General features: G+C 40.0%; 2 protein-coding genes across 3 annotated transcripts; one reads left to right on the forward strand and one right to left on the reverse strand.

Annotated features, from left to right (window-relative positions):
- Window positions 1–827: 827 nt before the first annotated feature.
- On the reverse strand, window positions 828–37860 carry LOC117411590 (sorting nexin-17-like). The gene is made up of 15 exons (XM_034019249.3): window positions 37194–37860; window positions 25274–25348; window positions 23753–23870; window positions 22607–22671; window positions 21948–22058; window positions 16169–16259; window positions 12662–12749; window positions 11470–11539; window positions 6362–6454; window positions 3958–4161; window positions 3499–3627; window positions 3081–3158; window positions 2729–2803; window positions 2304–2345; window positions 828–1688 (listed from the first exon to the last, which is right to left on the reverse strand). Exons 1-15 carry the CDS (start codon window positions 37251–37253, stop codon window positions 1578–1580), a joined length of 1410 nt encoding a protein of 469 aa, XP_033875140.1. The 5' UTR covers window positions 37254–37860; the 3' UTR covers window positions 828–1577.
- A 4142-nt stretch (window positions 37861–42002) lies between these two features.
- LOC117410411 (translation initiation factor eIF-2B subunit delta-like) lies at window positions 42003–60807 on the forward strand. 2 transcript variants are annotated; one of them, XM_034016925.3, is made up of 14 exons: window positions 42003–42117; window positions 42821–42852; window positions 42954–43113; window positions 43461–43658; window positions 44230–44312; window positions 51618–51659; window positions 52309–52400; window positions 52577–52691; window positions 54530–54606; window positions 56494–56596; window positions 58220–58347; window positions 58555–58732; window positions 59891–60071; window positions 60519–60807. In XM_034016925.3, exons 1-14 carry the CDS (start codon window positions 42057–42059, stop codon window positions 60716–60718), a joined length of 1650 nt encoding a protein of 549 aa, XP_033872816.2. In that variant the 5' UTR covers window positions 42003–42056; the 3' UTR covers window positions 60719–60807. The 2 variants fall into 2 exon arrangements, with proteins under 2 accessions (XP_033872816.2, XP_033872817.2); XM_034016926.3 differs by lacking the exon at window positions 51618–51659.
- The last annotated feature ends 11282 nt before the right edge of the window (window positions 60808–72089 follow it).

The following is a 72089-nucleotide window of genomic DNA, read 5'->3' on the forward strand; positions in this document are numbered from 1 at the left end:
AGCTGGACAAACTTGGGGGCTGCTCCTGTCTTGATCTCCACCTAGAAAGACTAGATCATGGAATCATATCAGAACACCAAAAATGCTCTACATTTGTCATGTTACATGTAAACCAAAAAAAAACCAAAAAAAAAAAAAAAAAACACACATTTGGGGATCCCCTTTTTATATCTATAACCAAAGCACAACTAAATACTAGTAAGACAAGCAATTTAAAATATGAATTGGAATTTGTAAACATTTTGCATTCTAAAACTACATTTTCTATGATTCGGTAAACACTGATAGATATTACTTTCTATCTTATACATTTTAGATTACATTTCATCTATTTTCTTGGATTAGAATAACTATTAAAAGACAGAGTATTGGTAACAATGTTCAGAATACTTTCTTTTTTATATGCATTTACATATATAAAATCGACTTTATTGTGATCTTTAATGCTCCTTTTGTGCAAAATGCTTGAGTAAACTATACATTTGGCAGTTATGACAGTTTTTTTTTTTTTTTTTTTTTTTTTTAAATCAGAAGGTTCAACGATAGCCGCCCCATTTCAATACATAATTCTGTGCAAAATGATTGGTTTAACAGGTGCAAGCTGTTCTACAGAACTCTACCAAACACTGCAAGATTCACCCTGAGGGAACGGAGGCTGGCTACAAAATTGATATCACATGATACAGTGGACATTCACTGTACCTTTTTCAAATATTAGAGGTGTACTGACAAAGGCAGAATAAGGCTTAAATTATACCTATAAAAAAGGCAGTAGAGTGGACCGGTCAACCACATTCACACACAAAGTCACCTGTAAGCTTACAAGGGTGGACCTCATAAACTGTATTTATTTTATTAGCATATGAGCTAATGCAAAAATAATAAAAAAGACAAAAAATGGAACACACACACACACACACACACACACACACACACAGTACAGAAAATATCAAATTATATAGCAGTCCTAATGAAGTGCAAAGTCACCTTTTAAGGGCCTTTTATCAGTAGATGTTTCCCCCATACCCCACAAAATACACAAGCGATTTACAAACTTACAGTATTACTGTGTACAAAAAGCATACTGTTGTGGCACTGTATATTTATTTATATATATTTCACATTTCAATTTAAACTCAAAACTGCTTTATTTACTTTTAAATCGTGATAGTCCTGATGTTGGAAATTGGCAATGCTGTTTGAAGGCTGTCAGAGTCAAAGTTAATTGAATTGAATTATCATCGTCACAGGCCAGGACAATCGTTTGAACACTTGACTTCCTTCCAGATACAATGCATCTAGAAGAAATGTAAAATATGCAAGGATTCGGTCTGCAAATGTTCTTTTGGCACTGATTAAACAGAAATTGTTTGAAGTAGACCAAGGTACTTGATGTTCCTGTCACCCGACCGCCCCTGAAACAAATGCACAGTACCGATTTTTACCCCTCTAAGGCAACTAGAAATTATAAATCAAACCAACAACGGGAAATCCAAATTCCCTCAGGTGGCCAAGAATCTTGCAGAGTTCTGTATTACATATTTTGCTTTCTGCAGCCATGACTGAAATGCTACGGTTTATAAGTCGTCATCTCCAATCCCCTCAAAGGCGTCGTTGCCATGGATATTGTTGCCACTGATGTCGTTGGAAGCGCTGATCCCTCGCAGGGTTACCGAGGTGAGCTTACTCTGCAGCAACAGAAAATAAAAGGGGGCGAAGGAAAACAATTAAGTAACAAAAATGATTACCAATCAGAGGCATAGAATAGTGCAAGGTAGTGAAATGTACCAGCACATAGTACAGGTAGCATGAGTAAACTTACTTTCATTTAATTTAGTAACACATGAATTCCATACTTTCCATCTTAAAAAAAAAAAACTCAAACAAAAACAGAAGGTTGAAGCATGGACATCAAGTGTTTTTTCCAGTATCACTCAATAAAAATTGGTCTTCAAACAAAGGTTTTCCTGTATATAATGATGTTGCTCCAATTGTATGACCACACTGCCTGTTGTATAAAGAGGATACTATTCCCTATGGGATCGCACTATCGTCCTTCATTTACTTTCACCAAATAATATAACCAGCTTTTAAGAAAATACTGTATTCAATAAACAGCTTCCCTTTCTTGTCCTCCAGTCCCCAGGATACCAATTTACAATTTTAATCTCTCTTTGCATGCCATTTTATCTCCTTGTTTTCTAGCCCTCTATCAATGCTCGATCTTCTCAGATGACTCACTTTGCGTCACACAAAACAAATAAATAATATTATATATATATATATATATATATTCAACTCACCGACAGTTTAACAACAGACTCTCTGTTTGAGTCAGGGGAATCCTAAGTGGGAAAATAAGACAAAATCATTCAATATCATACCAAGGCAGCATTACATTTACCATCCCTTGATTTTCAACAACACAGAACAGCCGATAGGTAATCTTATTTATAATCAAGTGCAGAATACTTTTTATTTATTAGACAAAATTAATGTTTTCTCTGAAGACAGGTTGTTCTTTGTTTTCGTGCAGTCTAGGGAAGAAGAGCAATAAAGTCTCAAAAGTCTGTATGTGCTGTATTGCACTGTATATTTATAGTCAAACCCGAATATAGGTTCCACACCTGTGGACGTGGGGACTTGAGGACCAGGGTTATGAAACTCAACGGGTGTTACCTAAATCTTTAACCCAAAACAATATTACAAATACAGGAACTCTGCTTACCAATAAAGGAGGAGATTTCACAGCTTGTTGACTGTCAGACCGACGAAGGGAACCATTATGACGTTTCTTCAGCATCTTGTGTATATATATATATATATATATATATATATATATATATATAAAAAAAACCAGAACAGTAAAAAAAAAGGAACAGAATAGAAATCTCAAAATAAAAAATTACAGGTTTCCAATTTTTAAATTGTACACATTTAAACTGGATTTGCGGTTTTCATACAACATTTAACCAAAGATCTAAATACCAACACAATATAGTAATAAAAATATACATACATACATACATACATAAATAAATAAAACAAACCCCCACATTACTCAGGTTTCAGATACTAACCTTCTTGATGCTGCCACCAGACTTCTTTACCATCAGTTCATCCACCATAGACTGTAGACAGATGCTCACCATAATTGCCTAGAAGTACAATGAGCATTAATTAAGCAATAACCCACACCTGGGTGTGCGGTAAGACATATCGTGCGTTGTGAGGCACAAGGCCATAGGAAGAGTGCCTTCAACCACAGAGAAGTACAGTCACATATGTAAGCCCCCTGGAGTGGGTTCTATTCATCAAAAGAAAAACATAATCACTCAGCATGGCCGTACAACAATCCATTTTTATATGCACAGTGGGGCTATCCAATTTCGCAGTAATTTCATGAGACTATACAGTTCTGATCCACTAGTAATATGTGCTAGTTAGACCCTGTGGTGATCACATGGGTGTTAATGAAGTTTAACAACAGTGGCTTACCTGCGGACTGGTAATGGTGACCCACTGCAAGCGGTCTTTACTCATGAGATACTCAAACGCCAGCTCCAGTTTAATGTCAGACTTCCCAGAGGTGCCACTATTTGCCGTACCGTTCGTCACAGGGACCTGCTGAAGATATGAAACAAAACAGTATTTTAATACAACGTTTATACAGCAAAGTCATGAGATTCAGAATCTGTCAGTTGGCAAAAACTCACTACAAATCACACAAACTACTCTGCTGAATGGTTAAATACTAAAAACAGTAAAATGACCTTTGGCCAAAGCCACTGAAAACTAAATTATGTATATAATAGATTATATATAAACATGAAATTAAAAGTAATGTATGACAGTCTCAGTACAGAATACACATACATGGTATGTTTTTGTCGGAATATAAATAATTCTACATTATAATTCACTATTCTATATTATAATTCATTTGTATCTACTTACTGAGGAAGTAACCCGCCAGCATCGCATGCGCGTCACTTTAAAGCTTCCTTCCTTAATCTGGTCATTTGGAAGTTTGACATGAAAGTTCAACTCATTGTTACCAGCACTGACAATCACATGGCAGCCCTTTTCTGGGAAGTCTGTGATGCAGGGGTCAAACTTGATGTAGCCGAAGTACTTCAGGGTCTGAGCCAAGCGGATAAACTACACAAACAAAGAAAAGTAAACAGGTTTCTTTTATAAATAGATTTGTGGAACAAGGGGTCTGTGAAAGGTCACTGTTCGACATGTCTGGCAGATGCTACCATATTCCCCACATACGTCTGTGACATTCATCCCCTTTATTTTGTAGCAGGAAATTACAATATGCAACATGTTAAAGTAAAAAAATATCCCTGGAGTAAAGAATAAGTTGTGTAGGACTTACTTTACCCCGGTGAATTAACTACAAAACAAAGGATGCCAAATAACAGTTCAAGTTTAACGTTTTGTTTATTCCGAAATAAATAGTACAAAAAAAAGTTAACGCTGCATTTTATTTATTACTTTTTGGTTTTTTTTTCATTCCTTGCCAATTCTTCACAGTAAACAGTGACCATAGACATTTTCAAAAAGTAATAACATGAGGTTTATTCTGCCTTTTAGTAGCTGAACAAGCAAACAAAACTGAAAATTTAACTTTAAACACTTCAAATAAAACAAAACGTGGAAATGGAGTTGTAAAACAAAAGGAGAAAAAAAAAAAACACTGTTTTGCTTCTCGTATATTACATTCCACATAACAAAGTTGCAACAAAAAATATATAATATATACAATCTATATAAAAATCACTATAACATTTCCATCAAGTTGGGCACTGTTTAAGTGAGGCATTTCAGAATGACGTGCTTGACTTTCTGTCCCATGGGAATCTGGCTTGCTTTAAAGCAGCACAACGCTTTTTTGACCCAGATAGCCTTCCATAGAGATCACTATGCGTGCGAACGCATAATCTGGTTTCTTTACTTTTCGCTGTCTAAAACTTTTAAATAGGAGGCATGAGCTGCTGTGTTAATCCTGTGTTTATATATATATATATATATATATAATAATAAAAAAAGTGGACAGAGTCAGGTAGTTGTATTTTATTATTATTATTATTATTATTTTTATTATTATTATTATTATTATTGTCCAAAACCCAAAGCAAATTTAAAAACTTCATCTTGATGCTTCTGAGATGACAGTTAGGCTACCATTACAGGTATTACATAATTTTGTTATCTACACTGATTTTTCACGTTTTGAGGGGACCTCTTTCTTGGCATGCTGACAAGGTATAGCCAAAATAAAATGTGTGCTCCATTATACTGGAACGGTGGGTTTGTTCTTACATGCAGAGAATTTGGGCTTCATAATGTTTCTATGTAGGCCTACATGTTGAACCACTTTTAAAGATATTAACTTTTTGTTTTTAACATTTTGGTTACTCTTCTAAAGTGGTTAAAACATTCATACATTCTTTATTAGTATTCTAGCTTGTTTACATTTGCTAGCCTTGAGTTTGATCGAAGTTCAATGTAATGGAGCACTGTGCCTTTAAGAAATGAATAATTTGAACAGAAGTAGGTGACGTCACAGATGACATGCGAGTATGTCCTTGGACTTAAATAAAAATGTGCCGTAGGTCGTAGCTTACTACAAAAGATAAGAAATAAAAGTAGTAAAGAAGAAAACTGTCTTCTGCGTGTTTCATTTAAGCGTGCAACAAACATATATTAGGACAATAGGCAATATACATATGATAATATTTGATACTGTAAATTATGAATAATTAAATTATTCAGTGTTGTGTGCAAGTGTTTGATAGAGGTCAGTGGAGCGTCTTGAGGCATGTACTGTTTTTTTTGCAAATATAAGGATGTTTAGTGTTATTTATTTTTTACTATTTGCTTAATACGCGACAGCTTTCAACAAGTTTGAAGTTGACGATAAAATCCGGTCCTGCAGAAGTCTTGCAATGCGATTTATAGCTGGAATTGAGTAGATTTGGTCGGGCGATAGCAAAGCACTCCCCCTTCTCAACCCACTTTTAGTCAACAAGCGATAGCTGCTTTTTGAAGGGCAAAAGGGGCTTGTTTTGGTTCCGCCAGATTTCGCTTGGAATTTTTCTTGTGTTTTATTATCGTGAACGCTTTCGCGTCCTCGTTCACTAAGTGCTAACTTTGATTTGGTCCAGCCCTAAACATCACAAATCTCACATATTTTTGTCATTTCTAGTGAATATGAACATCTGATGTTCGTTTGAATATTCGGATAATTTGTCCCAGCACTACTATACAGGTTAATAAACATTGCAGGTTTCACAATACCTAAATAAAAATACATGAAAGATCCTGAAATTGAATTATCATCTCTGCTCACCTCTTTTTTAGACCCTTTCTCCTGCAGAGATTTGAGCTGTCTATGCTGCTCTTTATTCACCAGGATCCAGCCTCGTTCAGTATCGGAAACCGTCTGCAGGTTGATTAAAGAAAAAAAAGTGAGCGTGTTTGAGCGAAGGAGCACCACAAATCTACATATAAATAGTAAAATAAGATTGTGCAACATTTTCAACAATACTGCACAACAGAAGCATAACCCATAGAAAAAAAAACCTGTATAAATGGGTAATTGTGTGTAAAAAATAATGTCATTGTATGTAAAAATAATGTGATATCTTGTAACAATTGTAAGTCGCACTGGATAAGGGCGTCTGCTAAGAAATAAATAATAATAATAATAATAATAATAATAGAACCCACTTTTTAAATTGCTAATTCATATATATATATATATATATATATATATATATATATATATATATATATATATATATATATATATATATATATATATATATGAAGCAGATCACATTCTTAAAAAAAAAAAAAAAAAAAAAACACACCACACACAGATAGGAGGTTACTGCAGAGGGGACGGACTCTGCCAATACTGGTATGGGAATAGATAACAGACCAAATGTTTTGAAGGAGGTAAGGTTTACTTTGCAAGGTTTTGTGAGCACTGCAAAAACAAAAGGCATCAGCACTACATTTTTTATCTACAAGTCTTCAGAACTCAAGCCTGCACAATTCCACTATAGTGCACTGTACTGTAAATAAGACCTAGGAGGAGTCACATAATCCTAGCTGAGAGATTTTAATTTATGTGTGACTGTTCTTTGATCATCTCACTCTCACCTTGTATCTTTTGAGAAAGACTTCTAAAACAATTATACAAACAGAGAAAACCTTCATATTATACCAGTAATTTAATGACCTTACTGTTTATGGGAATTATCATTTGTGAATTTAATGTTAAAAACCGAGTTTAAAATGTCCAATTAAAGTACCATAGTGCTAATAAAACAATTCCAGGAAACCTTACCTATTATATAATGCCATCATTTCTTAGGTCTCAGATTTTCCTATTTGAAAAACTCACACCATTACCGACGCGCTAAATTCTATTTTTTTTTTTTACTGGCAATTTATTTGAAGCTATTAGTGAAGAAAATGTATCAAGCGCCCCTTGGTGATACTTCAATGTTTCACAATTCTGGTCAACTTCAGTCACATAAATGAGTCGACATTGAAAACACGTCAGGTCATAGGAAAAGCAGTAATTTGGTACTTAAAGGCAAGCCAGTGCATCTAGCCTCTGGGAGTTTGAGTTCTTTTAAAGAAAATAAATATGGCATTTTTTTTTCAGGAGAAATAGATTTCTTTGTTTAAAAAAAAAAAACCCACACACACACAACACTCAAGGAGACTCATTGCCTAAAAAAAAAAAAAAAACTTCAGAATTGTTTATTACAAGGGCTCAAACTCCCAGAAGTAAGTCACCCATGTCAGATCCAGTCCTTAAGTGAAGACGATCACTAATATTATTATTTGCAAATACTACACAAAATACTACTGAAAAAATGTAATATACGTTTAACATGTGTGCATCTCATATAGGAAACTGTGAGACCTACACAGTGATGGTAATACATAGGAGATAAAATGTACTGTAATTATTACACCTGTGCACTTCCACTGGATGACTTATAATCCATGTGACGGGGTACTGCCCCGTCTTTATGATCAATGTTGGGACTGGCAGGGAGGGGGTTAAAATTCCTCCCTGCCAGGAAAACATGTGAGAATGTGGCTGGAGCCCTAATTGACTAATTAGCAATTATTGATTCATTGGGCTCCAGCCACAGGGGATAAAAGCCAGGGGAGAGGCCCTGGCTAGGAGAGAGAGTTGGTAGAGAGTTCTGGAAGGAGAGTGTTTTCTGTTTGTGCTGTGTTTTGATCCAGTGAAGGCAACGCCCAGCCTGGAAACCTTTATTTTTGTAAGTTTTTGTTTTGTGTGTTTATTTTATGTTTAAATCTTTTTGTTTGGCCCTCGTGCTGATTTATTTTGTATTTTTGTTTATTAAAAACTTTATTTTTGAACTTTCAACTGTCTCTGAGTCTCAAACCTCGGTCCATCCTGTCACATTTGGTGTCAGAAACGGGAGAGCGCCACCTGGAGCCTCAGAGCAGTAATTTTTTTTTTTTTTTTTTTTCTTGAATTTTGGGAGGTTTTTTTTTTTGGAAAATGGGGAAGAGCAGACAGCGGCAAAGGCAGGAGAAGCAGCAGCCGAAGAAATGTAGGCTGCTGCAACAACAGCCACCCCAGCTGGAGGACCCAGCCAGTCTTTTCCCCTGGTGCTCCTGGTGCGGGAAGGAGGATCATCAGTGGAGGTCCTGTCCAGATGGGCTACCAGCTGACTGGTGTGGGTACTGTGAGGTGGATGGCCACAACTGGGCAGGATGCCCCCATAATCGGGACCAGGAGCAGCTGCAAACCCCGTCCTCGGCAGCCACCCCACCACTTCCTACATCACCGCCTTCACCACCATCCCAGGAAATATGGGACTGGTTGATGCACCCTGAGGCAGACCTCTCCCACGACCTCCCCATAGTTATCAACACGCTGTGGCGTCGAGATGGGGGGAGGTGGGAAAAGTGGGAGGAACAGCATCACCCGGCGTCCTTCGCAGAGCTGGCCCTGATGGTCATTAATTACCTGGCGGTAGATATGGGAGACGCCCCAATCATTCCAATAAAGAAGGTGGAGCCGTCGTCCCGAGAGCCAGAGAGGGGTGAGCCATCGTCCCGAGAGCCAGAGAGGGGTGAGCCATCGTCCCGAGAGCCAGAGAGGGGTGAGCCATCGTCCCGAGAGCCAGAGAGGGGTGAGCCATCGTCCCGAGAGCCAGAGAGGGGTGAGCCGCTGTCCCCAGAGCCAGAAGGGGAGGAGCCGCTGTCCCCAGAGCCAGAAGGGGAGGAGCCGCTGTCCCCAGAGCCAGAAGGGGAGGAGCCGCTGTCCCCAGAGCCAGAAGGGGAGGAGCCGCTGTCCCCAGAGCCAGAAGGGGAGGAGCCGCTGTCCCCAGAGCCAGAAGGGGAGGAGCCGCTGTCCCCAGAGCCAGAAGGGGAGGAGCCCGAACGTCCACAGCCCGAAGGGGAGGAGCCCGAACGTCCACAGCCCGAGAGGGAGGAGCCCGAACGTCCACAGCCCGAGAGGGAGGAGCCCGAACGTCCACAGCCCGAGAGGGAGGAGCCCGAACGTCCACAGCCCGAGAGGGAGGAGCCCGAACGTCCACAGCCCGAGAGGGAGGAGCCCGAGCGGGAGGAGTCGGTGCGTCCACGGCCCGAGCGGGAGGAGTCGGTGCGTCCACGGCCCGAGCGGGAGGAGTCGGTGCGTCCACGGCCCGAGCGGGAGGAGTCGGTGCGTCCACGGCCCGAGCGGGAGGAGTCGGTGCGTCCACGGCCCGAGAAGGGGAAGCCCACAGGCCCAGGGCTGAAGGGACCCGCAGGGGAAGAATATAGGCTGTTCCCACCTCCACCGCCAGCAGAGGGGGAACAGTCGGAGCTGTCTATCCCTCCACCGCCAGCAGAGGGGCAACAGTCGGAGCTGTCTATCCCTCCACCGCCAGCAGATGGGGAACAACCGGAGCTGTTTCTCCCTCCACCGCCAGCAGAGGGAGAAGAGCTGCTGTTCCCGCCTCCGCCAGCAGAGGGAGACGAGTTGCTGTTCCCGCCTCCGCCAGCAGAGGGAGACGAGTTGCTGTTCCCGCCTCCGCCAGCAGAGGGAGACGAGTTGCTGTTGTTTCCGCCTCCGCCAGCAGAGGGAGCCGGGCCGCCGTTCCCGCCTCCGCCACCAGAGGGAGCCGGGCCGCCGTTCCCGCCTCCGCCACCAGAGGGAGCCGGGCCGCCGTTCCCGCCTCCGCCACCAGAGGGAGCCGGGCCGCCGTTCCCGTCTCCGCCTCCCGAGGGTCCGCTGCTGCTGCCGTCGCCTCCCGAGGGTCTGCTGCTGCTGCCGTCGCCTCCCGAGGGTCCGCTGCTGCTGCCGTCGCTTGGGGTCTTCGGGGATCCTGCTTCGCCTGGGGTCGCTACACTATGGCCGGAGCCCCACGGAGGGGAGTTGCTGGCCATGAAGAGGGGGAGGGAGGTCAGGAGACCAGCTCCCCCAGCGGCACTTTCGCGGCAAGATAGTGTGTGGCCGGAGCCCCGGAAGAGGGAGCTGCCGGCCACGAAGAATTGGGTGGTGCCGGACGTCCCACCATGGCCACCCCCATGGACACTGTGCTTCCCCCTCTTCCGGGACTGAGACTGAGGGGGGAGGTGGCCATTTAGGCCATGTTGTGCTTGGCACAAGGGGGGGGATATGTGACGGGGTACTGCCCCGTCTTTATGATCAATGTTGGGACTGGCAGGGAGGGGGTTAAAATTCCTCCCTGCCAGGAAAACATGTGAGAATGTGGCTGGAGCCCTAATTGACTAATTAGCAATTATTGATTCATTGGGCTCCAGCCACAGGGGATAAAAGCCAGGGGAGAGGCCCTGGCTAGGAGAGAGAGTTGGTAGAGAGTTCTGGAAGGAGAAGAAGAGTGTTTTCTGTTTGTGCTGTGTTTTGATCCAGTGAAGGCAACGCCCAGCCTGGAAACCTTTATTTTTGTAAGTTTTTGTTTTGTGTGTTTATTTTATGTTTAAATCTTTTTGTTTGGCCCTCGTGCTGATTTATTTTGTATTTTTGTTTATTAAAAACTTTATTTTTGAACTTTCAACAACTGTCTCTGAGTCTCAAACCTCGGTCCATCCTGTCACAATCCATTCCAAAAAGTTAAACTTTATATGGATTGTGATTTTAGTATCATTGCTTCATTGCTATCAGTACTTAAATCTGCTCTTCTAGGCTAGCCAACTCCAGATGTCTTTCCAGGTCATAATAAGACATGAATTAGGACAAAGGAAGCAGCATATCACAGATCTTCAAAGTCAAAAGAATTGTCATCCGTCATGTGTAGCCTGTATAAATTGCAAGGTGTTCTATAGCTATGCTGTAATTTATCACTTGCTTTTCAAAGGAATGAGTATGCACTTGGCAGCGACACAACTTGTCAATTACATAAATCATGGATATGTGCATTTTAGGTAGTGTAGTATGTCTGAACTTACCTGAGCATATAATAAGTTTAGTCCAACCCTGTTATCCATTACATCGTTATCATATGCTGAATCCCAGTAACTGCAAAACAATATAAAACAGGCAGAGGTGTAGTTACTGTAGTGATAGTGTGGATTCAGAAACAAAGCCTGGATATTGCCTTGGCAGATCTTTTAACCTTTTCCTCTTTAGGCTGCATACAAGAAAATAATTTAGGTTAAAGAGTAAATAGCAGGGTTCTGAAACATAGCATTATAAAACTGACCTGTAATTTCTCATTTCATTGTTAACATCCTGAAAACATTTTACACTTATAAAACTTTAAAGTGTTTTCAAAGCTCTTTTCAAAATGTCCGTCAGGTACGTTATTTAAAAGGTTGTAGCAACACATGGGGACGTATAACGCTATAAATTTTCAGAACCTCACTACTTACTCTTTAAGGTCAGCCTTTGACACACTTGCTTGACCTATAATGGAAAACTCTTATATGAGCTTCAGCCACAACCAGTTTTAAAACCAGGTCGAAGCAGCTCAGCTATCCTGCTGAAAAAAACAAACACAAATAAAGGCCATGCTTCCCTGTCACAAATATCCATATTTATTAAACCATAATAAGCAAAGAACCTTTCTGTCTAAATGTTGAGATAAGATAACTTAACACTTCTCTATTTTAAATTAGTGCAGGTAAAGTATTTAATGTAGATGATCTTATAGCTACCGCAAACAATATACAGTACTTTTTTGGTGTTTGTGAGAGTGAATCGAGTGTTCTAGCATAAATTAATCATTACATCTTCAAAAGTTGCAGCACAATAGCTATTGCTGTATTTGGAAATGCCCTTTCAATGGCTTTTAAAACAATTCATGCTGTAACTTTCAATAATGTACAAGATACATTTCTTAAATAATTATCTAGAAGAGGCTCCATATTTTAGTTTGCACTACAAATAATGAAGCACAGTATAAAAGACTGATGTAGCCCAAGTAGTACAGAGGACTCGTTTTTATATATTTCAGTTTATTATTAATAACAATAAGTCTATGAGTGATCCTCCCCCCCATTGCACATATATGACTCTTAGGGACCTAACTGTCCTTTTCTAATCACAAGGCTCCACATTACTAAGCAGGAAAGGTAACACATTTGATATTTTGATTATGAAGTGGCTGTTATTGAGGACAGGTTAGCAATGGGTTTTTACCTTTTTCGAAGGACAATCCGGTACTCTGGGTTCCTAAGGCTGGTGACAGACACAAATGGCAATTCAAACTCTTGCAGCTTTCGTACAACTAGGGATTTTGAAAAACAAAACAAGTATCACAGACACACAAGTCAAGGATAATGCATTTTCATGCAAAAGTCAAACTAGAAGAGACATTAGAAGCAGGAACCAGCTGTTCAAAACCTTTATCACAGATTGTTTTTCAAGATGCAAAGCTGTCCCTGGTTTATAACCTCATGGTGTAAAACATTAAAATTAGCCGACATGTACCAAATCAGTCAACTAACCTGACAACATCCTCTTTGTGGAGCAGAAGTACTCAAACCTTGTATTTTTTGGTCAGAAGAAGCACACACCAGGTTCACCAGTACTACTACATACAGTGCTGTTTTTCTGCATTTTTGCCAATTTTGACACTGAATGTTATCAGATCTTCAACCAAAACCTAATATTAGATAAAAGGGACCCTGAGTGAACAAATAACACAACAATTTGATACATATTTCATTTATTTATTAAAGAAAGTTCTGCAACACCCAATGCCCCCGTGTGAAAAAGTAAATCGCCCCCTTAGACTCAATAACTGGTTACGCCACCTTTAGCAGCAATAACTGCAACCAAACGCTTCCAGCACCGTGGAGGAATTTTGGCCCACTCCTTCATGCAGAATTGCTTCAACTCGGTGACATTTGTGGGTTTTCGAGCATGAACTGCTCGTTTCAGGTCCTGTCACAACATCTCAATGGGGTTTAGGTCTGGACTTTGACTAGGCCATTCCAAAACTTCTTGTTCTTCAACCATTCTGATGTAGACTTGCTTGTGTGTTTCGGATCATTGTCTTGCTGCATGACCCAGCTGCGCTTCAGCGTCAGCTCACGGACGGATGTCCTGACATTCTCCTGTAGAATTCTCTGATACAGAGCAGAATTCATGGTTTCTTCAATGATGGCAAGGTGTCCAGGTCCTGATGCAGCAAAGCATCCCCAAACCATGACGCTACCACCATCATGCTTGACAATTGGTAAGGTTCTTGTGCAAAATACCCTGACCAAATGCACCCCATTTTCAAATCAAATTAGTAACTGTCACCGTATATACCTATAACAGCAAAAGCTTACCTACACCTTAAACCGCTAATTTCAAAAGTAGGTGCTTTGAATGACAGGCGCTGTAGCTGGCAAATGAAAGTGCAGGTCGGTCTTGATGACCGACAGTCATTTTAACGAATGACAGCATTCTAGCGCTGCTTCAGTCAACGAGATCTATCAGAACAGGATGAAATGACTGACAGTGAAACTACACTAGCCTTTTAAGGGGCTGCAGAGTTGACTGACAGCAACCCCTAGCCATTCAGTGAGGAATGGAAAACGGGACGGACAGCAAGTATAAAAACTACACAGACTAGAGATGATTTCCAGATTATTATTTTTGGTAAGAAAAAAAAAAAAATAGCTAGTGGTTTTACCGATATTTATCCTATATAAAATTTATTTCAGTCAAAATATTTTTTGGGAATTTGACGTTTAACAAGCTTTACCGATTAAAATCGAAAAGTAGCAAGCCTAGTTATAAACCACAGAGTTTTGTCGTGCTGTTGTAAGATGCCTGAGTTTTGCTCCTGTTATTCACCTGTTCAAATGACTCAACAACCAGCTGAGTGTCATGTGGAAAATGAAGAGGAAGCAGACATAATCACACCCATTAAAGAGATGGCTCATGATCTTGTAGGCCAATGGTGTGTTGTGTTCTATGATGGAGATTTACGAGAAGTCAAGAATGGACAACTACATGGCATTTACCAACCTAGAGTCATTTAAATTTTAAATCCTAAAATGTCAAAATTGATGCGCATGGCAATTCTGGTGTTAAATAATTGGCAAAGAACATTTTAAATAGGTTAAACCCCCATGTTTCCTGTGGGTTATTAAAAACAGAAATAACCACATCATCTTTGTTCAGTTTTACTTTTTTGATGGCATTACATTTATAAATGTAGGATGTATACAGTTATATTCTATTACTTAATTTTCTGTAGGATTTCTCTCTCTTAAGTGATCCTTGCTGTCAATCAGCTTACAGACTAAAAAACATAACTGGACAGTCTAATTAGCTCATTCTTTGTGGATGTCTCTTTACCCCAAGCCACCATGGGAACAAACTTTATTCCATCCCTTTTTAAACAAATGAACTCTTCTTCTGCACAAGACTTTAAGCTAATTCTGAGCTACTAAGCAACTGACAATTTAACTTAGGTCAGCAAAACCAGAATTCGTTATAACATTAAATAAAACAGCATTATCCTACATACAACATTTTGTTATTTCAAGAATTAAAAAAAAGAAGAAAAAAAAGTTTCAGAAATAATGACTCATCTTGTTTTTCTTTCATCTGATATATTAATATTTTCTACATCCACAGTGCTTAATATTTACCTAAGTATTGTTTATGGTACATAATTGGTGGTTTTCATAAAAAACAAAAACTATTATGTAATAAAATGTATAATGGGTGTCAGTTACGATATAAAGCCTGTGATAAAAGTAATAGCGTTTATATTAAACTATTTTGTACATTAGAGACTAAAGAAAAGCATTTTAGAAAAAAACAGTTTTTTTGCAGCAGCATCATATTCAATAGTTTTTTATATTAAGTTTCGGTTATGAGATTCTAGGGATTTTATTCTTAAATTAAGAAAACAAAATCTATATAAAATTAACAAAATCTGGTGTGCCAATATTTGGATGCAAAACTTCAAAAGTCTGCTGAACAGGGGAATGTTTCTAAAAATAAAAAAATAAATAACTTTTTTTAGATTTAGTTTTTTTTACCCAATCTACATAGTTATTTGAAAATTCCCCATATGCACTATATAAAATAAAAGTTTCTCATGTGCATGCAAGCTCTTTCAGGGTTTGTTTACTACAAAAATTGTTTTCAACACAGACCAGGAAAAATGTGTCAATGAACAAAAAAAGATTTTTTTTTTTGTAAGCGTCTGTCAAGCTGCTGGAACCCTTCTTGGCCTGCTTTTTGGCCTCCCAAATAACTGCCACAAACCTAAATCTTTAGGAACTGCCAAATTTCAAAATCCAGACCCTTGCACTTAACCCTTGCAGTGAATACTATAACAACTTGAAAAGGGACGCAAAAGACAGAAAACTACGTTATTGGAATTCTTGGAGCCAGAACTTTCACAATCACATACAAGGAGGATTAATTTAGAAAACACGGACGTACATAAAATACTTAAAACAGCACTGGGAACCGAAACTGGAGATAACAGCGCTGTAGCTGACCCTCTATACTACTGCAGTGCTTAAGGAAAACCAATCTGGAAATAAATTGTATATTAAAACTATACACATCTGATGGGGCCTTTTTAAAGCTGGTTTACTGATGAAAGCAAATGTTTAATTTACTACCTCAGAACGTGTGTGTGTGTGTGTGTGTGTGTGTGTATATATAAAAACCCTTAGAAATACTCACAAGTACAGCCCTCATCCTTTCCCTCTCGGATCAGGAAAAGGCTAAAGTATCCAACCAGGTCATCAGGAAGACCTAACTTTGAAGTTACAGCCTACATAAAATAAAATAAAATGTATAAACATGCAGTCATAGAAAGCCAGAGCTAGGCTGTCCAAATTACGAGTGCCTGGAAAATAATGGCAACATGAACAGACAAGGCAAGTAACATTCATATCCAGTGCGCAAAGGACCAGATTACAGGAGCCACCATGTGCCTTGAAAAAAAATGTGACTTAGCTTTCAAGCCCAAACTGCAAAAAACAGGAAAACAAAAATTACCTTTCAAGTCTGTTGGTGAAACATTTCATGGTTATATTTTAACTGAGTGTGTGAAAGTGCATTTCTTCTTAGCATGAGTTGTGAATAACATACTGGTATCTCCAGTGATTGTAATGACAAATTAAAAAAAAAAAAAAAAAGCACACACACAATATAAATGTTGTGGGTTTCAGTAGAGACTAAATGTTCCACATTGTTTCGTTTTTGTACTATATATATATATATATATATATATATATATATATATATATATATATATATATAGCACAAATGTTATCTGTGTCTACTGCCTCAGAACAGAAGGTCTTTACAAGTAGACTAAATATAAATACAGACATCTATTTGACTTCTGAACTTCAAAAATTGGCAGTCTTATCAAACAGAAGGAAACAGGCCACATTTAGCATTAATTCCAAAGCAAAGCCTGCACGCCTTCGCTTTAAGGCCTCTACACACCGGACGCGATGTGACAAGCGAATGTGTTGTACGGCACACTGCACCATGACAAAAAAAAATAAAACATGTATTTGAGACGAGCCATTCACACTGCCTGCAATGCCACGAGCGACACTGAAGCAATGTAAAAAAAATAGGATGCGTCTATTTTTGCGATTTTGTCGCACGGCAGCTAGGGAACTGACCAATGAGGAACAGCTTCCCTGGCACGCCTTCAGTAAACAACGGCAGAAGAAAAGATTCTTGCAGTATCAAAATAACCCGAGCTGTACAATAAAAGGACAAAAAAAATATATAAAAGGACACTGCAATGAGGAAGAACATCTGGCAGTCCATTTCTAGGGAATTGGATATAGCTGGTGTGTAGGATTAGTTTACCTTTACTGAAATAAGTATTCTGAAAAGCTATTATGTATTCTGCATTTTTATTAGCTGTATAACAGGACTATCATATTTGCGATTTTTTGTAGCCGATGATAGTCAGGAGGAGAGTTGCCCATCACATCGCTCACGCCTGTCGCCAGGGCCGCCGAGAGCCGTCATGGGCTCCAGGGAAGGATTGGTATGTGGGCCCCCCCCCCCCCCCGATAATGAAAAAGTTAACTGGTACACATGGTACTACATTCATCTGACTTTGTAGTATACTCATCAGCACAGGGAAGAGCATTATGACATGTACTGTATATTGCAATCGCTTGATGATCAAACTAAATGGCAGTTGCATTGATAGATGGAATCATACAATTAAAGCATGAAAGACTGCAGTTTTTACAATTACATACGTCTTGCAGAACTTCTGTTTATAATGCTGTAGCTTCCTATTGCTTTGAAATAATTACAACTGGAGTTTGTACACATTTTAGGTCCTGTAGCAGTCAGACAGTCGACAATGCTTGTTTCCATTTGCTTTGTTGAACTGCGTTTAATTATCATTATACTTTAAGTAGCAATGCTTTTAAAAACTGCAATGGCAGTATCAGATTCATTTAACCCTATTCATAAATGTTTTATGCACAAACAACCACCCCTTGTCCAAGACATACACTATTATAAACAAGTCAAACTTTTATACATATATAACAACTTAGTTTTAACCATTAAAACCAATCTGTTTTTTGCCAGTTTCGTTGCCCAGCTAAAGTCAACAACACATACATTAATAAAATGTGCAGGCAGCAAAATGTAAACAAACTAAACATTTCAGTAAAAAACTGGTCTGCGAAAGTTATCCAAGTTACTTTATTTTAAAAATAGTGTGCTCAATTATAAAATCCCCCCCCCACCCTTTCTTTTCACCCAGGAACTCGAGAGCGGATGTCAGCTAACCACTGACCAGTCCTGACATCTGTAGGAAGGTCATTCCACCACTGCAGGGCGAGGGTGGAGAAGGAGCGAGCTCTGGAGGCAGGGGAGCATAGAGGAGGTAGAGACAGTCTTCTAGTGCAGGAAGAAGTAGGTAGAGAATAGTTTACGTGGGTTGTTAGTGGAGGCTTGGATTATAGATTGGAAATAAGTACATTTAGCAGAGGAGAGAGTAGAGGAGAAGGAGGAGGAGAGGAGAGTGCAGTAGAGGTCTAGGGCAGCAGGGAGTTTGGTTCTCTTCCATTTCTTTTCAGCAGATCGCAGTGTGGTTCTTGCGGAGCGGAGCACAGAGAGCCAGGTTTGGGGAGGGGAGGGGCGAGCAGGTCGGGAGGTGAGGGGACAGAGGGAGTCGAGGGAGGAGGTGAGGGTGGAGGTAGCAGAGTCTACAGAGAGTTGTGAGAAGGAGTCGATAGGGAGGGAGGTGAGAGAGAGCGGTGGAGGCAAGGACAAAGGGGGAGAGAGAGCAGAGGTTACAGTGAGAGGTGACAGTGGGGGTAGGAGGAGCAGGGAGAGGGGAGAGGCAGAGAAAAAGAGATGAAATAGTGATCAGAGAGGTCCAGGGGGGTGACAGGTATAGCCGGACTACATATTAAAAATATAACCTGGTGTCTTTTAGCCCCTCTAACTGAGCGGGTGTTACAGAAGGATAGAAGGGCAGGGTCTTAAGCCAGTTACTTATTCAATTTGCATTAACTGGATCACATGCCAACTTGCTATCTGTGCCATGCTTGCCTGCTGTTTTCGTATCAAAATCCATTTTGGGCCGGGAAAAATACATATGTGTGACATAGAGAGGTTCCCCCTCTGTCAGAATCAACTTTGAAATAAGTGGCCCAGAGCAATTTAACCCTCGAAATACCCCAGTTACTTATTCAATTTGTGTTACATTTGCTATATGCTAATAAGAAGCTGGAATGCGAATAAGAAGCTAGCCAAATAAGCAGCCAACTTCAGCATCGTTGTACTCCTGCTGCTTTGTGGAATTCTGATTTATCTTGATGTTTTCAGGTTTTGTAACTGTTGAAACCCATAGAGGCCAACATTCTTTCCCTTCACTACTCTCACTGAAAAATAAACACATAAATCAATTAATACATAAACATATTGCCATGAGATTTACAGTCCGCATTTTTAAATCTCGCGTATCTTCATGGGGCAGTACAAATCTCAGTCACCTACAAATCGGGAAGCTCTATTAGCAATGGTTTGCCACTTTATGAAAGATAACGTATGTGTTTTAAAAACTAATACCGGTAATGATGTACGTGTTCACTCAGGGTTGGTCATATAAACTGCAGTGTAAGGTATCAGAAAAATGCTACTGTATAAAAAAAACTAGGAGCAAATTAAGAGTTTTGGGTAGCAAAATACTACCAAATATACGTTAACTTCGAGCCTTGACAGATAGAGATACATAATATATATATATATATATATATATATATATATATATATATATATTATATATATATATACATATATATATATATATACACATACACATACACACACACACACACATACACAGTACTGTGCAAAAGTTTTAGGCAGGTGTGAAAAAATGCTGTAAAGTAAGAATGCTTTCAAAAATAGACATGTTAATAGATTATATTTATCAATTAACTAAATGCAAAGTGAGTGAACAGAAGAAAAATCTAAATCAAATCCATATTTGGTGTGACCACCCTTTGCCTTCAAAACAGCATCAATTCTTCGAGGTACACTTGCACAAAGTCAGGGATTTTGTAGGCATATAGGTCAGGTGTATGATTAAACAATTATACCAAACAGGTGCTAATGATCATCAATTCAATATGTAGGTTGAAACACAATCATTAACTGAAACAGAAACAGCTGTGTAGGAATAAAACTGGGTGAGGAACAGCCAAACTCAACTAACAAGGTGAGGTTGCTGAAGACAGTTTACTGTCAAAAGTCATACACCATGGCAAGACTGAGCACAGCAACAAGACACAAGGTAGTTATACTGCATCAGCAAGGTCTCTCCCAGGCAGAAATTTCAAGGCAGACAGGGGTTTCCAGATGTGCTGTCCAAGCTCTTTTGAAGAAGCACAAAGAAACGGGCAACGTTGAGGACCGTAGACGCAGTGGTCGGCCAAGGAAACTTACTGCAGCAGATGAAAGACACATCATGCTTACTTCCCTTCGCAATCGGAAGATGTCCAGCAGTGCCATCAGCTCAGAATTGGCAGAAAACAGTGGGACCCTGGTACACCCATCTACTGTCCGGAGAAGTCTGGTCAGAAGTGGCCTTCATGGAAGACTTGCGGCCAAAAAGCCATACCTCCGACGTGGAAACAAGGCCAAGCGACTCAACTATGCACGAAAACACAGGAACTGGGGTGCAGAAAAATGGCAGCAGGTGCTCTGGACTGATGAGTCAAAATTTGAAATAGTTGGCTGTAGCAGAAGACAGTTTGTTCGCCGAAGGGCTGGAGAGCGGTACACGAATGAGTGTCTGCAGGCAACAGTGAAGCATGGTGGAGGTTCCTTGCAAGTTTGGGGCTGCATTTCTGCAAATGGAGTTGGGGATTTGGTCAGAATTAATGGTCTCCTCAATGCTGAGAAGTACAGGCAGATACTTATCCATCATGCAATACCATCAGGGAGGCATCTGATTGGCCCCAAATTTATTCTGCAGCATGACAACGACCCCAAACATACAGCGAAAGTCATTAAGAACTATCTTCAGCGTAAAGAACAAGGAGTCCTGGAAGTGATGGTAAGGCCCCCCAAAGAGCCCTGATCTCTACATCATCGAGTCTGTCTGGGATTACATGAAGAGAGAGAAGCAACTGAGGCTGCCGAAATCCACAGAAGAACTGTGGTTAGTTCTCCAAGATGTTTGGGCCAACCTACCTGCCGAGTTCCTTCAAAAACTGTGTGCAAGTGTACCTAGAAGAATTGATGCTGTTTTGAAGGCAAAGGGTGGTCACACCAAATATTGATTTGATGTAGATTTTTCTTCTGTTCACTCACTTTGCATTTTGTTAATTGATAAATATAAACTAACATGTCTATTTTTGAAAGCATTCTTACTTTACAACATTTTTTCACACCTGCCTAAAACTTTTGCACAGCACTATATATATATATATATATATATATATATATATATATATATATATATATATATATATATATATATATATATATATATAAAAAATAAAAAAAAACACATATTGAAGGTGTCAAGTTCAAATCATGTGGAAAACAAATAGCAAGTCTGCCCTCATTCATCTGCACGGAACCCTTGTAGCTTAGGAGTACATATGGAATATATACCAATATCAACAGGCTTCGAGACAGTTATTGTTGGTTAACCTTTAAGAGAACCAGACAATTTTTGGTCGAAAGTTACATTCATCAGCCTTTTAGTGTTGTGTTTTTTTTATCCTTTCAAAATAAAATACTTGGATTATAATACACAGTAGAAATTCATGAAGTTATTTTATATAAGCAACGCTACATTATACTGTTTCTGATTCTACACGTTATGCCAATTTACAATTCAGTATTAAAAGTTCTTTTTTTTTTTGGTTTTTTTTCCCCCCTACATGTGTTTCTGGTTTCTTATACCATTCTGCCACTTTATAAGCTTCCCCACAGACCTCTGTCTTACCTCTAGGACGTCCTCGGTCTGGTCTGATGTGAGTATGTTCACTTTCACTTTCTGACCGTTCGACAGGTAAACATCCAAGTGAACTTCCTCCGTGGCAATCTGCTGCGTTTCCTGCAGGATAAAAGGCATGGAGAGAAGTCAGCATTATGATTCAATGTAGTGGACGGCCAAAGTAGGTCATCTCACTGCTTTCAAGGATTGCTTGTCCCTATCCCCAGGCAATGCAAGTGATCAGGGCATGGCAGGGAAATGTTGGGGTTAAAAAAATAAAGAAGAAAATAAAAAAAGGAAAGAGAAGACATGACAAATAGAAAAATAATTTTACAAAAAAGACATACAACAGACTTCCATTACTACTTTTGGTCCACATGTCAATGCTGTTACATGTATTAGTTTAAAATCTGCACACATTCAATAAGATATTAAGTGACAGGATTCAAATGAAACTGGAATAGATGTTTAACTAATGGTTTGGCAATATCACCTACTTGGACATCTATAGTAATAGTATGCATCCCCATCAAGACTAAATATAAAATTACAAAAAATCTGTATCATGATTAAGTAGATTACCTACATCCACCATACTTACATCCCTAGATCATAACACCCACTGACTTGATTTAATGTCATAGCCACGTTTTAAAACACAGAACTACCTGTTGGGCTTTTCTCAAGAAGCTGTTGAATGTTTCACTGGCTCCAAGTATAGGGTCCTGTCGCACTGTGGGAACACACATGCATACATGAACGCTGATATAGCAGTTAGCAATAACCGAATAGAGCTAATATCTGATTAAACATTTTATAGCTCATCTGAAAAAAAAATTATTAGCTCAGTACAGTCACTCTAAATCCCCTGCAATTAATCCTGTTTGGAGACAGTGCTTATGTATTAATAATACATTATTATTTTACAAACATTATTAATCAATTAACAGGTTCATATAAATATACATAAAACTAAAAAACATGTCTAATACAGTTTATAATAACAATCCACAATACTCAAGCACACAGAATAATGATCTAATGTTGGAAGTGCACCCGTTTGTTGCTTGGAGATGGAGAATTACATTGCTGTTCAGTGATCATAATCATAGCCAGACACACGGGCCGAGCAATGTCAGTTTAGCAGTCCCAAGGGCTGCGGTTTTGTCACAATCTGTCACTGCTGCCCATCTGAGCAAGTGCGGGAGACTAGAACACTGCAGCATAAGGATACGCACACAGCATGCTGGGAGGACATTTTACAAACCTTTTTTTTTTTTTTTTTTTGGTCAAACATCCACCAAGTAATTTATTGACATGGCCCAAAAAAAAATAAAACAACTTTAGGTTCTTGCTGAAATGTCTAAGTATTTTCTAAAAAGTTCTCTTTAATTCTTATGCATTCATTAAAAATCTATCATTGTTTATACTGGTGGGTAGCACTGGAAATCTCACTTAGCATTACTTTAGATTTAACCACCTTGTCTGAAATATTTCTCTCACGTGGGTCAGCACAAATTAATGCTTTTATACACTTTGAACCTGAATTTTTGTAAAGTTTAGATGCTGTGCCTTTAGTGTAGATCAAGCATGTCAAACACAGGCCTGGGGGCAAAGCAGGCTAGACAAAATGTGATTGTGCAACAACTGTGCAAAAAATACTCCAAGGAAAGATCTGTTAAAATGAGAAAGACGGGTGTCTTAACATAGTACTTCATGTTTTTATTTTACCAGCTAAAATTACAGTAATTAAGTGTTCGTCTAACATTTCCCCCCCTAAAAAGTACAAGGTCCCAACACTCCTGCATACTCACCAGCCTGCATATACTTCTCTAGCTGTTCTCTTCGCTGTTCCACTTCAGCTGGTGTGAGTGTAAAAAGTTTCTTCGGAGGGAATGCTGGGACTACATTATTACCATACTCCTTTTTTAACTGTGGGATGAGAGGTAAATAAAAGTATTAAGGTTTGATATATTTTAAACCGCCAGCCAAACAAATAAAAGGTCTTTTGAATAACCAGCCAGTAGGGTTTGAATACTTTATTTATTAAAGCTACAAGAGGCCAACAATTGAAATAAATTGCATTTTGGATGCAAGTTTCTTTCTTTAGATTAGATTTGTAGTCACTGTTTTATTACTGCATTCTCCCAGAGCTGAAATTACAAGATATAAACAAAGTTAAAGGCTTGGCAAATCAGATTTGACTACAGAAGATGTTCAGAGAGTGACCTGATTAACCCTTTCAGATGTAACAATTCTGAGAAACTACTGCTGTACACAGAGCATTTTACATCTGGGATGTTTACCATTCCTTAAACTCAGTGAGACAGAGGTAATTTCCACATTGCAGTACGATAATACTATCAAAATGCTGATAATTCTTTGCTTATAGCCATTTCAATGCCAGCTAAACTGATAAGCCCAGGATTTATACTGCACGTGTCACATGGTTCAGCTCCTTTGCACAACACTGCCTCCATGTGTCTATTTTAATTCCCAATAAAATGTCCATACCATGTAAATGAATTTGGTAGCTTGGTAAGATTGAGTCACTTAAAACGTAGAAATTCAGAAATTCTGTTGGGCATACGCAGCTTCTTACACCAGTGTGCCCTGTGCTGGAATGCCCAATGAAGCTCTGGCATGTTCTCAGCATGGAGTGCTTGTTTAAGCACAGTTCATTAGGTGATATCCAAATTGGTGTCTTGCTGCTGTATCATACAATAGGCTATATTCATGTGTAGTATTAGGGTTGGTAAATATTTTATTGGAGCACACGTATTTTAAGAATTACAAAGAGCTGTGTGACAACAGTGCCATGAGTGGTCACCATGGCAAAAATAAGTGATAAGGCAGAAACTCTGTTTATTTTGGATACTGAAAATACGGAAGTGCGGGCACGCCTATATTAATAAAAAGGCTTTAAAACGAAAACTGCAGAGTAGGCAGAAGAGAAAAAAATAACAGGACTGAGGATTACTGCGATTGGGTAATCACCAAAAACAAACAGTGTTTTCAGGTCACACCAGTGCCTGGAGAATTTTATTTTGAATCCTGTATTTGAAGTATATCAACATTATGACCTTGAGGCACTACAGATTGTACCCATTCCTTTATATTTAAAACAGCACCCTATGTTCTCTGGAATACAGACTCCCTGCTGCCTAGCACTAACAGGAAATGTTCAAGACAGTACCAGGAAACGCACACTCAGTGAACTGTGGATGTAAAGCGTTCAAACCCAGCTCAGTGTCAGTGTAGACATTTGTTCCTAAATTCGAAATGATTTTGAATTAGGCCAGCTTGGCTATATCTAATCTGCACTGTTACTTTACCTGTTCATGTAGCCCGAGAAGCTGGCTGTATCTGACCTGGCAGTGCACCACTCCGTTTATGTGGATATTGTAAGCCTGGAAAAGGAGCAAAGAACGGTAAATACAGGACAAAAAAGAAGGATATTGTTACATAATATAACAAATTTGTTACATAAACAGCTTTATGCAGCAATTTCATTTCTTAAAAATCTTTCACCTATCAGGCCTTAGCATTTCTTGACTTTCTTCCTGCAACAATGAGCAAAATTCAGACAATTTTCATAACCTACACAAATAGTCAGTGCCTGATATGCAAGGCACTGTTTAAATATAACTGTGTACGTCAGTGTAATATCAGTGAACAAAATGTGGCTGTTTGTTATTTTGTTGTCCCTTTTGCATTTTGTCTCACACAACCCGGGTCAAAGCATGTCAACCCACATCCTGAGGTGGGTCGCTGGGACTAGGGTACGACCCAGGTACGTGGCTTCACACTATGCGGGATTGTGACCCAGGTAGCCAGAACCCGGCTCTGGACTCGGGCAGAAGTGCAAGTGTGAAAGGGGCTTAAGGGTGGGATGAAATCTTGCAAATATGAAGTCACCATCTAAAATGCTTCCTGCTTGATGAGATTCTGGGATCAACAAGCTACTAACAACCAAACGAGCAAGATGGGCTGAATGGCCTCCTCTCGTTTGTAAACTTTCTTATGTTCTTATGAGACACAGCACAAGGCTTTGACCATGGAGGCAGCAGCTTTCCAAAACAACTGGTAGATTTGCAAACTCTTACTGTACAAGCGGAGATGCTTAGTAAATACTTTACTGGGCAGAACATTCCCCAAGTCAACTTCTCTGGTCACTGGTTGGGGTTATGAACCATTTCCTTTTGGATGACTACTGATCAGCAAAACCTTTGAATTTCCTGAATTTCCTGTACTCTTCTATATATATATATATATATATATATATATATATATATAGACACACACACACACACACAATATATATATATATATATATATAGACACACACACACACACACACACACACACACAACCGGTCAAAAGTTCTAGAACACCCCCATTTTTCCAGTTTTTATTGAAATTTAAGCAGTTCAAGTCCAGTGAATAACCTGAAATGGTACAAAGGTAAGCGGTAAACTGCCAGAGGTTCAAAAAAAAAGTTTAGGTTACCAAAAACTGAAAAATAATGTACATTTCAGAGTTATACAAAAAGGCCTTTTTCAGGGAACAAGTAATGGGTTAACAACTTACAGCTGTTCTGCAGCAATGGAAGTAAATTAAGCCTTGAAAGTTGATGCTAACAATTCCTACAGGTGTCCCAACTTTTGTTGATTACTTACAAACCCTCTGTCTGTATAAAAGCAGTGTTGGAACAGACTGTGTTACTACACCCTCTTAAGCATTATTTGGACAGTATTGTACTGCAGGAAGTAGTATATTGCTCTCATAATGGCGAGAAAAAGGCAATTAACAAAGGAAGACAGACAGACCATTATAACCCTTAAAAGTGTAGGTCTTTCCTTTAGAGAAATTGCAAAGAAAGCCAAGGTGTCAGTGAGTACAGTTTCCTACACCATCAAAAGGCACTTGGAAACTGGAGGAAACTCTGACAGGAAGAGTTCGGACAGACCCAAAGCCACAACAGAATCAGAAGACAAGTTTCTGAGAGTCAACAGCTTGCGTGATAGGTGGCTCACAGGACAACAGCTTCAAGCACAGCTTAACACTGGTCGAAGTAAGCAAGTCTCAGTTTCAACTGTGAAGAGAAGACTTCGAGCTGCAGGTTTGACAGGTCGAGTGGCAGTAAGAAAGCCATTGCTAAGATGGCAAAATAAGAAAAAGAGGCTTTCCTGGGCCATGAAGCACCGCCAGTGGACAACTGAAGACTGGAAGAAGAATTAAAATCAATAATTGATTTTGAGTTTCAGTGTTTTAAAATAAAATATCAAACAGAACGAAATTTCAATGTACCATTTGTAATTCAGTAATATGAGAGAATTGGTCAGGGGTCTGAATACTTTTGCAAGGCACTGTATATATATATATATATATATATATATATATATATATATATATATATATATATATATATATATATATATATAATTAAAAAAATTAAATTAAAAAAAAACAAAACAGGAAGAGTCAGCTCTCAAACCTTCAGGAAATGTGAGAACAGGCATAAAGAATTAAAGACCCCTCACACTCAGGAATTCTGGCATGAAGATGCAGACCATGTTTTTGCACAGGATTTCTGCAAGTGCTGCAGTTTCCCAGGCAGATTGCCCAGTTTCATAGGCACAAACAGTTCTTCAGCAGGATTGTCTAAGTACACAGTTTCTATGGATAAACCTTGGTCAAAAACCCTTTCATCAACAAAGTCACAGCTGGACGACTTACAAATGAATACTCAATTTGGAATTCCAACAACACTACAGCACAGTATATTAACAGCCTGCAAAGACTTATTTTTGGCAGCTCTTTTTTTTTTTTTTTTAAATCTGTTACATGTTTTTTCTTAGCAGTACTGTAGCTTCAAAACATTTGAGGTTATTCATACTGTACCACTGTATGCCCTTCACTTTTATTTGTTTAAGGACAAGCTGCAATAGGTTATTTTATTTAGTGTGCTCAATTGTTTTACCCCCGATTTCCTCTCCAATTTGAAATCTCCAATCAAACAGCTCAGGAGAACCGAAGGTTCCGTAGGTGTCCTCCAATCCCTGAGCCATCTTTTTCTTTTACACCCAGGAACTCGAGAGCGGATGTCAGCGAGCTACCGACCTCTGGAGGAGAAAGCACAGCCCTGCAGGTGTCTGCGTTTGAGCTCACTGAGCACCTAGCCAGCAGGATTTGCTGTAGAGATAGGCATAGCACTGGTTTATTCAGCCTTTTGGATTGTGTAAAGTCCTTCGGATGGCTCAGTGTTGCTCAAAATATATCTGTAATTTCAAAGTTCCTGTTTTGGCAGCAGGACACTGCTGATTATCTCTCTGCCCTAAAGGTCAAAAGATGTCAAAAATAGCACTTGATAATGTTAAAATTGAAAGCAGACGTGAAACCTAGTAATTTTCCAAATTCCCGAATGTATAAACACTATGTAAGCAAAAACAGATCAGAAGATAAGCTAATTAGGTATATCAGTATAAAAATGTATCCTAATGCAGAAGGACAATTCATTTTTCATGCACACTTTTGATTTTGATTGAAAGAAAATACTGTACAGTATCACCTCTTATACTTTTTTGTATTAAAATAGTTTTCCTTATTATCAAATGTAATTCTATTTTAGAACGTGAAGTGATTATTGAAGTGAGAAAACAAAGTCTGTTTAGTTTATCTTGTTCAAACTGATTTTCATCATTGTGATTTTGCTAAACCCTCCTGGGTAACACAAGAGTGAGCAATTCAATGCAAATCAGCATGGAAAATGGCACTGCAGACCTGACAGATTTGGAAGAGCGATGCAGTTAATCACTGCTGCTCCTGGATGCCAGCACAAAAACAGATGGAATAAATTCCGTAATCTCATATACATGGGTACGAATTCCCTTCCGACACAGATTTGCCGTTACACAATTCCAGACATGGCTTTGTGCATTTTTAAACAACCCGACAGACTTCTGCTACTTTAAAATCAGAACTCCTCCTCTGCACTGCACCAGAAGCATGCATCTACAGTGCAATGACCTGTTATTCTTATTCAATACAAAGCAGTGGCATAGCTAGGGGGGTGGTTTTAGGGGGCTGTTGCCCCCCCCCCCCCAAAAAATGAATTAACTATGTGTGGAAAAAAAAAAAAAAAAAAAAATTAATATATATATATATATATATATATATATATATATATATATATATATATATATATATATATAAAAATTAGCCATGTGCAAAAATCTCAATCCATCACAAGCACCACCCCACCCCACCGCCCCCCACAACAAAATCCTGCCAATCATTCTCAGCACAACCTCCCCGCAAAACAAAATACAGGCGATTCACCACCAGCACCCCCACCCCCCGGAACCAAATCCATGACACGCCAGTGTTATCTACGTTCCCTCTGGGGATTTTATTTAGTTAGCCTCTGTGGCTAAAACAACTCAACATTTTTTAACCACACTGGAAAAACATAAGTCATGGCAAAGAAGGTTAAAAATATCTGTAAAAGTATTTGATTGTAGGCCTACACAATACAAAAAGTATAACCATTTCAAATGTTAATAACCTACTAATACAACTAAACAACTGCTCTTTCCATTGCTTTCCTTCCTTTTTCAGTTTCCATTGCAACCCTAATGTCACCTTCAACAACATACTGTCCCAGGTAGAATAGGTACTGTACTGGTCTGCCCTTTACAAGTTCACAGGGCTAAAATAACAATTGTACTACAGGAATTGTAAAGGCATTTATTTATATAGTATACAATGTTCATACTTAAAAATATGAATAGGTTTTAATATATTTATTTCAGCAAGACAAAGTGTGTACTTTATTTTAAACATGTAACTTAGCTAGATGTTTTAATGACAGACCCCACTCTACCAACACATTTACAGCAGGCTATCTGAATGCTATTATTGCTTTGATTTCTTTAATAAATGCTAAATTTACTACCGTGTGAAAAAAAACAACAACTGTTGCATAGTCATTTAGATTACATTATTTGTTGTAATATTATTAATACATTTAGATAATGCCTTTAACCAAGGCGCTTCATAATATTGCTTACTCCAGCAGCTTATTGTTTGTTTTGATTGTTCTTTCGCTTGGATCCCAAGTTAGCCAATCGAGGGTGTACTGACTGTGCACCAGTAGTTTATATGGTTAAATAAATATTCACTGACCAACCTTATTAATCCTCCGTTTACCCTCCGCCTCTGATTAAACAACAGAGATAGGGACCTACTGTATCGAACAGAAAAAAATAAGTTGTGTTTAGTGAACTAACTAAAGTCGAACGAATCCAGCTTAATAATGTTACGTTAACATATTGAATTACATACCGCCTTGCAGCTTTCCATATACAGCACTCTGCGTATACGAACACCTCCTAGGAGAACACTTCGCCTAAGGGAACTAGTGTTCCACGGTATATCGATACCTACGGTATATCATGATACCAAAAATCCTACCATACCTAATATAGGGGTAAACAAAAATATTGAAGTACCACAATTTTTCGATACTGTTTTTTTTTCCGTTTTTTTAAAATTATTTTTAAAGCTTTAAAACAAAACACTAATTGTGTGCTTTAAAAACAATATGAACTAAGCATGCTCATTTCTGCTTGGCGGAAGTGACCAACTGCCCTGCGCTTTCTGGGAAAATTTAATTAGTGCAGATGTAATGGCGAATGCTGGAAAAAGAAGCTTGGTGTGGAACTATTTTGGATTTCAGCCAGATGACAACGGCAATTTGGTTGAAGGCAGACAGCCAAAATGTCGAAAGTGTTTTAAAAGAAGTGAAAAACAAGGGAGGAAACACCACCAATGCATTGAAACATCTTTCAGATCGCCACCCTGAGCTCTTTGCCGAAGTTTACCTTTTTCTTTTATTGTTGTTTTTAGTTCTTTTAGTTTAAGTGAATCCTTCTGTACATATTACTTACTAAAAAAAAAGAAAAAAAGAAAAAAAGAAAAAAGCACAGCAAATAAAACTGGAATGAAGCAGGCAGTTTGCACTTTCTAGAAAACTTCAAAGAAAATTTCGACTCTTATTTTAAGCATGCCAATTGTAATGTTAAAGAACCTGAAAATGCTAACCTGGAATTACGCAACCTGAGGCTAAAAAAAAAAAAAAAAAAAAAAAAAAAGAGAGTTTAAAAACGTGTCATACAAAACACTTGCAGTGATAAATAGTGCAGAGTATGGTTGAAACAATTTACAGTATACTGTGCCATATATATGATCAAAGCTTGTTTTTTTTCATCACTACAGTGCATTTGCTATAAGCTGCAAAAATATACTCTACCGCATGTCTAATGTTAGCAATGTTTTCTTTGGATTTTGTGGTAATCAGTATTTATGTGTATGTAATGTGATAGCTCTGAAACTCCTGTGTTTTGAATTGTATGCATTAACAGTGGAAAGACCAGGATGAATACAGATTTCATTGCTAGCATAGCAGTTTCCCTACAGATAACAGGATCAATGTGACGCTTCACCTGCAAAGGAAAGCACAGGACCTTTAGAAGCTTCCGAGTCACACTGCAAAAGTCTGCCAATACAGACGGCTGCAGGTTCAGCATGAAAGCAATGAAAAGCACTTACAGTTTATTACAGTAGTCAGAATGGTTGTCTTGTCTAATTTACTTTCTTTGCAAGACTTTAACAACCAAAACGAGCATGATGGGCCAAAAGGCCTCCTTTCGCTAGTAAAATGTCTTATGTTCTTATTTAAGGTGCACTGGGATGTTGTTTTGACAGACATTTGGCTTGAATACGCTTAAACATAATTCTGTTCTAATGCAAGAGGAAGGCATCTACATTAGTAGCCCTTTTGTTTTAGAAATGTAGCATTAAATACAATGCTTAACTTTGAATTTTTCACTATATATATATATATATATATATATATATATACACACACACACAGTACTGTGCAAAAGTTTTAGGCAGGTGTGAAAAAATGCTAAAGTAAGAATGCTTTCAAAAATAGACATGTTAATAGTTTATATTTATCAATTAACAAAATGCAAAGTGAGTGAACAGAAAAATCTACATCAAATCAATATTTGGTGTGACCACCCTTTGCCTTCAAAACAGCATCAATTCTTCTTGGTACACTTGCACCTCAGTTGCTTCTCTCTCTTCATGTAATCCCAGACAGACTCGATGTTGAGATCAGGGCTCTGTGGGGGCCATACCATCACTTCCAGGACTCCTTGTTCTTCTTTACGCTGAAGATAGTTCTTAGCTGTATGTTTGGAGTCGTTGTCATGCTGCAGAATAAATTTGGGGCCAATCAGATGCCTCCCTGATGGTATTGCATGGTGGATAAGTATCTGCCTGTACTTCTCAGCATTGAGGAGACCATTAATTCTGACCAAATCCCCAACTCCATTTGCAGAAATGCAGCCCCAAACTTGCAAGGAACCTCCACCATACTTCACTGTTGCCTGCAGACACTCATTCGTGTACCGCTCTCCAGCCCTTCGGCGAACAAACTGTCTTCTGCTACAGCCAACTATTTCAAATTTTGACTCATCAGTCCAGAGCACCTGCTGCCATTTTTCTGCACCCCAGTTCCTGTGTTTTCGTGCATAGTTGAGTCGCTTGGCCTTGTTTCCACGTCGGAGGTATGGCTTTTTGGCCGCAAGTCTTCCATGAAGGCCACTTCTGACCAGACTTCTCCGGACAGTAGATGGGTGTACCAGGGTCCCACTGTTTTCTGCCAATTCTGAGCTGATGGCACTGCTGGACATCTTCCGATTGCGAAGGGAAGTAAGCATGATGTGTCTTTCATCTGCTGCAGTAAGTTTCCTTGGCCGACCACTGCGTCTACGGTCCTCAACGTTGCCCGTTTCTTTGTGCTTCTTCAAAAGAGCTTGGACAGCACATCTGGAAACCCCTGTCTGCCTTGAAATTTCTGCCTGGGAGAGACCTTGCTGATGCAGTATAAATACCTTGTGTCTTGTTGCTGTGCTCAGTCTTGCCATGGTGTATGACTTTTGACAGTAAACTGTCTTCAGCAACCTCACCTTGTTAGCCGAGTTTGGCTGTTCCTCACCCAGTTTTATTCCTCCTACACAGCTGTTTCTGTTCAGGTTAATGATTGTGTTTCAACCTACATATTGAATTGATGATCATTAGCACCTGTCTGGTATAATTGTTTAATCATACACCTATATGCCTACAAAATCCCTGACTTTGTGCAAGTGTACCTAGAAGAACTGATGCTGTTTTGAAGGCAAAGGGTGGTCACACCAAATATTGATTTGATGTAGATTTTTCTTCTGTTCACTCACTTTGCATTTAGTTAATTGATAAATGTAATCTATTAACATGTCTATTTTTGAAAGCATTCTTACTTTACAGCATTTTTTCACACCTGCCTAAAACCTTTGCACAGTACTGTATATATATATATATATATTTTTTATCCGCTTAACTAATTTTATTAAATTATATGGAAGTGGTGATTTTCAAATACAATTGTAAAATGAACACAGTGTGTTCGGATATTCGCTCATAACTTTAAGTTGTTCATTTTCAAAAAGTAATAAAAGCCATTATATTGCTCAGAACGCAGGCAGAGGCAGCATAGCAGCAATGTGGAGTAGTGGTTAGGGCTCTGGACTCTTGACTGGAGGGTTGTTGGTTCAATCCCAAGTGGGGAACACTGCTGCTGTACCCCTAAGCAAGGTACTTTACCTAGATTGCTCCAGTAAAAACCCAACTGTATAAATGGGTAGATGTATGTAAAAATAATGTGATATCTTGTAACAATTGTAAGTCGCCCTGGATATATATATATATATATATATAGATATATATATATATATATATAGATATATATATATATATATATAGATATAGATATATATATATAGATATATATATAGATATATATATATATATATAGATATAGATATATATATATATATATATATATATATATATATATATATATATTTAAATTAATGTCTCAATCCTAAAATTCTAGGTGATGTAAAACTTTTGGCCATAGCTGTAACATGGACCATGAGTAAAAAATGGTGTGCTTGTAACAGTTTGAAAAATACTGCACTGCATCGAAATCAGTAATACATAGATTTTGATGCATTCATACCGGATTTAAGGAATGCAAAAATTGAGTATCTGGGGCTCATTGCTGATTCAGCCACACTCTTTCATGGAAAAACTACAGTACTCTATGAACGGCATTGTAGACTACAACATCAGGTTTCTATTTTTTGAGATGAATCACTTTGACTGGGTGATATTTACGACAGCTTTGTCTTTTTATATTCTTCACAATACTGTACATGTCACAGTGGATATCTATTTTGTCTCCAATATTGGTTTGTAAAGTAAAGGTGTACAGAAACAAAACAACAACAACTTGTCTGTCCTTGAGTGTTGGCTGTTGAACGAAGTCCATTACCTTTTAGATCGTAAATGTAACGTCTCAAGTAAACGCTTTACTGACCTTCAAAAAAATAAGCAAGTAGAAGAAATGTAGTGTTCCTAATAGATCACATCTAACAAATATATTATATTTTAAAAAAATAACACACACACACACAAAGTAGAGAGTCAATTATCCGATCTTTGATCAAACGTACTGTCTAATCAACCGAATGCAACTGTAATCGAGTGATGAATTACGTACATAGCTTCTGCTGCTAAAATGGCTATGAGATTTAGCTGCCAAAAAAAACCCAGCAGACTGAAGCAAACGAGTTACAGAATTATTCAGACCACCAAAACCTTAGATGGAGCATTGTGTGCTTTACATTGTTGCAGTTCAGCAAATGAAAACAGTCACCTCGTTCTTGATTGTTCTTCTATTTTGTCAGTAAGGGCTGGAGATCCTGTCTGTTATTGAGCAGCTAAGAACTTTTATTCATTTCAGTTGCACGTTATTACAATGCCAGCAAGTATCAAAGTATAGAAACATTTTACTGAATGTTTGTAGTTTAATGATTCCTAAAGTTCTGTAATGTGTCAAAGTTGTACTGAACTGTATTCTTTAATGATTTTCAAAGTTTGGTATATGGTACGTTTAATTACAGTATTTCATTTCCTTTAACTGTAGGTTAAAGTTTTACTGAATTGCATTAATTGTAAAGATTTGTAATGTTATATGCTTAATGTGATAGAATAGGTTACTAGCTATATATCATCAGTAGGTACTTGTGTATGTTAACTTTATACTATACATTATTAAAAGGTACAGTAATTGTTACTAATACCTGTTCGATTATCCATACAAATCAATTATGCAAACTAGTATCGGTCCCAATAAGTTTGGAAAATTGAGTCACCCAACTGGAAATAAAGCCAATTCATAAATATGCATTTGGAATTCTAAAACTGCTTGTATGTAATAATGATAAAATAAAATGAAAGAACACAAAAGAAGCAATTCAGCCCTGCTGTGGTGGTACAGATTACACAAAACATGACCTACGCAGTACAAGTCATACAACACTGCTATTCTTATACAGTCTGAGGCTTGTAGCCAATAACCACGGAGGCTAGCAAAGTCCATACATTTGTCATTATTGTAGTATTACACAGTTTTGAAAAAGATAAATCTCAAAATTATTATGACCAAAAATTATTGCTCATACTTTGTAAAAGCAAAAAATATCTTTTATTAACTGACATGATGGTTAACCCATTTACATTTGTTGTAAATTTGTTGTGCTGACTTGTGCTGAATGTAAACCATATGCAGGCATTGTCATGTGTTCACAGAGCAATATGCCAACATCAGGAGGAAATCATTTACCTGGAATTATGCAACATACCAGCATGCACTTTGTAGATTTGCAACATCACACATTCTATTCAGAGGTGTAATGTTGTAGACTAAATCTTATTCAAATTAGTCTATTATTATTTCTAGGTGTCAGTTTGTAAATTGTGACCTGGCCACTCTACTTATCTGAAAGCAGAGCTCATGGCATATAGGTATGCTTACATTAAACTGTCAACAGCAGTCTATGAAGTTACTCTGTCAAGGCACTGCAGTACATGGTTATAACATTGTCCAGATTTGATAGACCCAGGTATTTAAATATTTTACAGATCAACACATTTATTTTCAACACAGGTTTAAAGTAGGCATATCTTTACATTAGTTTGACATGCAGCATCTAGAGAACCACCAATTGTGATCACTTGCTATGAGCATTTTATAGCTACCATATAGTCAAAAAGTTCTTGAGAGTATCAGTCTGGGGGATATGGAGAACACAGTCTGTACTTCACACTCCACCCCCCATAAAGCACTGCCTGTCCAGTTTTGATTAAACTTGCACAAGTTATTACAATACCACAAGTTATAATATTAAAAGTTTGTATTATCTGTCATTATTGGCTTTCTGCATACTAGATGTTACCCATTAAAGTAATTTTCACAGGGTCTCTATCTGCAGGCAAATAGCAATGCAGTTGTAGGAAGTGCTGCAACAGTGGTTGGCAAATTCTCATCTGGCTTAACGTGGAATTGTATCCTACGACTAGAACACATTTTGCAGTGTATATTTGTATTTTGAAAACTGTTGTAATAAAAAGGCAGCTTCCATAGCAGTACTACCCCTTTAGTAAAGGAAACCCGTTTACTATAAAAACAATAAACAGCCAGTTATAGATCTACAATGTACTGTACACGTCACAGTATCCTAGTGCATATAATCAGGAAGAAATACTGGGTTGGGGGCGACAACAACACACACAAACCTGACCATAAAAATTGTCAGTCATAACATGTCGATGCCATCCAACCTTTGTCAAAGAATGTTGTTTGCTGTACCAAACACGTCACACTGCTTCAATTACGTAGCAGATTCTGGCTTCTACTGCCCACATTTTTGGCAATATTCATAAAGATACATGTCTTGTTAACTAAGAAGGTATTTATTAATTCGATAATACCTATACTGTGTGTGTATAGATAGATAGATAGATAGATAGATAGATAGATAGACAGACACCAAGGCAGCATGAAGACGCTACAGAATGTAATGTATTTGACAAACACCCCTTTTTACCGATTCACGTGCCGTCTTGCAAGCAGTCAGTGCTGGCTGCTGGCTGTTTGTATCTCATAAAAATAAGAAAATAACTTTTTTTTTTTTTTTTTACTGCGCGTCATTTTTCAAACGCAATAACTACATGAGTAATCACACACTAAACCAAAAATAACACAGTGTACACATGCAATGGTAATACTGTACTTACCACATATGTGGACCCATTCTCTCCAGAACGAACCTCGGTCTCAGGAATGGAAAAATGCATGTTATATTCCAACGTGGCCCGTATACTTCCCTAGACAACGAAATGTCCCCCCCACCGCACCACCCCCCCAAAAAAAATTCAGACAACTTCAAAAACTGAAGCGCTAAACTTTCCCTAATTCCCCTAGAGCAGCCATGTTGCAAACTGCAGGTACTTCCACCCTGGAAGAGGTCTTTTTAAACCTGTTTTTATAGTCTCTGATTTGTTTTCTTTTAAATTAAAAGTTGTTTTCACCACATTGACTTTCACTATAACTTTTAACGACCATACTGTAATCTTAGAAAATATATTTATCGTTTACTTTATTTTAGAATTTTTTTTTTTTTTTTATTTAAATTAATACTTTTCGTAACCCCCCTCTTTTAGATGGTATATTCTCGACTAAAGCAGATATTTTCTGACCGGGCGCATACCAGAATAAATCTTGTTTTAAAATTATTTAAAACATATAATATTCCTTAGAATATTTATTATTATTATTATTATTATTATTATTATTATAATCACAAATCTTACAACCTGTCTATAATTTAGATATAACGTCCCTGCTTTTTAAGTGCAGCAGCGTTTGAAATACGGTATATTCTCTCTACTATGTAGTTGGTCACATTGCAACACAGAGCCCTCTGGCATCAACCAAGAGTGAAAAGGGAATACGAAACGTTAGTTAAAAGTCGATGGTAGGTGCTTTTAAATAGTATATAGCTGAAGACATGATATGTACATTTTTTTTACTGGTCTAAAGTTAAAACCTTATCACTTCAGCAAATCTATTGTTTTGTTTTTTGGTAAATGTTATTAATTGACAAACGTAACCCCCACTGGTTTAATGGACAGTTCTTCAGTGCTTGAATGATATAGATCATCAGATGACCTCGCATGAGGAACATTGAGAGGAACGGTACTTTACTTCCTCGTGCCAAGTTATATTGGCGAGAATTGCCAGACACTCTGTACAGCGAGGATAGTTTACGTGTACATTTCACTTGTCATGTGTAGTTCCCAACACTTAGGTGAAATGTAGAAAAAAAAGTAAATACCTGTAATTCAGTAAGAGAAATAAGTCGCCAAAGTAAGATTTTTGCAGACCCGCAGTGACTTTTATCCACGCATATACATCCGTTTTGTCAGCATATACTAGGGAACGCACTTACTGTGATGTACATCTCATTTATTTTAAATGATTTATTTCTGTTTTAAAATTGAATATTTGCCTGCACAATATGTATATATTTTTTATATAATATAAATATATGCAGAGGTCTACCATGCGTGAGATTTGAAACTATAACCGTCAGTTTGCAAGCGTGTTGTGTTACTGTCAGTGCTACACAACTAGTTGAGAAAATATACGGCATTTTGAAAGATGAAGTCAGTCAGCTGAGAATTCCCTGGAAGTGTGTGTGCATCAGTGTGTTTTTTTTTCGAGACCTCATCATTGTGAGATTCTGATCTTGATCTCTGACAAAATGTTGGTTTCCTGTCAGTGTAACGCTCATTGTGGTCCCTATTGGCGCAAGGAAGTACGGTTTTCTCTCAAAAAGCACCGTTAATTTCTGAGAATTAGCAATGCTGAAGGATAGCCTATATATTTGGTAAAAGTAAAACATAATTAAATTAATTAATAAATATTTAAATAAATGAATACATAAATCAACAAATAGACATTTATTTATTTCTTTATCTATCTTGATATTTATTTATTTTTCACTCAGATATAAACACAGCCATTTAATGCTGTATGAAACAAAAATAAATACTCAACAGTTCTTGTTCAGTTGTATATTAGTGAAGATTTTTGTACATAAAGGTCGTCATGCTTTCATATATTTTTACTTTCAGATTTAAAATATATATTGTAACGACCCAGTCAATTGCTTTGTTGTAGGACTTGTTGTCTGTTCAGTTTGTCTTTGCTGTCTTAATTTATGCTGCATGTATTGTAAGGGGAACGGGTCACAACGTTACTTAACATGGGAAGGGGGAGTGAGTGAATGAGTGGGGAGAATGTGTGTTGCTGTTTTCAGGGGTTGCAGAGCATGGATGTGTCTGGTTGGTGAGCCGGACAGCGGCGGGAAACGACAGGAGGTTAGATAATAAATGGGTGCGACAGAGCGAGCGTGTGAGCTGTGACCGGAGGGAATACGCAGTGAAAGTGCCAAGACTAAAACGTAGGGTTATTATTTTGGTGCTGTGAATTCCGTCCCTTTACAGGAATTCTCTGTAGTTTCAAATAAAGTAAGCATTTTGAAAATTCAACACCGTCTCCCTGAGTCTATGTCTTGACAATTTCACAATCCAGAAAGATGTAGTAATAAGCACTTGCAGGAGACATTGGGGCAAATGTTAAGTACCTGGAGTGCCATTCCAGCACATGTTTAATAGTTATCATTATTTGATTAAGGGTGTTGACCCTGCCCACCTCTGCTCAATAGGATGGTAGTGTTTATTTATAAACAGTATTTGTCATGTGAATGTGAACAATGCTTTATACTTTGAAACAGTCAATGTGATTGGGTTAAAGCATGTTCACAAAAGCATAACAAACAAAATAGTTTGCTTGAAGAGATGTAATTGCTTACTTTAAAGGTCTTTTGTAAAGTGATAAAAACGCCCTTTTAAACCTCAAGGTACGTGTTTTAGCCTTGTAAGTTATTTATTGTTGCAACCCTGACTGCCTCCCTCTTGACAGATTCCCGTGATCTCTGGGGGATGTTCTCTATACATATTGTAACGATCTTGGTTCCCGAGCCGGCTCCTTTGTACAGCGGTATCGGCGCTATGCTTTAGTGCGAGAGCGCCCGGGTTCGTGCCCGCTCTCCGCCTGCGTGTGGATTGCTTCGCCCTGTGTGATGTGCCTGCCTGTGGGAACCAAAATCGCTACATTGGTGTAAGCAGTGGGATGCAGGTACCCCGGTACACACTTGTCAGACTATAGCCTGGTTAGCAAGTCCAGGGCGGACTTGAGGCTGGTTGGGGAAAGTGCAGCGTGCACGGGGGAAGGCAGCAGTAGGGCTGGTAGGTGACGTAATCATACACAAAGACATAAGCCCGATATACGCTCCTAGCAAAGGAGCCGGCTCTTTCGTACAGCGGTATCGGCGCTGTGCTTTAGTGCGAGAGATCCCGGGTTCCCGTCCGCTCTTCGCCTGTGTGTGGATTGCCTCACCCTGTGTGATCCGCCTGTCTGCGAGAACCAAAATCGCTACAATGTTTTTAATGAATTAATACCTGTCAAAACCGAGTGTTTATAATTCCACCGAGGAGAGCTTCAACAACCATTTATGAAAAAGCTGCCAAAAAGTCATCAGTATTTCATAATTGAACCTTCGGAATAAAGAAAATACATAGCGATAGGTTTATCATTAATAAGATTCAGAAGAATTAAATAATTGTTGCTTTTACAATGAGCAATTGAACAGACCCCTAGTCACAGACCTTTATCAGTAACAGACATACTGTATAAATTGCAACAAACGCATACTTGCCAACATTTGGAAACTATTCAGCGGGAAGGTCACGACCATCATGACAGTAAAAATACACATAATGAATAATGAATGTGTCAGCCGCACTAAGAGCACACCGTGTGGTTTTCACTAACTATGCAGAATATATATTTTTTCTATGGTTAAATATCGCGACTTGTTTCCGTTGCATCGGGACGCGGGACATTTGCTAGGAAACTGGGACTGTCCCAACCATATAGGGACTTTTGGCACTTATGAAAACGTAAAGTGGATCGTTTATATTGTGACGTGCACGGGGGCGCTAACCAAATTAGTTGCATAGCGCATAAGCATGGGTAACCTGTAACTGGCAAAAAGGGCTAATTAAACGTTGAGGGGAGCTGTTATAAATGTGGGGAGAGACTGGGGTGTGTGTATGCTTGTGCAAACATAGGGGACTTCCCGTAGTGACCCCCTCTGACTTGTACAAAATAGATAAAAGAAAGGGGAAAAAAGAATGGGGTTTTAACCTGTTGGGAACATATTGTTTTAATGTATTTGTACATTTGTTTAATTTCTCATGAAATAATGGCACTGGCTAGAGGTGTCGGCCACTGTGTTCGGAAGGGGGGGGGGGGGGGGGGGTAATAGTGGGAGCACCCCTTGTAATTAACAACAGTATACTTGAGAGAGGCATTCAGGCCTTATATAATGATCACATAAGCAGTCGGGTGATTCAACATCTTTACATTGCCTCATGTTACTTGTTGTCATTATAGTTTCAATTAAACTGTTCCCATCCTTTTCTACATAAAGCAGTGGTGACATCTAGTGGCCTATAACAGAAACAGCAGGCTGTATTATTATACAGTATTATGGGTATGTATGTCTAAAGTAGATACAAGGCTGTCATTAATTTAAAAAATATCTGATGTTCAGATCTTTTGATAATTTGATAGACAGGCTGTATCACATTACAACGTGTATCTTAAAATATTCAAATATACTTCATTTGTAATAACCTTTGTGTATACAAACTGACAACAGTGCACATTGGTATAATGTATTATGTGATATATACACTCTAAAAGCCTACATTAAAATAATACAATTTGTAAAAATAAAATAAAAAAAATAATAAATAAATAAAATGCAGCATGAATGCAAAAAAGAAATGATTATTTCATAATCTGTTACTCGCAGCCTCAAATCGTCAAGACCTGAAAGAATGTGCTTCCCTTTACCGTCAGCAGAGGGCACTGTAATTTTTTCATTCCAGCGCCGACGTGTGACTGAGTCTCCTCTCTCAATACTGTGTTCTTTGACGGTATGGTAGGTATCCTAGCTGTTAAACATGGCAGGCACAGAAGGCACAACACAGCAACTGCAAAATAACAGCTCCGGCGAAACACAAGGTAACACAATTAACGAAGTGAACAAGTAAAGAATCCGTACCCCAGTAGTTTATGTTTTTTTTTCTTCTTTTTTTTCTCACGTTTATATCGTGTGGATTTGGCATTATTTGTATTCGCTGGCGACCAGATGTGACCAAAATGCTGCTACGGTGTATAACCGACAGGCATGGCCTGAGTTGCACTGCAGTTGCATAATATTGTGTCACAATGCTTCACAGACGTCAGTCGAATCTATTCATATATTGTATACAGGATGACTATTGATACAATACAAATGGTTTGACAGAGTCTAGAATGGTTAGTGTGTATTAATGATATGAAATCCTGGCACCTGACGAGTTTCAATTCAACCACAATTTAAAATCATAGAAATATATATATGTGTGTGTGTGTGTATGTGTGTGTGTATATATATATATATATATATATATATATATATATATATATATATATATATATTATATATAAAGTAAAACTGATTATTCTTAATATTATAGAGATACACTTTATATATAAACGTGCTTTTTGTAACTGGTCACATATTTGAGAATTCAGACATATTTTGCCTCGTTCATGCTCTGGCTAGATTATGAAATAAGATATTTTCTTATTTTTAATGTTAAATTAGGCAGAATTGTCCAATTTTAATGTTTCCATTTGGTTGTTGTAAATAACTTTTTTTTTTTTTTAAATATAATTTCAGATTCAAAGAAAAATGGTTTTTTGCAATCAAAGGTAAGTACTTAATTTTGAAAGGATATGTTGTAGAAAATACATGCCATCTTTTTTTTACTAGAAATAGAAGTCTGTATACAATTGTCTGTTTGCATTGATAGGTTGAAAGCAAGGAACTCTCCAAGGAGGAGAAGCAGAAGCTGAGGAAGGAGAAGAAGCAGCAGAAGAAAAACAAGAAAGATGACAAGGGACTGGCGAAAGAGGAAAAGGCAAAGAAACCTGTCCCTGTCATGGATGGACAGCAGGCACAGCAACAGAAAGGTGGGGCTGGCTGTCAGCCAAGTCTTTTACTTGCTTTACAGTAGCCTGTGTGGAGAAGACTGACCACTAAATGCAAGCTTTTTCGCACGCCTTACATACGTACATATACACACATGATTGAAAAGCTAATAAAGAGGAGTAGCATTTTTCCAACAAAAAAATAAATCAGCCTTGTAGGTCATCTCATCTGAAGTGGACCAAATTTTTCACTAATTTCTCAAACTCCACATGGTAAGAATGTGTCTGAAATGAGTTGATAACTGGCTTCATATTCTTGATATGGAAGGTATTGAGAGTTAGTGGTGATGCTAATTTCTGTAACCAATCTGTCAATCTTGCTCTTTCAGCCCCTCCCACAGCCCCAGTGGCGACCCCTGAGGCACCACCAAGTGGAGAGAAAAGTGGGAAGAGTAAAACGGAACTACGTGCGGAGCGACGGGCCCGGCAAGAAGCTGACCGAATGTCCAAACAGGGCAAGAAAGGAGACCCCATCCAACTGGTTTACACGGCCAAGACAAAGGCCCCTCTTAGTGAACCCCAACCAGGTAATCGTTTTTAATCCCATACAAATATCTTTCACCCTGTTGTGGGACAGCAGCCACATAAAATCGAATTCCTGTGTAAGTAATGCATCTGATCGAAAAAATTAGACAACAGATATTAGGTATACAATGAAGTCTTGACATTTTGACCAGCTTTTTTGCTGAAAGTCACTGGCAACAGTTAACTGCTGAAAGAGCAAGATTTCAAACAAAGGTGTGTACCATTTTTCTGACCCCCACCCGAATGCAACATCTAATACGTTTCTTGCTTCATATACTGATTTAATAGATAAGGTTTGTACATTAACATTTGATTCTCCTGGGAATGAATAATGATCCAAGTAAATAACAACATTTGTACTGATAAAATCCTCCCCACAATGTTGAATGTGTATCCTGATTGGCCATAATACCGCAAGAACCATTTCCGGGCCATCACTGTGGCAAAAGGCAGACCAACCCGATATCAGGAGGGGAGGGGAGGGGGTCCTAATAAATGTTCCCAAACTCATTTGGATTATCTGAGCGTACTGTAGTACTGCGACCACTCTTTTTAATTTGACTCTGTTCACAGTTGTCAAAAGACTTCCAGAACACATTCAAGCGGACGATCCAGCTGTATTGAAAAAGCTGGCCAAGAAGCTAGAACGCCAACAGGTAGGGGGGGGTCACTGTAATCCTGTCTCTTACACATAGACTTCCTATTACTGGAAAGAAGGTCTTACCAACCCCTGTACAAGTGTGCAGCCTACCCTAGAGTGCTAACAGTAGACCATTTAAAGGTTGTAGTTATTGTTGTTTTTCCAGTATACTGTATGACTGCAAGAGGCACTCCTTGTTGGCTTGTGGATTTTTTATTTATTTATTTATTTATTTATTAAGGCTTTACTATGTTATAATAAAGATCGATAGGTTGCGGATGCAACCCCGGTTCCCTGAAAGAGAAAATAACCATCAAGGTATGGGACATTGCCGTCAGGCAGTAGGGATTGGCTGAGCTTTATGTCAAAGCTGCCGATAGGCCTCCGCGCAAGCTGCCGTGTAAGCCCGCCCCCCGGGGAGCTTACTATACGCAACGCGCGGAGAGTCACTTCCTCTTTTGCCCTTCAGGCCGTGAAGGCCTCCAGAGCGACCTCGCGGCTTGATGGTTATTTTCTCTTTCAGGGAACCGGGGTTGCATCCGCAACCTATCGTTCCCTTTCAAGTCGAAAATAACCATCAAGGTATGGGAACGGTGTACCCAAGCCGTCGCGAGGGAGGATTCTCGGCAGTAGGACAGACTTACGTCATAACGCAACTGCGTAGGCAGTACATCTACACATATGCGGAGCTGCGCCTCAGCGTCTATGCTCGCAATGACACCTGTCCTAAGGTGGAATAGTCACACCATATTGTCAACCACTCTACACGTCCGCAACCTGAGGCGTCATAGAGTGCAACACAGATGCTCCAAATGACGGAGCAGAGGATTCCAGTACATTTAACCGGTAGAACCTCGTAAATGTATGCGGTGTAACCCAACTGGCTGCAGCGCAAATGTCAGACATCGGCACCCCTCTAAAGAGGGCCCAGGATGTTGCCATACCCCTAGTGGAATGTGCCTTCAACTGCCCTGGTGGCGGAAGGCCCATAGAATCATATGCTAACTGAATAGCATCCACTATCCAATGAGAAAGGCGTTGCTTAGACAACGGCTGACCCAAAGTCTTAGAACCATGGCATATGAACAGCTGTTCTGTTTGCCTCACAGTCTTTGTGCGGTCAATATAACACCTCAATGCCCGCACAGGGCAGAGCATGTGTAACCGCTCTTCCTCTGGGGAAGAAAAAGGAGGAGGATGGAACGCCATCAACTCGACTGGTTGGTTCATGTGAAACGGGGATATGACTTTGGGTAAAAAGGCCGGATTTGGACGCATGGAGACCTTAGAACCGTCTCCTGCGAAACGAGTACATGATGAATGCACCGAAAGTGCATGTAACTCGCCCACGCGTTTTGCTGATAGCAAAAACGCAGTCTTTATAGACACGAACTTCATATCCACACTGTGGAGAGGCTCGAACGGTGCCTTGGTAAGGGCTTCTAGCACCACATCAAGGCTCCATGACGGTAAACTGGTCGACCTTGGAGGCCGCAAGCGTCTTGCGCCCTTTAGGAACTGAGATGCCAGAAAATGGCAACCAGGTGATAACCTGTCAATGCGTACATGGCAAGCCGAAATAGCGGCCAAATACACTTTAAGTGTAGAGGGAGACTTCCCCTCATCTAGCAGCTTCTGCAGAAACTGTAATATCACTGCCATAGGGCAGGAGACCGGGTCATGGCCCTCAGCCAGACACCAACTCTGAAACAATTGCCACTTATACGCATATTGCGACCGAGTAGAGGGCGCTCTCGCACTCTGAATGGTGGATATAACTGCCGTCGAAAGCCCTAAGGCTGACAGGCGCTCCCGTTCAGGGGCCAAGCCCATAACTGCATGAGTTTGGGGTTTGGGTGCCATAGCCCTCCTTGGGCTTGGGACAACAGGTCCGCTCGCAGAGGGAGCTCCCTCGGCCGACCGTGCAACAACTGCACCAGACTCGGGAACCATATCCTCCGAGGCCACCAAGGAGCGATCAGAATCACTGTCACTTGCTCTACCCTGACCTTCTCCAAGAAGGCGGGGAGCATCGGAATCGGTGGAAATGCGTACAGGAGCCCTGGCGGCCATTCGTGAGCCAGTGCATCGACTCCCAGGGGGCTGTCGAGGTCCTTCACCGAGAACCATAGGGGACAGTGCGTGGTCTCTCGCGAAGCGAAGAGATCGACTTGCGCTGTGCCGAACCAGTCCCAAATGCGCTCTACCACCCGAGGGTGAAGACGCCATTCGCCTGCAAGAGGACCTCCTCTGGACAGGAGATCCGCTGCGTAATTGACTCTGCCCGGTAGGTGAACCGCACGCAGAGAGGCTAAACGTGGTTGTTCCCAAAGCAACAGCCGTGTTACCATCCGGTGAAGACCGGGGGACCGCAAGCCGCCCTGGCGGTTGATATACACCACTACCGTGGTGTTGTCTGACCGCACTAACACGTGCTTGCTCAGAAGCACTGGCAAGAAGTGCCGAAGGGCGAGGTCCACCGCTCTGAGTTCCAGAGCATTGATGTGGGCCGACCTCCAGGGTCCTGACCACACTCCGAGTCCCCGACCCGTTCCAGACTGCTCCCCAACCCTGGTTGGAAGCGTCGGTCGTAATAACCTCCCTTCGGAAGATGGGACCCAAGCGTACGCCCTGGCGGATGTTCGACGGAACTTTCCACCAGCGCAGTGCTTCCCAGCAGGTTCGGGATACCCTCAACCTGCGGTGTTTGTCTCTCCGCGGATGCAACGCGAAGGCATTGAACCAGGCCTGCAAAGGTCTCTGGTGTAGTAAGCCCAAAGGAAGGGCTTGCGAGGCGGCAGCCATCAACCCCAGCATGCGCTGACACAGCTCCATGCTGACTGTTTCTCTCAACCTGAATAGGGAGAGACACCGCTCCAGCGAGGCAACTCTTTGTGTCGACAGGGTCGCTTCCATGGACAGAGAGTCCAGATGCAGACCCAAGAATTCGGTCTGTTGGCTCGGCACGAGGCGGCTCTTTTCTGAATTGACCTTCAGACCTAGCCGGTGAAGATGATTTGTAACCATCACTGTGTGCTGTGCCAACTGCTCCTTTGCAGTGTGGAGTAGTGGTTAGGGCTCTGGACTCTTGACCAGAGGGTTGTGGGTTCAATCCCCAGTGGGGGACACTGCTGTTGTACCCTTGAGCAAGGTACTTTACCTAGATTGCTCCAGTAAAAACCCAACTGTACAAATGGGTAATTGTATGTAAAAATAAATAAATAATGTGATATCTGTATAATGTGAAATAATGTATAATGTGATATCTTGTAACAATTGTAAGTCGCCCTGGATAAGGGCGTCTGCTAAGAAATAAATTTCTTTCTTTCTTTCTTTGACTGCGCGCAGACGAGCCAGTCGTCCAGATAGTTCAGCAGTCGGACGCCTTGAGCCCGCAAGGGGGCTAAAATGGCATCCATACACTTCGAAAAGGTTCGAGGAGCTAGAGACAGGCCGAATGGCAGGACACAAAACTCGTAGACCCTGCTCTGAAATGCGAATCGTAGGTACTTCCTGTGACCCGGACAGATGGGAACGTGAAAGTATGCTTCTGTGAGGTCTACGGTGGTAAACCAGTCGCCCTGCCGGACAGACTGGACAATGTGCCTGTGCGTAAGCATCTTGAACGACAACACCCATAGGTATTTGTTCAGTAGTCGCAGATCTAAAATAGGGCGGAGCCCGCCGTCCTTTTTTGGCACTAGGAAGTACTTGGAGTAGAACCCCTGGTCGGTCAGAGCAGGGTCTACTAGTTGAATGGCACGCTTCTTGAGCAATGCCTGTATTTCTGCATTTAGAGCTGAGGACTGAACCGAGTCCTTCACTGCAGTTACCACCACTCCCCTGAAGGGGGGGGTTTTAACCGGAATTGAAGGGTGTACCCGGTGAGTATAGTTTTGCGCACCCAGATGTCGTTGGTGCATTGTTGCCAGAACAGGAGCTGTGGAACAGTGTAGGGGTGGGTCAACGGCTGCCGGGGTTTCTCGGGGCTGCTTAGGCTGCGCTCGCTCACGAGGGGCCTGGCCAGAGCCACGAGGACGCGGTCTGCCACCTCCTCTAGGGCGCCACCCTCCGCGCTGCGGTCTTGCAAACGCGGGTTGGCTGCGTGCTGAGACCCCCAAAGGGGCGGTTTTACTGCCCTGTGGGTGCGCTTGCTGCTGCGGCGGTGCCCTGCGCCACTGGCGCTCCTGTGGCCGCCTTGGCTGGAAGGGTTTGCTTGGCCACATCTTTGCCAACTGCTGCGACGCCTCACGCGCCTTGACAGAGCGTTGCAGCATCTCCTCCACCGCTGGGCCAAACGTGTGCCCCGGGGATATAAGAGCATCTAGCAATGGGCCCCTTATCAGGCTCCTGTACCCTGGCCTGCGAGAGCCAGAGCTGCCTCCTTGCCACCACAAGGAAAGCAATGCTCCTGCCCTGTGCTCGTGCATTCAGCTGAGCCAGCTTAACCAAAAGCTGCGCAACTGCACCCAGCTCGGTCCTAAGTCCAACAGATGGGGACTCGGGCAGATCGCGAATCAGCGCCGCCTGGTAGACCGTCAGGAGGCTGGCCACGTTAGACAGCCTAACTGCCTCTGTAGCCGCGGCATAACCCTTTTTCAGGTGGGCCTCTGTAATCCTACACTGCCTGTTAGGGCAGGAGGGGTCCTTAGCCAGCCCCGATAATGTCGGCGCCTTCACTAGCGCGGCGAACGCGGCGCCCACTGGCGGAAAGGACGCTAACCCAGCTTCGCTCGCCCCGTGCATGGTGAAAGCCGAAGCCTTGCGAGAAGTTGCAGGGGCGGAGGCCGGGGACCCCCAGGTGGACTGTACCTCCTTAATAAAATCCGGGAATGCCGGGAGCATCCTGGACTGAAGGGGCGGAGCTGATGGCAACTCAAATAGAGAGCGTCGTGTTGGCTCTAACGCAGGCCAGTCCACGCCTAAGTGACGGGCTGCCCTCTCCACCACTGACCAGATAGGGTCATTAGTATCCAGCACTTCAGGGTCGTCCTGCCCAGAGTGCTGGGATGCCACCTCAGGCTCCGTGTCTTCAAAGAGCGGGTCTGCGTCAGATGCGTCCCTTGAGACAGCATCGGCGTCCCACTCTACTTCCTGGGGTTGGCCGTGAGGCACTGGTGGAGGAACCATCGGCTGACTAGCGATGGGTCCGGTTGCTAGCTCTGGGGCCCGAGGCGCCACATTCACTAGGGTCATGAGGAGGGATTGCTGTCCCATCATGAGCTCCATGAACTGTGACATATTGGAGGTGAGCTCAGTCACTCCAGATGTGTCCTGGTAACGCCTACCCCTTCGAGGGGAGCGAGAGTGCCTTCTCCGGCGATCGAGATCTGGATCGAGACTCCCGACGGGGGCGCGCCCCGCGAGAGGAGGGACTGCGGGAACATTCCCGAGCACGCCTGGCTGGAGACCTCTGACCAGCTGTAAGCTGGGAGGATGGGCTCCGAGGGAGCTGAGACGTCGCCGGCGGCGTCACGACAGATGACGGTGGGGCCGAGACGGTGTGGGACGAGCCCGAGGATGGGGAACGACCTCCAACCGCCTTCCTAGCTCTCTGGCGAAGGGTGCGCGTCTGAAACCCCGCACATAGCTGGCAGTATGCCCTATCTGCCAGGGCAGATGCGGCATGGTCCGGCACCAAGCATGCGACGCAGTCCTCATGTGGGTCGCTGGCAGGCAACTTGGCCTGGCAGGTCACGCAACGGTGGAACCCAGACATGGTGTGTAGCCTTCGCAAGCACTGACGAGCAGTAGCGAGCGAGGATCACCGATGTGCGTGCATGGAACGCCGAAGCGTCTAGCACTGACGTCGAGCACTGAAGTGCGTGCGTCGAGAACCGCTGCGTCAAACGCCAAGGTGCGTGCGTCGAACGCTGAAGCGTCGGGCACCAAGCGTCGAGCACCTGAAGTACGTGCGTCGAGCGCCGCCGCGTCAAGCGTCGAGGGTGCGTGCGTCGAGCACCGAGCGTCGAAGCATCGAGCACCGAGGTGCGTGCGTCGAGCACCGAAGCGCCGAGCGTCGAGCACCGAAGCGCCGAGCACCGAGGGTGCGTGCGTCGAGGCACCGAGCGTCGAGCGCCGAAGCGTCGAGCACCGAGCACCAAGCGCTGATGGAACGTGCACCGAGCGCCGAAGCGTCGCGCGTCGAGCACTGAGCCCCAAGTGCAGAAGCACTAAGCACCACGCGCAGAAGCGCTGCACAAAGCGCCGAAGCGCTGCACCAAGCGCACAAGCGCTGACACCAAAAGCGCCGGAGCACGAGCGCCGAAGCGCGAGTGCCGAGCGTGGAACACTAGCACAGACGCCTACGCGTCAGCTGACCCGCCAAGCGGAGACGCTAAGTGCTGGTACGGTGTCTGATGCTGTGCAATACCTACCTGATGGTGCTGGGGATTTTGCACGTTGGTGGTTGTCTTCCTCTGTATAGTGAAAGGGAAAAAAGTTTTTTTTTTTTGTTGTACGCTGCAGAAAAATACAAGTAAGAGGGTGTAGTACAATTACACACATGGCGGGAACGCGCCGCGGTGGGGGAGGAACACTGCAGAGCAGACTACACGCACACGCACGGTCTAGCTAGACCGAGGATGCAGATATGCGCGTGGGCCAAGGCCAACGCAACACGCGTCCGAACAAAAATATATGTACACAATATATATATACACAATAATATACAAAAAACCCAAACACAATAATAATAGTAAGAACAGAGGAAAGACAGGGAGACCACGAAGAAACGCGATGCAAAAGCAAAGCGAGAAGGAGATATATAAAGAAAACAACATATATCTTAACAAATAATAATAATAATAATAATAATAATAATAATAATAACAATAATAATCACTGAAATAAACTCAGAGAAGGGGATAAACCAGCTTCTCAAGCCTAAGCTTATGGAGTACAATCAGTGTACAGCTCTAAGTCCTTCCGCTACTGAGGCTGAAGGCAAAAGAGGAAGTGACTCTCCGCGCGTTGCGTATAGTAAGCTCCCAGGGGGGCGGGCTTACACGGCAGCTTGCGCGGAGGCCTATCGGCAGCTTTGACATAAAGCTCAGCCAATCCCTACTGCCTGACGGCAATGTCCCATACCTTGATGGTTATTTTCGACTTGAAAGGGAACTTACATTTTTCAATATCCACCCATTTTCAGAATATAAGTAGAAAAAGTGACTGTTGCAACTATCTAACCCATGAGCGCATAGGTCGGCATGGCAGGGATGTTCTGTGGGAGAGAATAAGTTCTAAACACCTAGGTTGTCTGCTTGATTACAATGCAGACTGTTTTCACTGCATGCAGTCTGCTCACAGTTTTTTTTTTCAGGCTCCACTAAGCGGTCGCAGTCGGTGTGTCTCCGGGGTTGAGGTTTGGCTCAGAGTTGATGATGTCTGTTTGGGTGCCTTTGTTTTCATTTGCTGAAATCATTTGTGTCTGTTTGGGTGCCTTTGTTTTCATTTGCTGAAATCATTTGTGTCTGTTTGTGATATTGAATCTGCAAGATTAGGAGCTATAATATGGAGGACCATAATGACGGTCTTCACGAAGATGGCCTGCTGACGGCCTGGATATTATATAATATTTTTTTTGTTTATCATTTTTCCCCTCTTAAAGGAAGTTTTATCCTAACTTCAAGGATGTGTTAAACTCTAATAGAAACCAAAGGCAAGATGTATTTTTACTGCAAAGGATTTTCTTGTATATTTGATTTATTTATTGATATGTATTTTGTTGTTTGACATGTCTTTATATTTAATAGCAGAGATTAAATGGTGTGAAAGAGGTTTCACATAATGGTGATGTGTTTCCTTGGTGTTCAGAAAATGTCCACAGTGTATGAAGAAAAATGCATTACAGTAACTAAGATTCTGATCACAATAAAAAATAACCAAAGGGGATGCATTTGTAATGCTGATCATCAACAAAAATGTATTCTAGTTCAAATTTCTGTGTTGTGGATGTTTGTCCTGAACTATTGAAATGGTGTTTAACATTGGATTACTATTCTTCATTGCAGATTCCCTTGAGGTCAGATTATGGAAGCAAAGTCAGTCTGTTCTCACATTTGCACCAATATAGTCGAAAAGCCCCTCTCACCCAGCAGATGAGGTAGGATTGAAGAATTAAAAACATTTAAATTATATAACTTATTAAAATATGACTTTATGAATGCCCCCGCCCCCACCCCCGGATATGATTTGAGTATATTAGCATCTCAGGAGCACATTACACATGCACACAGTTTTTAAGATTTCTGACATGTTCTACTTAATTTTCCTTTGCAGCCTTCCCTCCACAGCTATCCACCCATCCATTGTGCGTCTGGGTCTGCAGTACTCTCAGGGAATCTTTGCAGGATCCAACTCTCGTTGCATAGCATTGTTACATGCTTTCAAACAGGTAAAAAGCAGGCTTTATTTAGTAACAAGGTATAGTTTGGGTTCTGTAATATGAAGTGTTAGGTTGTAGTGTAATCTATGCTGTTAGCGGTGACGTCTTTCACGTGAGATATTACCCCATGGTTCTGTCTTCTCGATTTCAGTGCACAGAAAAGATCTTGTGACAGGGCAAAAGCCCTGCACATGTAAATACAAGGTTCTCGCCAGCGCTGTTGAGCATAACGGGCCGTTACTTTGTTACCTGGAAAAATGACGCTGTATTCAGGCCGCTATGCTGTGTTTTCAGTTTGCGTAACGGCCAAAAAATAATAATAATCCTGTGAAACATTGTTGATTATTCCTTTATGTGAGAAATTGGTTTGCTTAAAATACTTGTTTCAGCTCTCAATACTCTTCAATGGGTTGGTTGTGACAGTATGTTCTTTAGTTTGGTGCGTGTAATATATGCGACACGGAGAAGAGATTGAACTTCACTGAACTTTATTAGCACGTTCCCCCCTGTTGGCAGATGAGACTAGATCCTGGGTACGCCCCTGATACACAGCTCTGTAACAACCAACACCGTTGCAGATATCTATTATTATACCGTAACAAGCTGGGTTAAATAAATAAATCGTTCATATGAAGAACAGTCATGTGTATTCATAACAGTTTTGAGATAACCAGTCTTTTTATTTCAAAGTCTTTAGAAAAAAATCCAATGTTCCACAATTATTTTCAGATGCATACATGCAGATTTTTTTCTTTTGCTCTGGTGTTAAATGTAGGGTCGACTCGCCGTTTTGTACTTTCTGTTTTGCTTTAGGAGCCGGGAGTGTTGATGACGTTGGTATGAACGTTCAGTTACAACGAATTAGGAAAGCGTGTCAAAGGTTAACTGCATAACTTTGTTGTTTTAATTGGCCATGATTATTTCACTGGCACTACAATGAGGGAAACTACAATGCTGATATTTACGTTTGCTTGGCTGGGGAAGTTGGCGGGTTGACGGACAGCGGGGGTGGCTATATAATTGTAAAAATAGCACTGTTTTATATTGCTGACATTTGTTCAGAGAGGATAGCTGGCGGTATGCAAAGGTGGCATTATAAAGGGGGACGGTGTAACGCGGGACAACTGTACTATGCAGTTTAAAATGTTTAGAAAACCTAATTTATTTTTTGAAAGAATAATAAAAACATAATCGTAGGCCATTCTTAATGTTTTGAAAGGTAAAAACAGGTTTCTCAGTCTGACAGAAACGATAACACTATGGCAAAAGTCTAGTTTCCCCTCCGTGGAATGGCGTCCATGCGTTGCTAGGGAGTACGGCATCCTATGACGCAGACTCCGCATCTACCTATTGACAGCCATAGATATAGAATATTATAAATGCTGACAACTACTTCCACAAAGCGTAAACATGTGCATGACTTGTCCTGCCTCGTCTGCAGGGGGTTGCGAGGATCTATGTTTCTTTCTCCGTGTCGTCGCCTCCCCGCCACGCCCCCCGCTCCTCCCACCACCACGCTGTGAAAAATTCCTGGTGAGAACCCTGAAATAGTGTGTTTGTTTTGTGTATTGTTTAAATAGATAAGTCCCCAAAATAATGAGTCTTTACAATACACAACAAAAACACACTTTACATGTGCAGGGCAGTCGCAGATCTACTCTCACTTTTTGAAGGAAAAGGAATCTCACTCGTTCCACATTCTAAAATCAGTAATCCTCATTAATATTTGGAACTGAAAATAAAAGATAATATGTGACTGTGGACTGGATCTGTGTTTATCAGTAGTTGTTCAGTAATTTTAAAGCACTTTAGTTTGAATGTTCTTTTTTTTGTTTTTCCTCCCACAGGTTATACGTGACTACTCTACCCCTCGAAATGAGGAGTTATCAAGAGACCTTGTCAACAAACTTAAACCATACATCAGGTACAAAACTCACACAACAGATGCTATGCCATTTGTTTTATTTATTGTTCACTATTATCACATTTTTAATGTAAACAGGTCAGTGTCATTGTATTAGGTGTAGATCGCATGCAGCAGTGTGAACTGGGAACTATCAGATACAGCAGATTAGTAGCGAGTGGTAAGCAGTGTGCAAAGCAAGGCATTGTGTATATCAAACAAGTAGATACTGTTTACTGTAGGTCTGGTTTTCAACCTTTTTTTTAAAACTGTACCTCTTCTGTCTGGAGGTTTCAGCTGAAGCACCCCTTTACAATTTTGCTCTACTGAATGGTACCACAGTTGCAATAAGAGGCTGAATAATCTGATTAACACATTGATTTCTTTCACATTTATTTAATTATATAATTTGTCACAACAATTTGGGAAGAACACACTGCTGGTTTAGGCCAGAATACCAAACAGTAGGCTTAATTCTTAAAACTTTTAATAACATGTCTTTGGATGCACAGAACTAAAAGAGTACTGCATTTGGGAATCTAGTTGGTAACACGCGTATTTCCTTTCTATTCGGCAAAGTCATTATAAAAAATACAACATGCACTGTAAATATGTATCACTTTTATCATTCTTCCCCTCTCAGCATAATTGTGGGCCATTTTAAAATGTTTACAAGATAAAAAAACATTAATCCTTAAGATAAAACTGTAATTACTAACAATGATAAACTTTTTTATTAAAGCCAACATAAAACTTTCTGTCGCTTTGCACTTCCTGTAGATCTTTTGTGTTTTCTTCCTTCGTTTTTCTTTTGCAAGTAAAAAAGTATCTATTTTAAACACTGAAAACAAATTCAACCAACCGCTATTGCTGTTACTAAAATGCAGACGCGCCTCATGAATAAAACAAACACTGTCAGTATTGTGATTATTATTTGTTTACCGGAGCATTTATAATTCTAAAAAAATGCAGGAAGAGTGTGCTTCATTGATTACTATTCAATTATATGACAAGTTGAAAACAGCAAAGTTATGAGCAGCACACAGCGCTCTCCATAGGCAGAAATGGCAGAATATAAATCCACTCAATTGAAATCACGCTTGCGTACAGGTGAAAGTACGGACGTGATAGATCATGTTTGTTTTTTTCAGCTGCAGTTCACTTTGAGGTGCTAAACAAAAATAAAATATTTATGCACAGTAGTTTAGAGATAATATTTAATACCGTTAAAAATCAGTTCATGAATTTGTTTTACTTTCATTTTTATTGTGCATTTCAGTCGTCCTACATACGTACCCCCTATGACCCTTAGAAGTACCCTCAGTGTTATGCATACCCCCGGTTGAAAATCTGTGCTATAGGTTACGCACATTTTGGAGGCTATAATTAATTTTAGAGATACTGCTCCTCGGACGGGCATCCATTCTATTTGTTCTGTAGGTCATTTGAAAGGAATACTGTTAGATTTTTATCCAATGGTCTGGTATTAATTGTAATCTTAAATTGCTAAGCAAAAAAAAAAATAGTTGCAGTTAAGCCATTGCGGGTTGCAGTTTCAGTGTTAAACGTTAGACAGTTTGTATTAATTGCTAGTTATTCTGGTTCCAGCAGTACTTGTTATGAGTTTCATATACAGGATATTACTTTATCCTGACAGCATCTTTTATTAAAGTTGATCTGTGTTTAGAACTACATATACTGTATAAAGAAAAGCTCATGTTTCCCGTGAAAGAAGTTTTTACCAACTAGGCTTGCATCTGCAGGTGTATCTGGATAAAATGTGCTCAAATGAATAGCATGTTTAGACTGTGTAGAAAGAGTGCTTTTTTTAAAATTCATTTTAGTTTGTATAGTTTGCTTGATTCTAAAAGATGATGGATGTTTAACCAATACTCCTTTTTGTTGCAGTTTTCTAAATCAGTGTCGCCCTCTCTCTGCAAGCATGGGAAATGCCATCAAGTACATTAAAAAAGAAATCTCTAATGTCTCCAGCAATATTAAAGAGGAGGAGGTGAGCTGAGACAATTGTTATCAGTAAGAATGTACTAGACACACTAAAAGGAAAGGCATTGTTTGAACGATAATAACAAATAAAATACACTTTTGTAGTCTAACCGTTTGTCGTGTTAAACTACTACATGATACACATAGGGGTAGATGTAAGGATACACGCAAAGTGATTTGCGGGTGTAAAACCCCCATAATGCAGCCGTAAACCATGTTTATCAGTCGTAAAGTTTACCAGTCGCTAAAAATGTGGAGTATGTAAACTTTGAGCTAAACAAATCAATTTAAATGCAATACATATAGCAGAGGAAATTCCATTCTGAATCAGCAAAAATGTTACATATCTTGTTCACCTGGCATTCTGTACCTGATATGAAATTTGCACTTTGCCATCATTAATCCATTAATTATATTGAAATGCATTCAAATGAAGAAAAGAGCATGGAATTGGCTTGGATCTGGATGCAAACAATGTGATGTAAGGATTTTGCCTTGCACTTAGGCAATTGCTGACCCTCCAGAAACTTTACACCTCTTCTTACAAGGTGCAAACCAGTATAGAAGCGAGAAGTTAGAGCTGTATAAAAGCACACACCTGCAGAGACCTGTCACTGGCTTCAGGATGGCTGCTGTGGTACACTTCCTGATGCAGCGACACTTGGCTCTTGTTGAGGAGAGGCAGTAACACGTTCAGAGGAGAAGGGCAAGATGACGAAGACCCTGCATATTCAATCCCAGGGTCACTTTGTTTGGGATGCTGGAGGATGCAGTGCTAAAGCGGTATCGTCTCACTCTGCAAGTCATCCTAGACCTAATAGCTGAATTGAGGGATGAGCCGGACACCAGCATCAATCTAGGGACAGCGATCACTGCGCATGTGGAAGTGCTGTGTTTTCTACACTACTTAGCCTCTGGTTCCTTTCAGACCACAGTTGGAATGTCTAGGCTGCAAGTGCGGCCGCTAAATAGACCGATGCACTCATTGAGACCTTCGTTCTCATAATTGCGGAACATTATTTGTTCGTGTTGAGCAATTTGCATTGCACTTAAGCTTACATACGGCACAGTGCAAAATAATTGCCTGGCTGCAATGCAATTTTGGATTTTGCATCCACAATTATTTGCACTGTGCCTATACTCACATCTACCCTATAATGCACTAGTTATTAATCCTTACTTGCAATTGCATCAGGGAGTGACTGGGATGGATTTGATCAGCCTATACCATTGCTGGGTATTTTGATAGCATTTTATAGCACTGGAGAATACAGAATACATAAAAAAAAAAAAAAACTAAAAAAACGGCTGTAGTTTATCCCTGTTGGGTGTAGGTTGATTGTCCCTTTTATTGTCATTCAAAACAACAACTCTAAATTAAAATGTCCCTACCTTCTCCTATAGCATCCTGTTTTTAAGTAAGTTTCATATACCAAAAAACGCATTTCATCATCAGGAATAATCCTTGTCTCATGTTATTTGTAGTTTTATGGAGTTTTCTAAATGAGTATAAACCTAACTAACATGTACGTACTGTACATTTAAATATACCACCCTCACTTGTTAATTATTTACATCCTTTTTTTTGTTTTGAATAAGATCTATTAATGTAATTTCCTTCCTTTTCTAGGCAAAGACGACACTACAGAACTGTATCGACAAGTACATTGAAGAAAAGATTCACTTGGCTGCAAAAGCCATCTCCAAATCTGCCTTTGAGAAGATCAGTGATGGAGATGTCATTCTAGTCTATGGGTGGTAAGAGCATCACTTAACTTGAATATAAAGATACAGTGAATCACAATATATTAAGAAGTAACACATTCCTAGCAGCATCCTGACTGATGAAAACAGAGTTGATATGTATAATAATAACACAATAAAGACAGTTCTTAAAAGCAAAACTGTATATAGTCTAAAGTCAGAGGTGAAGACTAAGTTCTCATTCTGTTCTGTTCTGTTCAGTTCTTCCCTGGTGAACTTCATCCTGTGTGATGCCTATGAGAGGGGAAGGAAGTTCCGGGTGATAGTGGTGGACAGCCGGCCGCGGCTGGAGGGCCGGGAGACGCTGCGCAGACTGGTGAGGAAGGGAATCTCATGCACCTATGTGCTGATCACTGCAGTCTCCTACATGCTGCCAGAGGTAAGCCAAAACATGATCATCACAATGAGGTGATACAGGTACAGTAACCTTGATGATACATGCAAGACTGGTCGAACCAATAAGGCCTTAACCCTTTGCAGTCCATTTTATTAAGGTGCGTGTCAGGTGCGTCGGGTCCAATTTATTTTAACACGCGCAGTTAATTTTAGACACGCTGTTTAAAAGTATTTTTTTCCACAGTCAAATGGGTTTAAAAGGCCCTGCATATCAACAAAGCACTCACTAGGCATCTCCAGCTCCACCCCACCCTTTCGTTCGCTATAGCTTTCACATATGCTAAGAAATAAATAATAATAATGATAATAGTCATACATACTGATCAATCATCTCCCGATCACTCGTTTTATCACCAAACTCCTCAATATTGCGATCCAAGTCATTATTTTATTACTATAACATCTCAAAAAAGCTCTGCAAATGTCTGTGATATTCTCTGAGCGCTGATTCAGTAACAGCCAGCTTGTTTCCTTATGGCCGCCGTTATCTGATGCCAGGGGCAAGTATGACTAATCATGAGAACCCTTTTTGTTTAAATTTTTTTTTTTTTTTTTTTTTTTCCGGCTTGTCTCTGCTCCTGTTGCTCCCACTCGGCCATTGAATGGTTTTCTCAGCTTTTTCCGGAGAAAAAACGACTAGAAACCCGTTTTTTGTGTTTTTTTCGGACCAGATAGGAATAATTGCAATGTCGGACCAGGTCCGACATAGGACCGCAAAGGGTTAACAATACCTTGATTTTTAGGATGCTTTAGCGTAGGCAATACTTTTATTAACATACTGTATGTGTCACTGTTTGATTATTTGCTTTCGCCATGTCCTGAAGATTTTATACACTGGACAATTAAATGACATTACGACGGCACTCACACACCCTGTGTACTGTATGTGCAAGGAATGTCATCAGTGTGGAGATTGAGATTGCACATCATCACTTCCAGGTCTACAATTCCTGTGTGTGATGTGCTTTATATTAATAACAAGTTGCACTTCACCCAACAGAATTAACTGAAATTGGCATTACTTGTATAATGGCATGTGTTGGGTCTTCTACACAAATACACGGGTGTAGTAGTCAAGTGCTGTATTTGTTGTGGTTTTGTATTTTTTTAAATGTATTTTGTATTTTTGTTTTTGTTTGAGGTCTCGAAGGTGTTCCTTGGTGCCCATGCACTCTTGGCCAATGGCTATGTGATGTCACGGGTGGGAGCTTCCCAGATTGCACTGGTTGCCAAAGCATACAACGTACCCGTGTTGGTCTGCTGTGAGACGTACAAGTTCTGTGAGCGAGTGCAGACTGACTCCTTTGTGTCTAATGAACTAGGTGCTGATTTTCCCTGATACGTATTTGCATATCACCCTTAACAATAGAGTTTAATTGGTATAAAGTATACCATTTTTTTTTTTTTGTTTAATGCCTATGTTTAGTTACAGGTTCATTTTATATATTTTTTTGGAACGTGGGGGGGGGGGGGGTTCAATAGTTATGACAAACTTTGGTATTCACAGTGTGTAAACATTATCTTATTTTTCCTTGATTTCCATTGGGCCAATGTCTTTTTTAAATCTTTTAAATGGATTAAATAACGTTGGCAGTTGCTTTCATTAACAACATTCCACACATTTTTCATGCAAAAAAATCTTTCTTTAATCTTATCAAAACATCACTAAAAAAGTCAACAATTTAAAGCTTTGTAATTATGGTACAGTGTTTCAGTAATAAATCTCCTTGCTTTGCATTAAGATGTTCTCTTGTTTTTTATTTTTTCAGATGACCCTGATGACCTCATTGTGACCCGGAAGGGTAAAACCGAGCTGCAGAACTGGCAGGACACTGCTTCCCTTCGACTTCTGAACCTGGTCTACGATGTCACTCCTCCAGATTTTGTGGATTTAGTGATCACAGACTTGGGAATGATTCCCTGTACCTCCGTTCCTGTGGTGCTGCGTGTGAAGAATGTGGATCAATAATGGAGTTATCAGGAATGGTTAATAGATGCTCTCAGCTATATTTCACTGTATAAAACTTCTCTTTGGCATGGAATAAAGTTATTATTTCATTTTGTTTGGACAGTGTTATTTTATTTTAAATTCAAATTTCCATTTGCAAAATGTTGCAGTGAATGACTGACATACCCAGGGGGGCTATAAAGTGAACCAAAATGGCCTGAACCAGTGAAGACACAATTTTTCTGCTTGGACTTAGTTTCTTATAGTTTTTACTTCCAAATCTATGACAGAGAGGTTAGGTTTATGGATGAATAAACCTAAACTGGGTAATCAGTAACAGTCAGTCTGCCACTGGTTTTAAAAATACGACGAACATTCAAAATATATGTAGGAATCTTTATTTTTTTAATTTAATTTAGGCCTGAAATTGCTAAATGGTGGTGTACTTACATACTGAATGATTTATTGTTCATCACTTAGTAATTTGTACATCTAGGGGGTGATGTAGATACATGCAAAGTGATTTGCGGGTGCAAAACCCCAATAATGCTGCCGTAAATCACGTTTAGCAGCCGTAAAGTCTAATTTTACCGGCCTCTAAAAATGCAGTGTATATAAACAATGGTGTTCACCTGGTGTTCTGCACCAGCTATCAAATTTGCACTAATCCATTAAAAGTATATTGAAATGCATTCAAAGAAAAGAGCATGGAATTGTGCGGGCACAAATGTGATGCAAGGATTTTGCCTTGCACTTAAGCAATTGCTGACCCACCAAAAACTTGACACCTCTTCTTACAGGTGCAAACCATTGTAGAAGCGAGTAATTAAGAGCTGTATAAAAGCACACGCCTGCAGAGACCTGTCATTGGCTTCAGGATGGCTGCTGTGGTACACTTCCTGATGCGGCGACATTTGGCGCTTGTTGAGGAGAGGCAGGAACACGTTCGGAGGAGTAGGGCAAGATGAAGACCCTGCATATTCAATCCCAGAGTCACTTTGTTTGGGATGCCAGAGGATGCAGTGCTAAAGCATTATCGTCTTGCTCTGCAGGTCATCCTAGACCTAATAGCTGAACTGAGGAATGAGCTAGACCCCCACGTCAATCTAGGGACCGCTATCCCTGCACATGTGAAAGTGCTGTGTTCTCTGCACAACTTGGCCTCTAGTTCCTTTCAAACCACAGTTGGAATGTCCGGAGGTATAGCCCTATCCACCTTTTCCAGAGTGCTAGGCAAATTTCTGGATGTCAGGATAGGCCACTACATATCATTTCCTAAGAATACTAGCACACCTGATGTTGGCTTTTCCAAACAACTGTTTCATGCTGAGTGACCTCAGCCACAAGGACTCTCCGCTCCTTCTCAAAAAACTTTTCTTTTCCATGCACCAAAAGGACTTTGCTGCCCTTTCTCTGACATTTATTTTTGGTTTGTATTTTGGTGCTCCACTAATGTCATACAGCGCCTACTGCTCTCTGTACTTCTAACTCACCTCACCTCTGAGCTGCAAGTGCGGCTGCTAAATAGACCGATGCGCTCATTGAGACCTTCATTATCATAATTGCGGATCATTATTTGTGTGTGTACCTGCTCATTATAAATGAAAAGAATGCCTATTAAACCAGTAAAACAAAAGAACTGAATTGAAACCAGTAAAGCAAAAGAACTGATTTGAAACCAGTATGTCTGTAACATACAGTACATCAATATGATGAACAATGGATGACCATGAGATGTATCAACAGTATGTAAAGAATAGTAGAGTAAGAATTAAGAGCACTGTAGGATCGTTGAAGGACAGCTCAATGCTGCACTTCAAAAATTGTTTTTCAGACGTCAGTAAATAAATAATAAACACAACCATTGGGCCAGAAACGTTGAAATAGTTTATAATTTAATTTTAATTTAAAAACGTCATTTACAAAATTTACAGAAGGGGGCTCTGGTGAAGGGGGATTTTTTTTATTTTAATGTTTTAAAACAAGTAGCCCTGCACAAGACCTTTGCGTTCCCACCACCACATAAAAAAAAAGAAAATTCAGTACTGTAGACCGACCCGATGTGTTTCTGTTGTGTAATGATTGTGTACGTGGCGCCAGTGTAGGCGCTGTCAAAACACTTCCTTTCACACACTGATTTGAACTTTCGCGTTTCATATTTTTTTACTACACCAAAAAGCTGAAAAAAAGGCATAGCAATTTTAGTTTTTTTTTTTTTAAGACAATCACAATTTTAAAAATGTAATGCTAAAGAAGGTAAAAACACATGCACCCATCAGCAGCTACACTGACATCTGTTTCATCCAATGGAAGTACCAAAAGTTTTTTTGCTCTTGTTTGATTGGGTGATTCAGACGACTCCAGCCAACCCCTCACTCTCCCCCCCAAAAAAAAAAAAAAACTTGAGGACTGATGCCTGACGATTAACTCAAGGAGGGATGACGACTGATACCAGGAGGGGTGATTATTGACTCCAGGAGGTGTGACAACTGAGTATGTCCTAAAATGGACACCGTACATGTGAACTAATTTGTGCAATCCCTGTGCCCACATACTAATACACACTTTATCTGCACGTGAAGTGATTGTGCAATCCCCGTGCCTAAATACAATGAACTATTTAGATCAGGTCAGGCAAGCACAGAGCTGCAAAGTTTTAGCATTTTCTGACTGTTGGTTGGGCACAACACAACACAACAAAAAAAATGCAAACAAGACCTTCACTGTTGATACTGTATTTCTGTGGCATCTAAAGCATCTATAAGCAAAAGGCTTATTCATGCCATCCATTGGTTTATTTTATTATTGCACTGTGGCAAAGTGGCTAACAGTGTGTAGGTGCAGGAATGCAGCTGTGATCAATGAACAGACAGATAACGATAATCCAGGTGAAATGATGTTTTATTTGTACAATCCAAAGTCTGATGACAAATGGCAGTAAACAATAACAATGAGAACAGGCAATACAGCGATGTGTATTGCTCTGTTGTTAATCCCCATTGGTCCTGAAATAATAACAGTCCCGTTTCCTAAACACCCACACATAACACAAAACACAAACACAAGTCCACAGCTAGTGATTTAGTGCTCGCGGTGTAAATACAGGTTATCGTGAAACAAGTGCAGTGATGTCCGGATATGTGAGTGCCCTTGGCGACAGCTCTGGATCGTGTTCAGCCATCTAATAATAACAAACAGTATTCTTTAGACACGACAGAACAAAACAAACAAGACACTCACAATTACAATACATGGTCTCCTTCCGGTTCAGCTTTAACCATACAACAGATCACTTCGCTACACCCCATTTTGTACCGTCAATCATGACCCCTTGGTTAACCAGTGCAACAGCTCCTCCAATCCGCGGCTGCTACGTCATTTCCCTTCCGGGTTGATGATTTAGTGTATCATAGCTCCTCCCTCTTTCTAGATGATCAACTTACTTCTATCCCTGGAAATGACTGTCTGGCCATCCAGTCCAGGGCACTCTGTTCCCTTTACACAGCGAGAGAGATATATCACCAAGAATCATCCTGTCTCTGTCATAGGCACTCAGTGTGGAATTACTTTGGCTCCATCAGATCCAATTATATTTATCAGTTTCTCGGATTAACTTAATTTTTGCACTAGTATATGCCCCGTTATTTGGTAATATTCCATAGTATATTAAATCCTGAATTGCTCCTTTTCTTAAGCCATCTAATAGTTCTTGTGTCTGACATATTTATTGCAATGTTTCAAATAGCCATCTCTATGCCCTATTCTGAATCTTGTGAGAGTGTTCGCTCGCTTCTGCTTTGAGTATTGGTTCTGATATTATTATGTACAGTGCCTATAGAAAGTCTACACCCACTTGAACTTTTTTCACATTTTGTTGTCAGTGCCTCATAGTTTCATGCATTCAAATGAGTATTTTTTTCCACTTATCTACACACCATACTCCACACTGTTAAGGGGAAAAAAGTTTTAATTGAGAAAAAAATTATATATTAAAAATACAAAACTGAAAAATCATAATTGGATAAGTCTCCACCCCCCTGAGTTAATACTAGGTTGAAGCACCTTTGGCAGCAATTGAGTCTGTTGGGATAGGTCTCTACCAAATTTGCACAAAGGTATATGTACAAAACCAAGCTCTCAATTTGCATGCCCTGCTTTCAGGTAGGCTGCTGCACATGCCAATCATACTGTGGGTCATTTCAACAGTGTCTTCGGGGTCAGAACCAACACTGGCAGCAAAGTATATCACTCATTAGGGGATGCATCTGGGTGGGCAATGAGAAAACAGAACAGAGCTTTCTATAACATTGTATAATACCGGTACCAGAGATAAAAAAAATAAAAAATAATAATAATAATAATAATAATAAAAATAATAAATAAATACATACTGCACCAGTTTGTAATAATATGATTTAGGATTTAGGATCAATATACCTCATAATTCTAATGGATTTGTCACAGAAACTGTGGTTCCTATGAATGTGATAGTTGTGGAGCTTGCTGAACAGTGCCACCTAGTGTCAAAAAGGTGTAATTCCTTCTTCTGCAAGCCCATAGTTGTGATATACCAATTACCAATTCGCTCAATAGCTAAGTTAAAAATGAGTAAAACTGGTTCTAAAAAACTAAAAAGAGGTCCCCCATGCTGGATCCAGACCCTGATTGTCTAATTGTAACCTTGTCAATAGAGCTTTTGAAATCCAGGTAATTAAAAATAAAAACATCACACAGTACATTACATTACATTTGTTCATTTTTTAATTAACATTTTCTAATTACATACAAATCATACAGTATATCTTTATATGGGGGAAATGATGGCTTTCTATATTGATTCTATAAATATCTATACATTAGTTAAACACTTACCCTAAATCAATCAAATAGATATTTACTGATGTATAGCTACAAAGAGCCTTTATTTTCCCTTATATCTTACTCTGGAGGAAAACACAGACATAAGAGCATGATAAAGCATATTGAAAGCATGATAAACGTATAGAATTGTGAAGCACAGACAAGCATGCTACATGGGATAAAGTGTTGCGAAGCATAGTAAAAGCTTAATAAGGGTAAATTATGGTTAACACATGGTATTACCATAAAAAAGCATGGTCAAAGTGCGTAAATATCATTCAAAAATACCATGGCAAACTTGTATAAGGGACGTCAACACTAAGAGTTAATCATTATAATGTGGAAGGATATACTGGCAAGAATACGTACCTTCTTTTACTTCATGTGTGTTTATAAACATCTTTACTATCATCTGACTGTCATGGTATCGTGGTATATGGTTCCTAGGCGACGTGTTTCTCTCTGCAGCACTTTGCTGGTTCGGTTCACGCAGCTGTAACTGGTTGAAGGGGACCAAACCTCACTGAAACGCCTGACTTGGTTCCGTTTGACCAGCCACAGCAAGACGTGGGTTTCTTTTCTTTTCTTTACAGTAGTTCTTACCTGTAACACAAAACAAAGCATTGACATGAGATGAGGAATTCCATTTAATGGTAATATGAATCACTAACATAACTGTGACTTTAATTAATAGTAATAGCTGGTAAATTCAGGTGTGATGAAAAGAGGCATTTTGCGAGAACACATAGAACACATAGTAGTTACTGTCCAATAGCCATTTACCACCCAGATGTAACAATGTATTTTGGAACAATGCATCACATTGTCCTATCCTAGATTAGTCATTTCCAAAATCAAATAAACACTACTAATGATATCCAGGAACTTTTTCAAGTCAATGCTTCTCCTTTAGGTGTTTAGCAGCTAAGCTAGCTCTTCACCCACCTGCCTCCTTTTACTAAGCCCCCTTCGCAACCTATAATAGATGACACCTGTCCCCTTTCAATCCAGCCTTAACTGTCAAAAAGCTAATCCCTCCTGGCTCCAGCTGTGCTTGATACAGACTGCTGTCAGTATCCGTGACCCACGGCGCGTGCCACTGGCTGGAAACCCAGACAAAAGCAGCATTTTTAAAACCTGACGGGGCTCCGGGGCAACATGTGTGCACCTCATCAGGACCCTGATAAGACCAGGACCTCTCACACACACACACACACAGCAGCCAGTGTCTCACTCTGAAAAAGCTGGAGTGACAAGAACAGGGTTTTTTCTCCCAATGCTAATTAAGAAATATCAATGTTTATAAAATGATAATATTAATAATAATACTTAGGTCATTTTAGAAGGTTTTTTTTTTAGTTTTTTTAATTAGTGCAACAAGACACTGTATGAAACAATTGCTGGTTTCAACCTCTAGTACCTAATGTTTGTTCTAGAAGGATACCTTATCACAACTGGTTCATATCAATTTAATAATATTTTCAGCATTTTGAAATTGTTTATCCATAGTATCCCAACACATTAAAATCCCATTGCATTCCTGCTTCTACTCGAGTGCTGTCTGAGGAGGACTGAGAACCAAGTATTTCTAAGTCTGAGACAATGACACAATTTTCACTATTCACAGGACCATACATACGGTAGCTCTTTCTTTTAATCATACTGTGAGTCATGCTGTAATCCACTAGTATACATGATCCACACAAAGAGTTAACTCTGGAGGCTGGTCCCCCTGAAACCACACACTTCCTTACATTCCATAACGGGCTAATTCATATGGGGATATAAGGAAGCATGTAATCTCAGGGAGCAGAGACGGGGAGCTTGTGGGAGGCACAACAACTGGATACAATACTAAAAGAGACAATGCCCCATTTCACCCCTAACCCCCACCCCCCCTCTAAACTTGACAATTCCAAAAATAAGTCCATACTCGTTTTACAGACATGGTATGGTCGGGTAGATAAAAAATATTGAAAAATAAATTAACACATTAAAAAAAAAAAAAAAAAAAGATATAAAAAAGGCAGCCAATTTACAAGCTTAGCAAATTTACTGCTAGGTCGGCAAAGCTGTCTCTCTGACAACAAGCCTTTCAGCATGGCTTCTTTGTGTTAGATATTCGAACAGGTTAATGATCAATATTCACACTACTAAAACCTGTTCTCAAGAGACTCCATCAAGACTATTACTTACTGCGCTTCCTTTTCCCTAGCCAAAGCTCTTATTTACTGTAAATGTTTTAGGACTGAGCAGCTAACTTCAGTTTTTTCAAGGCTCTATAGAGAGGCTCAGTCTATCCTGTGGTGGTGTGTGTGGCTGGTATAGTCTGGGGCAACCGCTGCAAGGTAACATATCGCTAACCACTCTATTAAAGTCACATACAACAATACTGTTCCCTTATAACAGCTTATGTACCAAACATGTTGACAAAGGGTTTTGAATATCCAAAATAAAATTACCTTGGTAGTTGAGTGCTGGTAGAAATCCACTCCTCTGTCTCTGTCAAACTCCAGCTGTCAAAGAAGTTGGGTCTTTTTCCTTTTTTTCTCCAAGGCCTCTGAGTGTTAGAGAATTAGGCCAGACTGAGGAGAATTCTCTCAGGATGCCCACAGCAGCACCAGCGACGAAACCCTCCTGGGGTTGCTACAGAATGTGCGGCCTACTTTTATGAAGAAACATCTTGAAGGATCCTTTTTCTCACTGAACGAAAAAGGCCGCTGTAGGGACTGTGCTCTCTGTATGCCTAATTCCTTTCCGATTTAACCTGTCTGTTCCCCCTTTATTAGAAAGCTACTCACACAATCTTTTTGGCAATTCCTTTTTATGTGCATCATTCCTGTCTCAATATTCCTCTAGACCTACATATTTAATTGAAGTCGCAGTGGTTTTCTCTCTCCTACACCACAGGAGTGCTTTATATCAGTATACTGCCTTTGTGCTCCTAATATATCTTTGAAATCCTCTTGCTTAAATGTCCATAATGTTTCTATGCAACATGTCTGCCTATCATTTTATTATTATCGACCTAGAAATGACAGCTTACATTGTTTACACAGACAGTGATATAGAAAATGCAGTACTACATTCAATGTCCATAAAAAAATATTGAAAAAAAGAAAAATGACCCCTATAGTTAGCATTTTAGCGGCTACTTGTTAATTGCTCTTATAGCACCTCACTGCAGCATTGTTCCATATGGTAAATAGCAGAGTGAATATAGCAACAGTTTAACTGCCCATGTTGCATCGGAGATTCCTGTCAAATCCAGCGCTTTTCTGCCACTCAAGGTGTGAGAGAATATTTTTTGAACCCATATAGGGACCAAATAAAGGCATTTGATACCTGTTTTCTCTCCAATAGAACTGTCCATAATGACCAATATTTCACTATATAATTTAACACATGTTGCATGTTCTTTAGGTACTATAACAATCTGGCATCATAAACAGAAACTCCATTTAGATACCGTATAGCAAGAATCGTAACGCTAAAGTATATATAATGCTAATGGAATATTTGAAACGTGGATTCCACATTGACAAAAGCTTACAACACTTCATGTTAACAGTGAAATGTCAGCAGCCCAAGGTAATGCCACCTAATTCTACTGTCACTTTTTTAAAAAAGTACCTTTCATGCCCGTCCTTTCCTGTAAAGCTCCTTTCTCCTTATTCTCTCTCTGTCTCACTCTGTGTCTCCCTTCAATGTGCTGCCTGCCTTCACCAGTGTATCATCCTCATCTTTGGCCATCTCCTGGATTATGTCCTTGGAAGGCCAATTCCCTGCCTTTTCTATCCCCCTCTCCCCCTTCAACATAGCCCCCCCCCCCCCCCACCTGTTAGTGTCCTTTAGAAGCCAGGGCCTCTCTTGAACCTCCTGTTCACCCCAATCACTGCCGTGACAGGGTACCCGGGTCTGTGAAATCACACCTCTCAGCTGTTCTCACTCCACTAGAGATATCTTATACCCACTGCTTCACATTATATAGAAGGCTCATGGAAACAACTGTGGATAGCCTGGCCTTTTTTTATTAGTGTGGTGGAAAAATGTTTAGTGAGCACGGCTGAACAGTATGCCAACAGTGTATATTTTCTCTGTTAATTACCTAAATTTTTTTGGAACGTCTACCTTCAAACAACCAGTGGTTCTTTTTAAATAAATATTATTTTTTATTGTAAGTTGTTTTTAAATGTATTTTCTTTATATAGAAAGTTTCTAATAATAGCCCAATCCCTAAACAATAACACCTTAACAGACACATTCATAAACTTTGACCCTACTCAATTAACACGCTCCTGTGAAACTTTAGGTTAACACATATTTAGACAGAAGCCCCTTCTTCAGTGGTATTGACAATGTTTAGCATTATGGATGTACCAATATTAATAGAATAGTATTTTTTTTTTTTTAATTGATGAAAAAATGTATTGTGTACCTAATAGCGGGAAGCATATTGCTGTTGCACAGACCAGTACACATTGCTTCACCTGCAGTGTGGGGTTCACTGCACAGCACAACATGGATATGCCTCCCCACCTCACTTTCCTACAGTCTTCAATAGTCTTTTCAGAAGCATTTTTCTGCTGGAATAAATAGCATGATATGACAAATAATGATCTAAGCAGAAATAACAATAAAGAACCACCCTGCATGATTGGGTATTAAACAGATATGACATTAAATGTTATGAAAATAAGATTACATGCTATAGTGTTATACTCTTTACTGTTGGGAGAGAAAGGTAATACATGCTATACATTCAAGAATATAGTATGTGTTCCGCATTATAATGAGAAAGCAAGTACAAGTAATCTGACATACTGTACTGGGGGAAATTTGAGCAATGACTTGATAACCTGTTCCACAGTATAAATGGTTTCCTTACAATGAGGGAGGACTTTATACATAATGGCACAGAAACAACAGGAGAGCTGATCACTTCTTGTCAATTCTTGTAGTGATATTCACACAGGATAATTCCACCCAAAGACAAACTGTCAGTAATTTACTTAAAACTTTACTAACACAGGTACAGGAAGGGATTCAACCTGTAGCAATACTCAGCGCACGTAGTTGGGAAGTGTAGACACAGTCATGTTTGGACCATGCTTCTGTATACAAAACTCTTCTTTTACCATGTGTTATACTCTTCCTTTGTCAAAAGTTTACCAAACTTTTCACACTTTAAAAATAATTCACTATCCTTATAATGCATTATACAGTTTGTTTCCCATGTGCTTTTCATGTTGTTTTTTTCTTTATCACGTTTCCTTATGTTTTATACTTTTACCATTCTTTACCATGCTTTCTCATATTTTACTCTGCTTGGCACAGAACTTACCACACCTCACTATGCTTTTGAATCTGTAAACTCTGAGGCGGGTCCTTAATGCAAGAGAAATGGGAGTGTGCAATAGATTTTCAGTGCTGCAGATTTAGAAGAGGCCAGCTCTGCAGCAGCTAAGGTCAGCACCTGTGTTCTATATTCAGCCTGAGTTAGGAATGCAGGCCATGTTCACAGAAAGCTATGGTAAGGCTGCCCTATATCTAGATCTATTGCTGAAGCTATTTTAGAATGATAAAACAAGAATACAAATAGAATGTCACATATTATCTTCTTGTGCTGATTAGGCTCCAGGAGATTTCGTTCTGCTTTGAGGGTAAAAAAAAAAAAAAAACTGGAAAAAGTATGACCAATTATCTTGAAATTTTGCCATGGTAAATGTACTGTATAAATAAACAATTATTTACTTGTATCTATTTATTTATTTTCAATTTTTTAGTTGAGATGACTCACATATCACATGTAAGTTATACATTGATGTTTGTTAAGGAAATATACATGTAAACATAGATTTGTGTTAAAAAAACTAATTATTGCCTCGTTGTTTGTTGATTTTACCATAACTTGTGTTATCCATGTTTGAATATCAGGTTTGTGTTATATATAACACAGTTTTATTTATAGTGATTTAGTGTATTTACATGTATTGTGTAAGTGTATGTAAGGTGTTTTCTTCTAAAATGAGTGTATGTGGCTAAAATGGTGTTGCCATAGCCACACTTGTGGCTAGTCAGTGATTTCTATTGGACAGCACTGGCTTAGGCAATTACTTACCAGGTTTACTGTCATTTTCCAAACAAAGTGGCTCCTAAAAGCTGAGGTTGTATAAATGACGACTAGGAGTGTGCAACTGTAATGTATGCCCTTTTTGCAATTGTGGCAACCGTGAGTTAGCAAATGGAAAAGCTCAATACAGAATCATAGTTACATTTGGGGCACAAATTACAGTTGCACACCTCTAGTGGCATTTTTTCAAACCAACAAAATAATTTTCACTTTTATGAGTCTTTAGAAGCAGATACATGATATTTTTTCATTTTTTGTCAGCCTGATAAATAATAATCTACAGTAAGCAGGAACAACAACAGAAAATTAACACATATAATAATAAATACATGTTATGAAATATAGATGATATATAATCCCTTTATAGCAAACTGCAGTAGAGGACCATGGGTCAACACC

Source organism: Acipenser ruthenus, chromosome 6 (genome assembly GCF_902713425.1).
Source record: "Acipenser ruthenus chromosome 6, fAciRut3.2 maternal haplotype, whole genome shotgun sequence".
In the NCBI taxonomy this organism is placed as follows: Eukaryota; Metazoa; Chordata; class Actinopteri; order Acipenseriformes; family Acipenseridae; genus Acipenser; species Acipenser ruthenus.

What these genes read in the sequence shown, in the direction of transcription:
- LOC117411590 (XM_034019249.3), bottom strand. Translation starts at nt 37,253, where the DNA reads ATGCATTTTTCCATTCCTGAGACCGAGGTTCGTTCTGGAGAGAATGGG. An exon ending in TCACCATTACCAGTCCGCAG is followed by an intron (nt 3,159 to 3,498) that starts GTAAGCCACTGT and finishes TTGTACTTCTAG; the next exon opens with GCAATTATGGTGAGCATCTG. An exon ending in CTGGTGGCAGCATCAAGAAG is followed by an intron (nt 2,804 to 3,080) that starts GTTAGTATCTGA and finishes TATATACACAAG; the next exon opens with ATGCTGAAGAAACGTCATAA.
- LOC117410411 (XM_034016925.3), top strand. Translation starts at nt 42,057, where the DNA reads ATGGCAGGCACAGAAGGCACAACACAGCAACTGCAAAATAACAGCTCC. An exon ending in TCTTAGTGAACCCCAACCAG is followed by an intron (nt 43,659 to 44,229) that starts GTAATCGTTTTT and finishes CTCTGTTCACAG; the next exon opens with TTGTCAAAAGACTTCCAGAA. An exon ending in TCTCCTACATGCTGCCAGAG is followed by an intron (nt 58,733 to 59,890) that starts GTAAGCCAAAAC and finishes TTTTTGTTTGAG; the next exon opens with GTCTCGAAGGTGTTCCTTGG.